This window comes from Lynx canadensis, chromosome C1 (genome assembly GCF_007474595.2).
Source record: "Lynx canadensis isolate LIC74 chromosome C1, mLynCan4.pri.v2, whole genome shotgun sequence".
NCBI classification, from domain to species: Eukaryota; Metazoa; Chordata; class Mammalia; order Carnivora; family Felidae; genus Lynx; species Lynx canadensis.
In genome coordinates this window covers 116,109,590-116,180,205 of record NC_044310.1, presented here as the reverse complement: position 1 = coordinate 116,180,205, position 70,616 = coordinate 116,109,590, and the positions used below count along the sequence as shown (strand labels likewise).

At 44.6% G+C, this 70,616-nt stretch overlaps 2 protein-coding genes, 1 long non-coding RNA gene and 1 pseudogene across 4 annotated transcripts; 1 reads left to right on the top strand and 3 right to left on the bottom strand.

Moving 5' to 3' along the window:
- Positions 1-13,180: 13,180 nt before the first annotated feature.
- On the bottom strand, positions 13,181-14,649 carry LOC115519812 (annotated as a pseudogene).
- A 2,195-nt stretch (positions 14,650-16,844) lies between these two features.
- On the bottom strand, positions 16,845-28,844 carry NIFK (nucleolar protein interacting with the FHA domain of MKI67). Its single transcript, XM_030324032.1, has 7 exons — positions 28,666-28,844; positions 27,575-27,712; positions 21,650-21,758; positions 19,766-19,977; positions 18,434-18,499; positions 18,238-18,309; positions 16,845-17,627 (listed from the first exon to the last, which is right to left on the bottom strand). The coding sequence occupies exons 1-7, from the start codon at positions 28,768-28,770 to the stop codon at positions 17,439-17,441; spliced, it is 891 nt and encodes a 296-aa protein (XP_030179892.1). The 5' UTR covers positions 28,771-28,844; the 3' UTR covers positions 16,845-17,438.
- A 3,636-nt stretch (positions 28,845-32,480) lies between these two features.
- Positions 32,481-35,336, bottom strand: LOC115520064. The gene is made up of 3 exons (XR_003970683.1): positions 34,858-35,336; positions 33,289-33,387; positions 32,481-32,733 (listed from the first exon to the last, which is right to left on the bottom strand). It is a non-coding gene; the product is annotated as an uncharacterized LOC115520064 (long non-coding RNA).
- A 229-nt stretch (positions 35,337-35,565) lies between these two features.
- On the top strand, positions 35,566-44,828 carry TSN (translin). Of its 2 annotated transcripts, XM_030324033.2 has the most exons (6): positions 35,566-35,766; positions 36,928-37,021; positions 38,654-38,750; positions 40,438-40,553; positions 41,905-41,984; positions 42,639-44,828. In XM_030324033.2, the coding sequence occupies exons 1-6, from the start codon at positions 35,701-35,703 to the stop codon at positions 42,870-42,872; spliced, it is 687 nt and encodes a 228-aa protein (XP_030179893.1). In that variant the 5' UTR covers positions 35,566-35,700; the 3' UTR covers positions 42,873-44,828. The 2 variants fall into 2 exon arrangements, with proteins under 2 accessions (XP_030179893.1, XP_030179894.1); XM_030324034.1 differs by lacking the exon at positions 41,905-41,984 and having other exon boundaries at positions 35,586-35,766.
- Positions 44,829-70,616: the final 25,788 nt, after the last annotated feature.

Sequence of the window (70,616 nt, the reverse complement as noted above, 5' to 3'; positions counted from 1 at the left end):
TTAAGCCTGCACTGTTTCAAATCTGCTAGTTGATTTTTTTTTAATTTTTTAAATTAAAAAAAAAAATTTTATGCCAGTTGACTTTTTTAAATGTTTATTTATTTATTTTTGAGAGAGAGGGAGAGCACATGTGGGGGACAGGCAGAGAGGGGGGGGGCACACAGAGAGGGAGACACAGAATCCGAAGCAGGCTCTAGGCTCTGAGCTGTCAGCACAGAGCCTGATGCAGGGCTTGAACTCACAAGCCTTGAGATCATGACCTGAGCTGACTCAACCCACTGAGCCACCCAGGCGCCCCTCAAATCTGCCAGTTTAAAGAAAAAAAAAATCTGTTGCTCTTATTAGTGTGATTTGGGTCGTCTGTGACAGAAACCTGACTCAAACCAGTTTAAAAAGGGGAAAAAAGAAAATTATTGACTTATAAAAAGTTGGGCTTGGCTGGATCAAGACATTCGAATGAGCTTCCTTTTGGGCTGGCTATATGCTCAGGCTGGAGCTCCCTGTGGTGACAAAGGGGCCACCAGCGGCTCTGGGATGGCATTCCGGGAACTCAGAGGCCCCGTGGAAGAAGCACCTATTCTCAGTCGCTCCACAAGTGTCTTAGGGCGGGCGCTCAAATTCTCCAGCATGCCTGTTCCTGGGGCCCGGGTCTTGTGGTCCCCTCCAGATCTCAGGATGGAGTCATTCCATTCAAATGACATGGGTTGACACTGGGGAGAGGTGGTTAACTCAAGGAAAACGGGGGATGATGCACAAGGGAAAGATGCTGGGAAAACAACATGCATCGGCAGTCCTTTTCTCTGTTTCTTAATGACTTCCCACCGTGTTGGCCTTTGGTGTTCTGAATCTTAGGTCTTCCCCAACATCCACGGTGGCATCAGATAATTTCCTCATTTGCTCTCCTCCTGCCCAAAGAGCTGACTGGGCATTTCTCCCACTTACCCTGTCGTGAGTCACCCACATGTGGACTCTTCAGTCCCTGGGCATTTCCTGGGTGCCTGTTCTGCGCTGTTGACTGCTGAGTGTGGAGGAGTGAGGGTGGGCACAAGATTGAACATGTCCTAGCACGACAGACAGGTAAACTGTCATTACAGTGAGGTGTGGCCCTCGGCTTCTTGTAGTTCATGCTCCCAGTATATGCACCTCAGAATAGCTCCCTGGATGTTAGACACTGATCTGTGACCGGGAGACCCGGGTGGTAGAGGGTGGGAGGTGAGGTTCTGCTCCACACCACAGAGGAGGCCTGTGTGATCTCAGCGCCCTCCCTCACCGGGGCAGGTGGGGCTAGGTGAGACCTTCTTTTCCTGTGAGGATTTCTGGCCAACTCAAATGAAGAACTCTAGAAGTTAGGCAAGAAGGACCTCAGAGATTGGCTAACTCGGTGCCTCCCTTCCCTGATCCAAACAGCCAGGCTCAGTGAGGAGGAAGGGGCTGCACCATGGCAACCAGTGAGTTCCTGAACAGCCAGAACACCCAGATCCCTGACTTCCTCCCCAGGTCTCCTGTCCCCACCACCACGGGGGCCCTGGCTTTATGTAGAGCGTGTCAATTGCATTTCCTGGGAAGGAAAAGAATTAAGTGCGAAAAGAAACAAAAGTCAATGCCTTTAGTTTACAGAGTACCATTTCCAAATAGGAAAGATGAGTTCCTACAGAATATTTCCATTGTACAAACGGGAAATGAGAACATAGTAAGTAGCTAATACTGTTGGGAAAAATGGTGTGCTGAGAGCTAAGACAGGAGATAGAGATAAGCAGGGACCAAGGGACACGGAAGGGGCATTTGCAGCAGCCCAGGTGCTTAGCATGGATAGTTTGCACCTGGCCAGTATCATGGATCCTTGAACCTGAGACACCTATGTACTATTTTATGTACTATTAAGAAAGAAAAGGGGCGCCTGGGTGGCGCAGTCGGTTAAGCATCCGACTTCAGCCAGGTCACGATCTCGCGGTCCGTGAGTTCAAGCCCCGCGTCGGGCTCTGGGCTGATGGCTCAGAGCCTGGAGCCTGTTTCTGATTCTGTGTCTCCCTCTCTCTCTGCCCCTCCCCCGTTCATGCTCTGTCTCTCTCTGTCCCAAAAATAAAAAAACGTTGAAAAAAAAAATTAAAAAAAAAAAAAAAGAAAGAAAGAAAGAAAGAAAACACTCTGGGGGCACCTGGGTGGCTCAGTGGGTTAAGCATCTGACTCTTGATTTGGGCTCAGGTCATAATCCTATGGTTCTGAGACCGAGCCTGCATCAGTCTCAGCGAAGGGTGTGGAGCCTGCTTGGGATTCTCTCTCTCTGCCTCTCTCTCTGCCTCTCATTCATTCTCTCTCTCTCTTTCTCTCAAAATAAATAAATAAACTTAAAAAAAAAATAAAGCGGGGGCGCCTGGGTGGCGCAGTCGGTTAAGCGTCCGACTTCAGCCAGGTCACGATCTCACGGTCCGTGAGTTCGAGCCCCGCGTCGGGCTCTGGGCTGATGGCTCAGAGCCTGGAGCCTGTTTCAGATTCTGTGTCTCCCTCTCTCTCTGCCCCTCCCCCGTTCATGCTCTGTCTCTCTCTGTCCCAAAAATAAATAAACGTTGAAAAAAAAAATTAAAAAAAAAAAAATAATAAAGCGGGGCGCCTGGGTGCCTCAGTCGGCTGAGCATCCGACTTCGGCTCAGGTCATTATCTCTCAGTACGTGAGTTCGAGCCCTGCGTCGGGCTCTGTGCGGACAGCTCGGAGCCCGCAGCCTGCTTCAGATTCTGTGTCTCCCTCTCTCTCTGCTCCTCCCCTGCGCATGCTCTGGCTGTCTGTCTCTCAAAAATAAATAAACACAAAAAACTTTTAAAGAAAGGAAAGAAAGAAAATACTTGGATTAAACTCTGATACACCATTGATATCTGTGGTCAAATTCATGGCCTGTAGACAGATCTCCCCAAGGAAGAGTAGGAAGAATAGGGCCAAGGATGGATAGAGGGTGCATGGCTAAGGGCAGGCCAAGGACTGAAATAGGAGAAATTGTGTAGGTTACGCAAGTTTGAACGCTGAGTATCCCAGCAGAAGTTTGAGACAGTCTCTGTAAACATCCACAACAAATTGATGGTGTTCTAGGAGTCTGGGTCCTTGTTGCCTTGTTCTCTCCAAACAGATCCTCTTTCTTGACCTGTCCATGAATGTCTCAAATATAGAATTAGAGGAAGGATGCCTTCAGACCAATCAGCAGCACAAAAATACGTGGAGAAGAATCAGAAGAACATCCTATAGGACAGGGTCAAATTTTTGTAAAGCAGAGTGAAAGATGAAGAAGGAACTGATTTGTAATTTCCAGAAGTTTTAGTGCCGGAAACATCTTGCTCTAAAAAGAAACAAAAAAGGTAATGAGGAGAAAGACGAAACTCAGCTAAACTGGGTTTGAATCTTGACTCCAATCTTAATTTTTTTTTAATTTTTTTTTCAACGTTTATTTATTTTTGGGACAGAGAGAGACAGAGCATGAACGGGGGAGGGGCAGAGAGAGAGGGAGACACAGAATCGGAAACGGGCTCCAGGCTCTGAGCCATCAGCCCAGAGCCCGACACGGGGCTCGAACTCACGGACCGCGAGATCGTGACCTGGCTGAAGTCGGACGCTTAACCGACTGCGCCACCCAGGCGCCCCTTAATTTTTTTTTTTAACGTTTATTTACTTTTGAAATAGAGAGAGACAGAGGATGAATGGGGGAGGGTCAGAGAGAGAGAGGGAGACACAGAATCTGAAACAGGTTCCAGGCTCTGAGCTGTCAGCACAGAGCCCGATGTGGGGCTCGAACTCACGAGCCGTGAGATCACGAACTCACGAGCCGTGAGATCATGACCTGAGCCGAAGTCGGATGCTTAACCGACTGGGCCACCCAGGCACCCCTTGACTCCAATCTTAAAGCCAGACTCTAAGCAGAGTTAATGTCCCGAGGGCAAATAAGCACAGAAAACAGGTGGAGGGAGGGCTTCAGGCTTTTCTACACTTGGCTCTACCATATGGGAAGTGTCAAGTTACCGCTGATGAGGGGACCGCTTTAGCCTGATTGGACTCTTCCTTCATTATTTAATTGTTTAATTCTAAATATAATAACTTGCATAAACGAAAAGGGTATTTATAGAATCTTGGGACTAGAAATGAGCTTAGAAGTCCTTTTGCAAGGTCACTGCCATGTTGCTAAAGCCAATGGTCCATCCCGGGCTTCATCTTACGTGACCTGTCCAGCAGTACGCGACCCAGATGATCACCCTCTCTCCTCGATAACACTCTTTTCTCTTGACATCGGGGACCCCTTCGCCCTGGCTTCCTTCCACCTCTCTATTTCTCCTTCTTTTGCTGGTTCCTGCTTGCTGCCCAGAGCACTAAACACTGGAATGTTCCAGGGAACTTGCTCCCGTGCAAGCCCATTTAGTCTCGGGGCTATAGCCTGCATTTCTACCTCCAGCTAGAACTTCCCTCTGAACCTCACACTCGGATCTCCACCTGGATGTCTAATAGGCACCTCCAGCCCATTTAGTCTCAGGGCTATAGCTTGCATTTCTACCTCCAGCTAGAACTTTCCTCTGAACTTCAGACTTGGATGTCCACCTGTCTAATAGGCACCTCCAGCCCATCCTGGCCCAAATGTAACTCCTCAGCACCACCTTTCTTATACACATCGTCGTCATCTCAGTGTATACCTCTCTGTTCTTCCAGGTGCTTTGGCCAAAATCCTTGATGCCAAACCTGACTCCTTTCCATTTCTCTCACACCCATATCAAAATTATCAGCAGACCCTGTTGGCCGCCTTCAGAACATATCCCTAAGGGGAGCACTTCTCACCTCCTTTGAGTTGCCACCACCCTGGTCCCACCACCGCGGATTATTGCAATAGCATCAACTTCCTCCTGTGTGTCTTCAGTCCAGTCTCAGTACAGCAGCCCAGGTTATCCTTTAAAAAATTTTTTTTCTTAACATTTTTTAATTTATTTTTGAGAGACGGAGAGAAACAGAGCGGAGGAGGGACAAAGAGAGAGGGAGACACAGAATCCGAAGCAGGCTCCAGGCTCCGAGCTGTCCGCACAGAGCCCGATGTGGGGCTTGAACCCATCAACTGGGAGATCCTGACCTGAGCCGAAGTCGGACGCCCAACCGACCAGCGGGCTGGAGCCCAGTAAGTAGCTAGCTGTGTGGGCAAGGAAAGAGACTGACTTTTCACCCTATACTTGTTGGGATCTTTTGAGTTTTTGTACCTTTTTATCTGTTACCTCTTCAGGTAATCAATTAAGCTGAAAAACTAAAAGGAAAAGGTCACTAGAAGATCATCCATAATGAGTCAGCTGAGCAACTGGTGACTTTATATGGCTGCTTCTACGTTAACATCACATCAGATAACTGGCTAAGCGCAAATTTGCAAGGTCAGAAACAGACACACAATTTGCATTTACTGACCTACTTGTTTGCATTTGTTATTATACCAGGCATGTACTGGCAGTGATATATATTATTTAAAAAGCTAATTAGAAAAAAACACCACAATATTTATCATCTCTCTAACTGCTAAAGCAGAAATAGAAAAAACAGACACATTCCTTCAGAGGAAAAAAAATGCCAGTGATTACCCGCCATCACTGCTGAAAAACATCTGAATGGTTTCTCTTTTAGAAGGATAATTAGGATGATTTCTTGGTTCTTCTTGCAAAGGTCCTGCTTCCCCCAAAACTGGCATTACAGACACTTCCCTCTGGAATACTCAAATCACAGCGAGACCCGTGAATGAAGCCGCTGGGAGGACAGCAGCATTACTCATGGCACATTTGCTGCGGAAACTATGTTTGGCAAGTATCAAATGTCTGAATTTCTTTTCCTGGGCATCCTAGAGTTGACAGGACTTATTTATAACAGGGGAGATTCTAAAATTGGCCACTTATCAACACAGAAAAGTAACTTCCATAATACTGCTGCAAATTCATTTCCTTCTGTTAACACAAATAGAAGCAGATCAGGCCACCGAGGTTCTTGGTAAGCAATTTAATTATAAAACAGACTGGCGACTGGAACAGGAAGAGTTGGTAGATAGGTATGTGAAACATTCTCTAATTAGATCAATGGGATTGAACTCCAGACCCACCTGAGGCCCTGACTGCCTAAACAGTTTTGGGTTTTCGCTTCTGTTTGTTAAACAGAGGGAAAAGGCCAGAAATATATCACTTAGATATAACTTGAAAAATCATCCCAAATGCTGAGATTTACTAACTGAAATAGAAAAACGCTCCACATTCTAAGTCCAGTGTTTACTTCGTGCTTATAATTCAGGCCTCATGAACAAAAAATAAAGCTGAAATGAGCACAGAGAGTAGAAAATAGGAAATACTCTGAACACCATGGGCTCAAGGTTGTGTCTAGAGTGATTACGGTAGTGAAGCAAAGTTCTCTTGCATGAAATTTCCTTTTTATTTTTTTTAAAATTTTTTTAACGTTTATTTCTGAGACAGAGAGAGACAGAGCATGAACGGGGGAGGGTCAGAGAGAGGGAGACACAGAATCTGAAACAGGCTCCAGGCTCTGAGCTGTCAGCACAGAGCCCGACGCGGGGCTCGAACTCACGGACCGCGAGACCATGACCTGAGCCGAAGTCGGCCGCCCAACGACTGAGCCACCCAGGCGCCCCGAAATTTCCTTTTTAAATAGAGCCATCAATTTCTCATATACCTTGTGGAACACCAAATTATAATACTATTTGCAGGGCGCTTGGGTGGCTCAGTGGGTTGAGCATCCGACTTTTAATTTTGGCTCAAGTCATGGTCCTAGGGTCACGGCCCTGCATCGGGCTCCGTGCTGAGTGTGGAGCCTGCTTGAAATTCTCTCCCTTTCCCTCGGCCCCTCTCCCTTCTTTGTGCTGTCTCTCTCCAAAACAAAAAGTATGAGGGGCTCCTGGGAGGCTCAGTCAGTTAAGCCTCTGACTCTTGATTTAGGCTCAGGTCATGATCTCACAGTTTGTGAGTTCAAGCCCTGCCTTGGGCTCTGTGCTGACAGCGTGGAGCCTGCTTGGGATTCTGCCTCCCTCTCTCTCTGCTCCTGCCCTGCTCTCTCTCTCTCTCTCAAAAATAAATAAATAGGGGCGCCTGGGTGGCTCAGTCAGTTAAGCGGCCAACTTCGGCTCAGGTCATGGTCTCACGGTCCGTGAGTTCGAGCCCCGCGTCCGGCTCTGTGCTGACAGCTCAGAGCCTGGAGCCTGTTTCAGATTCTGTGTCTCCCTCTCTCTGACCCTCCCCCGTTCATGCTCTGTCTCTCTCTGTCTCAAAAATAAATAAACAGGGGCGCCTGGGTGGCGCAGTCGGTTAAGCGTCCGACTTCAACCAGGTCACGATCTCGCGATCCAGGAGTTCGAGCCCCGCGTCAGGCTCTGGGCTGATGGCTCAGAGCCTGGAGCCCGTTTCCGATTCTGTGTCTCCCTCTCTCTCTCTGCCCCTCCCCCGTTCATGCTCTGTCTCTCTCTGTCCCAAAAATAAATAAACGTTGAAAAAAAAAATTAAAAAAAAATAAACATTTTTAAAAAATTAAAAATAAATAAATAAACATTAAAAAATATATAAATGAAAAAATTATATATAAAAAAAATTTGCCCACAAATTACCCTAAGCTATACTTATTCATAACTGCATGCACTTTCATGTAGTAACCAATTATCCGAAGGACATTATTAACACCCAGTTGCTGAAGAGTCCTTTCATAGTGGTAGTTTGTGTCCTCCAGTTTTCTGGAAATTGATGGTGGTGGTGGTGGATGCGTGTGTGTGAAAGGGTGCCTCTCAAGGAGGTCTTTAAAAAAAAATGCCAACATCAGTGTACAAATGCTTTCAACAAACCTTGCGTTTTGTCCGTCGCTTTCCGTGAAAGGAGTGGACTGTAGATTTTAAATGCCTGGGATCTACTGCCACCTAGTGTCAGTTGTTTTCAGTGTAAAGCTGGGGACACAAGAATGGAGCGCTGATTTGCCTCCTCTCGTGCCTGCCCCAGTGCCCCATTTCTGCCTCCATTTCAAATAGTCAGCAGTCCTTGTCGGTGGAAGGTTTTTGCACATTTCCCTTTTTCCACCGCCACCAACAATCTCGCATTCGCATTCATCCTGTGGGAGGGGAACCGTCAGGGCCTGAGTCCGCATTATTCATTCGCTCACCATATGCAATCTTTGGGCAAGTTAGGTAACCTCTCTGGGCTTCCGTTTCCTCATCTTTAGATGGAAAAGAAATATCTCGGGGTGCCTGGGTGGTGCAATCGTTAAGCATCCGACTCTTGATCTCGACTCAGGTCACGAGCTCGCAGCTTGTGAGTTCGAGCCCCACATCGGATTGAGCCCCACATTGATGGTGTGGAGCCTGCTTGAGATCTGTCTCTCCTTCTCTCTGCCCCTCTCCTGCTTGTGCTCCCTCTCTCTGTGTGTCTCTGTCTCTGTCTCTGTGTCTCAAAATAAATAAATGAACTTAAAAAAATAAAGAAATAATTACGGGTGTCTAGATGGTTTGTGAGTTTGAGCCCTGCATGGAGCTCTCTCTGTCAGCACAGAGATCACACCCTCTCCCCCTCCCTCTCTGCCCCTTCCTGGCTCTCTCTTTCTCAAAAATAAACATTAAAAAGAAGAGATTCACTGTCTATCTCTTCGTCTGCCCCTCTTCCCAGCTCACTCTCTCTCTAAAAAAAAAAAAAAAAGAAATACGTACTTCATAGGGTTTTTCTGATTCAATAAGTTAATATATTTAAAATGCTTACAATGATATCTGACACATGGAAATATTGAGTAAAAGTTAGGTATTATCACATACCTCACATCGTGTTGAAAATAGCCTAAATTACTTTCCATTTGGCAGAAGGTGGGTTTGCCTAGGACAGTTTGGGCTGATTGTTTCGACGGGTCTATTCTGGATTAGAAGTTCTTTAAAAACATTTTCAGCCAGACTGTACCTCTGTACCTGTCTTTTCATTCTCTCAACAGTGTCTTAACTAAATTCCAAATTTTGATCAAGTCCAATTTATCAATTCTTTTATGGATCATGGTTCTGATGTCATGCCTAAGAACTCTGCCTAAACCAGATCATAAAGATTTTGTCCTGTTTTCTTCTTCTTCTTTTTTTTTAAGTTTATTTATTTATTTATTTAGAGACAGAGAGAGAGAGAGGGAACAGTAGGGGAGAGTCAGAGAGGGAAGAGAGAGAGAGAATCCCAAGCAGGCTCCGTGTTCAAACTCACCAAACCATGAGATCGTGACCTGAGCCAAAACCAAGAGTTGGATGCTTAACTGATTGAGACCCCAGGCGCCCTGTCCTATGTCTTCTTCTAAAAATGGTTTAGTTTTATGTTTTACATTCAGGTCTGTCATCCATTCTGAATGAATTTTTTGTAGAAAGTGTGAAATTAGTGTTTCCTACCATCAAAGTCATGTGTGAATATTCATTTGTTAATGTTGATATGGGATGAGATTTTGTCTATTTCATTTTTTTAAACCTTATTAATACTCTCTATACCCAACATGGGCTCGACCTCATGACCCTGAGATCAAGAGTCACGTGCTCCACCGACTGAGCCGGCCAGGCGCCCCTGTATTTCATTTTTTGAAATGTCTTTGCACACAGGTACTGTCAACTGCTGATGTCAATCCTCAAACATGATTCTGAGTATATCCCTCACTTAGAATGCATTTGTTTTTTGTGTTTTTTTTAATGTTTATTTATTTTTGAGACAGAGAGAGAGCATGAACAGGGGAGGGGCAGAGAGAGAGGGAGACACAGAATCTGAAACGGGCTCCATGCTCCGAGCGGTCAGCACAGAGCCCGACGCGGGGCTCGAACTCGCGGACCGTGAGATCATGACCTGAGCCGAAGTCGGCCGCTTAACCGACTGAGCCACCCAGGCGCTCTCCCAGAAGGCATTTGTAGAAAGAACTCTGTTAGCTTCTCGTTTTGATGTTTGCCTTTTCGAATGTCATTCATCACATTTCAGTTAACCACCTGTAGTTGACGGGTGGAAGCTTTGCGATCCCACAAGGAAATGAATTTTGAAATATGGACATCTCCGTTGCACTTGTATCAAGGTCTGAAAGACACTGCTGGCACTGTAGTTTGAGGTTTGGAAATATATCTGCTGCAAATTTGTGTGGGAATGGAGATAGCATTTCTCGTTTGAACTTTTGGCAACACAGCAAGCACATAAAGATAGCAGTGTGCCATTTCTTGCATTCATGTGAATCATCAAAATGACATAAGTGCCATGTAGGTTTCAAGTACAGGTGGTGCTTTGACTTGTAACTATTAGTTTAATTCATTAAGTCTGGGGGTGCCTGGGTGGCTCAGTCGGTTCAGTGTCTGACTTCTGCTCAGGTCATGATCTCGCGGTTTTGGGGCTTGAGCCCTGCATCGGGCTCTGTGCTGATAGCTCGGAGCCTGGGGCCTGCTTACGATTCTGTGTCTCCCTCTCTCTCTCTCTCTCTCTCTCTCTCTGTGCCCCTCTCCCCAACTTATGTTCTCCCTCTCTCTCAAAAGTAAATAAACATTTAAAAAATTAAAAATAAAATTCATCAAGTCTGCAGCAAAAGCTAATTTCCAAAGGTATTCAGTGTTTAGTCATGGCTGAGGGAGGTTCTTTTCATTCAGAAATTTGCAACCTTGGCCCTGAACTCAGAAAGTCTCAAGAAAACTTTATCACCGCTGATCCGTCCAGCTTCTGTGTGGCAGGGCAAGTCAGGATGTTTAGCTTCTGTCAAAAATTCACAGACCCGACGATGGCTGCCGAGTCCACAAGAATAAATGAAATACGTCAGGGATGCTATTGGTTCAATAACACATGATGGGTTCGTGTATTTCCTGATAAGTACGTGCTGATGAATAATACAGTGAATAGGCTTTAAATACCTTACAGTTTCACAAACTGTAAGTTTGTCAACAAAACCTTTTTCTGTTCCACACATATTTTTACTGCCGTTGGTTGTGTACATCTTGGAAGATTCCACTTCGGGTTGTACTGATTTGATTTTTTCTCAACTTTGAAAATATTTTTGCATATACTTGCTCCACACAAACTACTCATAAGAGGCTAATTTTTCAGTCATTTCTAGGGTGAGAAATCATCCCAATTCACCCGGAACTAGGGAGGATTCTGCAACACGGGACCTCCAGTGTTAAACCTAGAAGTGTTCTGGGCAAACTGGGATGAATTGGTCACTCTAGCACTTCAAACTTGGCATTGACTTCTTGAATCATCAACTGAGCAATATTGGCAACATCGATTAAGTCATCAAGAGCCCAGGAAAAACATTTGAAATCATTTGCCTTGCTTTTAAATTTACTGATGTTGTGGGACGCCTGGGTGGCTCAGTCGGTTGAATGTCAGACTTTGGCTCAGGTCATGACCTCTCGGTTGACAAGTTCAAGCCCCGTGTCGGACTCTGTGTTGACAGCCCAGAGCCTGAAGCCTGCTTTGGATTCTGTGTCTCCCTCTCTCTCTGCCTCTCTTCCGCTCATGCTCTCTCATTGTCTCAAAAATAAATACAAACATTAAAAAAATTATTTAAATTTACTGATGTTGCTTCCCTAACTCTTCATGCAGCTGTTCTCACTGAATGGCCAATAGTTTTATTTATTTTTTATCGTATTTATTTTAAATAAACTCTACACCCAACGTGGGGCTCAAACTCACAACCCCAAGATCAAGAGTTGCATGCTGTACTGACTGAGCCAGCCAGGCACCGGAAAAGGCTAATAGTTTTAAAAAGCATATTTTTTTTATTAAAAAAATTTTTTTTAACGTTTTGATTTATTTTTGAGACAGAGAGAGATACAGCATGAGCAGGGGAGGGGCAGAGAGAGAGACACAGAATCCGAAGCAGGCTCCAGGCTCTGAGCTGTCAGCACAGAGCCTGATGCAGGGCTCGAACTCACGGACGGTGAGATCAGGACCTGAGCTGAAGTTGGACGCTCAGCCGACTGAGCCACCCAGGCGCCCCTAAAAAGCATATTTTATCTGGACACATTTATTTAGCGTCTACAAACACAGTTTAATTTCATCATTGGTAAATGGCTTTTCTTGCGTGGCTAACAAACAGGCCACTTGGGAACTTTAGTTACTGCCTCCTTATTTTTTTAGACAAGAAATCATATCCTGAGATATTCCATTCAAAGTATTCTAACTCTCCTGGCTGTTGCTTTCCTGTGAGCCAGGGATATTGTAATAAATGCTTAGTGTGCCAATGTCAACACATTCTCTCCCTCTCTCTCTCTCTCTCTCTCTCCATATATATATATATATATATATATATATTTTTGTTTGTTTGTTTGTTTGTTTTGTTTGTTTTTTAGAGAGAGAGTGTGCATGCACAAGCGGGGGAGGAACAGAGAGCCCAATGTAGGGCTTGAACTCACGAAGCGTGAGATCATGACCTGAGCCGAAGTCAGACCCTCAACTGACTGAGCCAGCCAGGTGCCCCTGGATTCTTTAATAGTCAGATGTTTATTTAAAAATCTGATCTGGGGGCGCCTGGGTGGCGCAGTCGGTGAAGCGTCCGACTTCAGCCAGGTCACGATCTCGCGGTCCGGGAGTTCGAGCCCCACATCAGGCTCTGGGCTGATGGCTCAGAGCCTGGAGCCTGTTTACGATTCTGTGTCTCCCTCTCTCTCTGCCCCTCCTCCGTTCATGCTCTGTCTCTCTCTGTCCCCAAAATAAATAAACGTTGAAAAAAAAAATTAAAAAAAAAAAATCTGATCTGTCAGGGTGCCCGGGTGGCTCAGTCAGTTAAGCGCCTGACTCTTGATTTTGGCTCAGGTCACGATCTCACGGTTTGTGGGATCGAGCTCTGCATCAAGCTCTGCGTCAGGCTCTGTGCTGACAGCACTGAGCCTGCTTGGGATTCTCTCTCCCCTCTCTCTCTGCCCCTCTCCTGCTTGTGCTCTCTCAAAATAAATAAACTTAAAAAATAATAATAATAGGGGCGCCTGGGTGGCGCAGTCGGTTAAGCGTCCGACTTCAGCCAGGTCACGATCTCGCGGCCCGTGGGTTAGAGCCCCGAGTCAGGCTCTGGGCTGATGGCTCGGAGCCTGGAGCCTGTTTCCGATTCTGTGTCTCCCTCTCTCTCTGCCCCTCCCCCGTTCATGCTCTGTCTCTCTCTGTCCCAAAAATAAATAAAAACGTTGGGAAAAAAAAAAAATAATAAAATAAAATCTGATCCACCAACTTAGCGTTTTCTGCCAACTCAGGGTGTAGAAACCCTCCCAGGCTTTACGATCTTTTGCTTAGGTGCTGCCTTCGTGGGAGCCTCAGCAGCCGCCGTTGCTGTCTACAGGTGCTTGCTTAGCCTTTTTTGCTTCCTTGGTAGCCCTGATGGCTTATTCTCGTTGAGCCTTCCTGACGTCAGGTTTCTGACCCCTCTTGGCCATTTTACCAGCATGAGATGCACCAGTGATGGCCCTCTGGAATTGGACCGTACAGGTGGGTTCTTTTCTTTTGAATTTCTTCTGTGCCTTTTTGTGTTTCTTCTGTAAAGTCCAGTTTCTCTGCTGAGGATTCCTCTTGGAAAGGAATGCTGACTTGCATTTTCATTAAGAAATTAGAAAACCTTCCCCTCAGTCCCGGCATAGGGCCTCCCGTGTCCAGGGTAGATTTTGTACCCAGAGAAACTGACAGCTTGAACTTCGTGGCTGCAGCGGCTGTGAGAAGGAAAGATGGTGAAGAGAAAAAAAGCACAGCCGGAGCATCACCGCACAACAGGCACAATTCTGAGCCATCTAATTTGATAAGAAAATAATCCACTCTGCACGATGAGCCTACGTGTGACATTCGAAGTCTGCTTTTCTTGTTTTGAGCTGATGGGTACTAACTGGTAACAAAAACACATAAAATTCATGGCATCCCAATAACATGGGGCAAAATACATTGAGCTGGGGCGCCTGGGTGGCTCAGTCGGTTAAGCATCTTAGCTCAGCTCAGGTCATGATCTCACGGTTTGTGAGTTCAAGCACCGCACTGGGTTTCTGATGGTGCAGAGCCTAGGATTGGGATTCTGTCTCCCCTTCTCTGTGCCCCTCTCCTTCTTGTGTGTCCATGCGCTCTCTCAAAATAAATAAACTTCAAAAAAAAAAAAATATATATATATGGTTGTGTTCCAACCAACCTTTACTTAAGAACACTCAGCTTTGCACTTCATAGAATTTTCATCTGCTGTAACTTTGACTTTTTAAACCTTTAAAAACATAAAATCACAACAGGCAGCATCTGACTTGGCCACCACACAGGATGCCCCATGACATAGTTCACTTTGGGCCACGGGACTATTTCTGCCTCAAGTGTAAAATAATTGTGTGTGTGTGTGTATACACACCCACTTCTGGGTTAAAGGATAGCAGCCATCTGCATCACAGCCACTGTATGGAAGGACAGCTGTCCTGGGTTCCCTAACCTGGGTCAGTCCTTGAACAAGAGACAGCCTTTGCAGTGGACAGTTGACTTTGGAATTCCTACCAGCACAGCTGATCTGAATTTCCATCTCATGCCACCAATCAGCCAGGGTTCCAGTTTCTGGAACACAATGATCAGTTGCCTTGGATGTGGTCACACAATATTGCAGATACTACCGGCAAAATACAGAAAGCCTCACTTTACACTGGTTTGCTCACTGGTCACCCCATGTCTGTCATAGTCTGTCATGTCTCTCGTTGAACCTAGTATGTGGATTGATTCTTCTTCCTTTAGCTTTTTGCTCAGTATATAATAATAACACATACTTTTGCTTCCACATTATTTAAATGCTTATCTTCTCACTTCAAAAAACTGCATTTTTGCAGTCCTGGTCATACTGATTGTAGTTTTGAATTGTACCCTCGTTTGCTCCGTATCACTGCAAAATTTTATATTTTACTGCCTGAGAATTTCCATTCAATTCTCGTCTGTTTTTCTCACTACAAAACTTGAAAATCAAAACACCAGCTTGATGGATTTTCTTGAAGACCCTAATCTAGTCCACAGGAAGATATTCTTTAGAAGCACAGAATTTCTATTTCTTACAAAAAATACCCATGGCCACGACACGCTAGAGATGGAATTCCCCCCCTCCCAGCTCCAGGGCACATTTAAAAAAATAATTTGCACATTAAATGATGGTGAATGGTGCCAGCCTGAACTGGGTGGATGGGTGGCAGGCTGGGAAGAAGGAAGTATTCAACTCCTCTTGCAATGTACACGTGTGAGCTTCAGTGCATATGCCCGCTGGGAGGTGAAGGTGCAATGACATGCTTTCCGGAGCTTTCCCAGGAGGGGAACCAGACAGACATCCAGATCCACAAGGCTGAGAAGTGGTTCAAAAAGGGGAGCAAGATGTTACGCATCAAATACGTATTGATGGGAATGCAAGCTGGTGCAGCCACTCTGGAAAACAGTATGGAGGTTCCTCAAAAAACTAAAACTGCCCTACAACCCAGCAATTGCACTACTAGGTATTTACCCAAGGGATACAGGTGTGCTGTTTTGAAGGGCACATGCACACCCCCATGTTTATAGCACCAACGTATGGAAAGAGCCCAAATGTCCATTGATGGATGAATGGATAAAGAAGATGTGGTGTGTGTGTGTGTATGTGTATATACATATATATATATATATACACAATGGAATATTACTTGGCAATCAAAAAGAATGAAATCATTTCCAATGACATGGATGGAACTAGAGGGTATTGTGCTAAGCGAAATTAGTCAGAAAAAGACAAAAATCATATGACTTCACTCATATGAGGACTTTAAGAGACAAAACATGAACACAAGGGAAGGGAAACAAAAACAATATAACAACAGGGAGGGGGACAAAACAGAAGAGACTCAGAACTATGGAGAACAAACTGAGGGTTACAGGAGGGGTTGTGGGAGGGGGGATGGGCTAAATGGGGAAGGGGCATTAAGGAATCTACTCCTGAAATCATTGTTGGCACTCCATGCTGATTTGGATGTAAATTAAAAAAAATAAAAAAGCAAAAATACTTGAGTGTATTCTAGGCCACCTACCATTCTAGACGTAAAAATCTGCTCTTTGCATACACTTGAAACAAATCCTTATTTCCATTTTATGTCAGAACACCTAGCTCAGTGTCTCATTATTAAAGACTTAACAAATACCGGATGAAAAAATGTTTGGTGGCAATGGGTATTTTTAGTAAATCTGGATTAGCTAAACAAAAGCAAATTTCAAGAGTATCAGAAACCTTAAAATAGTTGAGAAGGCAAAGACCTACTAGTTTACTTCACGACACCCAGGTCCTTATGATGCAATACTAGTCAACCGTAAAAAAAAAAAAATCTTGCCATTTGCAACAACATGGATGGAGCTGGAGTGTTACGCTAAGCAAAACGTCAGCCAGAGAAAGACAAATACCATGATTTCACTCACATGTGGAATTTAAGAAACAAAGAGAAGAAAATGAAAAAACAAAAGGCAAACCAAGAAATACTCTTTTTTAAAGAAAAATATTTATATTTGAGTGAGACAGAATCTGAAGCAGGCTCCTGGCTGTCGGCACAGAGCCTGACGCAGGGCTCGAACTCACACGCTGACATCATGACCTGAGCTGAAGTTGGATGCTTCACCGACTGAGCCCCCCAGGAGCCCTGAAACAGACTCTTAACTATAGAGAACTGATGGTCCCCAGAGGGGAGGTGGGTAGGGGATGGGTGAAACTGGTGATGGGGATTGAGGAGGACACTTGTGATGAGCGCCGGGTGTTGTATGAAGTGTGTGTGTGTGTGTGTGTGGGGGGGGGGTCACTGTACTGCACACCTGAAACCAATATAGCACTCTATGGTAACTACACTGGAATTTAAGCACTTAAAAAGGAAAAGACACCCAAATCCTACTTGCATATAAATGAATTGTAGAAAAAGTTTATTTGCCGGTCACTGATTCTTGAGATACAATTCCACATTGATGATACGAACACAAAATGACAGTCATTAAACCTTGCTAGCCCCCCAAAGACTTAACTTGGTAAAAGCGGTCACGTACATATACTTGAAGGGCTTTCTCACTCTCCAAGTAATTTAACTTCCAGTTTCCATCACATGATGTTCAAGTGCTCTTATGGGTTAGCCGTGCACAGTCTAACAGAGAACCATGTAGATGGTCAAGCAAGAGTCTGTATTCTTTATCTGATGGTAACAATAAAAGCTGCAGGAAGTGGGGACTTTTCTATCCACGAAGAGAAACTAAAGACAGCTATGAAATGTGCAAAGAAAACTAGAGACCAGGACAAAGAGGCAGCGTGAGCCCAGCTACTGCACGCTGAAATGCCAGCAAGGGCAGGTAAGCCGGTTATTGACCGCTTTCCTTACTGACAGTTTGTCCTCCAAGAACCCTGTCAATGGTTGCATTTCACTGCACGTAGTTAAATACAAAGAATTAGCCCTCACAATAAAATCACACTTTTCAGAAGAAATATAATACATTTAGAATCACTGATTGCCTTTTCTTCGTCTTTTTTTCCTTGAGCGTGTAGGTGTTTGAGTCTGCTGTGTTTCTTCTTTTACACCAGGTACAGGCTGTTTGAAAACTATTTCGTTATCTTTATCGTCAACATTCATTTTAGCCACTTCCGATTTTCGCTTCTCCAAAAATGTTGGTGTGCAAACTGGTGTGGGGCCCTGGATTCAATGAGTAAAACATTGTAATAGAGAAATAAAGGAAAATATTAGGAATGACTTTACCCCCCCCCCATACTCCTTGCCCTGTATTTTTACAAGTTCCCCTGTGTTATTTTAGGCCTGTTTATACCTTTTGGTGATACAAGTGCACATAACACAGCCTAGGCCCTTACCAAAGTTAGTATCAAGCTCACAATTAACTGGAATAGAACGTGCTCCATTATAGGGTATTAGGGAGAAAACTAGTCTCACATTTGTAAAGATAGTAGCCTCATTTCTCCCTACTGACTCAGTCACTTTGCCGAAAAGGTAAACTGCCATACGCTCACAGTAACTTTTGCTAAGCTCACTGCATCTGCTAAATCACCAGGGTTTACTAAAACAATCACAAGGTTAAATTTGAAATTTTAATAAAGTGACAGCAGCATGGACTGCTTTTACTCTTTTATCTTTTTAAAGTAATCTCTACACCCATCATGGGGCTAGAACTCACAACCCTGAGATTAAGAGTCACACGCTCCACCAACTGAGCCAGCCAGGTGCCCCTGCTTTTCCTCTTTCAAATCATTTCTATAATACCCCATTTCCACAACAGTGAACACAATTTTACCTGGCTATCCACAGTCTGCTCAGGGGTGCCAGGAGTGCACGGAGCTTTTTTCTTCTTCTTCTTTGATAAGACCTTCAATAAATTTTAAGAGACGTTACCAATCTGCGTATTTATCAGTGACAGTAGTCTTGAATATGTATTTCCCCATTTATCTTTCCCTTATACCTGGCATATAACATGATAAAAACAATTTTACCTGGCTATTTGTAGATTTCTGAAGACCAGTGTCGGAAGCACTTCTTTTTTTCTTTTTACATAAAACCTTAAATAAAGAAATGAACTGGCAATGTCACATACGTATGCCATTTACATGCTTAACTTACCATTAGATCCTTACACGCATAATCAGTAAATGCTCTCCAAATGACAAAGCATTTCAATTTAAAAACCAAAACCCATGATCTTAAGGCAAAACTGGGAGAGAGAGACCCTCACTAAGGAATGGGCACAGCTGTGGAGGTTGAAGTAGGGCCAAACCTGAAGTTGGCCATACAGAAACCCGAGTCAGATGTGAACCAGAGGAACGGTAACAACAAAAGCTACAGTTGGTTAAAGTCCGACTCTTGATATTGGCTTGGGTTGTGATGTCAACTGGGCTCCGCATGGACAGTGTGGAGCCTGCTTGGGATTCTCTTTCTCTCAAAAAAACAAAACAAAACAAACAAACAAAAAATATATATATACACACACAAATATATATATTAAAAAAAAAAAAAAAAAAAGAAACGTGAACTGGAAGAATGCGAAAAGGCGGGCCCTGTCTTAGCCAAGTTCAGGATTGGGCAACGAAACAGAGCTGCTCTTGCAAAAGCCAGCAAACAGGCTACAGGAGAGGCATTTCTTGCAGGCCTGTTTTGCAGCTTCACTGTCCCGGCTCCCACACGGTTCCCACGAGCGCCAGGGCCCTGGGACGGTGACACGCTCTTTTAACACCTACTGCGAAAGTGTGTGTTTAGGATTCGAGCAAGAAGTGAACAGCTAGGAATTTGAAAATCCGTGCTAACTCATTTTCGTTAAGTTGTCTCGTATATTTCAACCCCTGGCTCATTTAATTCGCAGAACTGACGCTTATTGGTTAATTCCGATCTGTATGTTAAGAAGAATATTTCTAATTCCAAAATCAGAATGGCAGTAAGAAAGATCGTTGATTCACAGCCTTGATGTTTAAGGAGAGCATATAATAAACCAAACATTTCATTCTGAATGACATCTTCAATAGTTTTCTATAAGCATTATAGTTTTTGGTTAAACAGTGGTTTAACTTCAGTAACTTAAAAACAGATCATAAAAATTTTGCAAATGACCTAATCCCTTTCAAGAATTTCCTCTTCTGTATAATGGAAATAACGGGACCTGCGCTAACAAACTTTTAGAAGAAACCTACAGTGCAAGGTTTCAAAAACTTAGACAAAGCCTCAACACTGGGCTAGAAACTTTATGTATAAAACCATAAACAGGCTGTAATTATTGAGGAACAAAGCCCACCCTGTGAAAAACTATGAAAAACATTTTGTGAAAGAATATTTACCAGTGGAGGAAAATCATAATCAATTCCTTTTTTGGCTAATCTCTTCCTGAGTAACTTTTCTTTCTTTTTAAATCGCTCCTCCATCTGTAGCTTTTGAAGAAGCGTCCGATTCTGATTATACCGTTTCACTGCTGGATAGGATGGCTTTTTAAATGGAATATGCCACTCTCTGAAAAGTTCTTCGTGTACCTTTTCAGGTGGTATAAAATGACCTAGATGTAAGAGAAAGAAAGAAAAGTGTTTCCAAACCAATGCAACGGAGAGGATTCAATGTTTTTGTCAAGATGATGGGTCTCCCGTTTTCAAGAGCAAGAGTGAAAGAATACGGGGGTGGGGGGGGGAGGGCGGCTAAAGGAAAGGCACACAGCCAACAATTGTTGTTAAACGCCAAGAACTAATCCAGGAGCCAGGAATACGTGAGTGAACAAGAGGAGTCAGAGAAGGGCATGTCGTGGTGGCATCAAGTCTGGGGGCGGGGGTCCTTAAAGCTCGCAGGATCTCAGACTGTGTGACCCGCCGTAGCAGAAAGATCCCGTTCAGCTCATCTCTGCGTACCCACCTCTCCAGGACTCAGCCAGCTTCCCCTGATCTCCATCTCTCTGCTTACGGGCCCTTTGCAGGCCGTGGCGGCACAACGGGACCTTTCGCAAAGGCAGGCCCAACCCTCGGCATCGACTTTCAACCGACAGGTGGGGAGTTGGTTAAGTACCCCAGTTCCCTCGCCTGGGAGTTGGGGTAACTCGGTCTCCCCGTGCTACCCAGCAGGATGGAGCCCAGCCGCCTACACACTACGGTGCTTGCCAGCTCACCCTCAGTGACTTCCTTCTCCCCGGATTTCTCTACTCCCTACAAGTATTTTCCTCGGCTCACCTCCAAAACACACTACTTCCACTCAAAAAAAAAAAAAAAAAAAAAAAAAAAAAAAAAGAGACAACGTGGCTAATCCTCCATTTGAACTCCTAACAGAGCTCAGAACCTCTCGTGTGATCTTTCGAAGTCAGACCCAGCACAGCACTGATCCTACACATGCCGTCCTGACATGTTTTCGGTCGCCTCTTGGGCCCATCTCCTCCTGGCAAGAGCCATGCTTTTTATGTGCGAAATGAATCCATGACCTCGACGAGGCTGCTGGGATTCTCTCTCCCAGCAGCGGGAACCGAGGGAGAGTGACGCTGCCTGGGCAGGTCGTCAGCCGCGTGTGTGGCTCTGGCACCTGGGATGGTCACACAATCCCACCATCAGCGCAGAGAAGCCAAAACTTAGACTCTGCCTCCAGAGGCACCGGGCTGCGGACAGAGGTGCTCTGCGAATACAGAGCTGGCAGCTCCACTCTCCGTGGGCCGCACTGAGCTGGCGTCGCCCCCCTCTACTCCTCTCTTGCGGACGAGCCATGACCACCGCCACCGTCATTCACACGACTCTCAGATGGGATTTCTTGCCTTTAACCTTATCCCATCTAGGACCCATTAATGGCTTCCCCTTGCCCTCAGGATATCTTCTCAACTCCCAGATTTACATGCCCGGCCTTCGGTAACCTGACCTCCTCTCATCTCCTGGCTCCCCTCACACTCCTTCACAGGCAAATAAGTACCATCAGTCACCTCTCCCTTTGCACGTGCTGTCCCCTGGCACACTCCCATTTAATCTTCAGGTTTCCACCTAAAGACCCTTCCTCGGGGGAGCCTTCCACATCCCATGAGTGATCGGGCACCTGCCCTTCCATGCACTCCTAGTGACTCGTCCTACTTCCATCTCGGCACACACGGCTCTCACTCTAGCAGATTTTAAAATCCCAACTGGAAATCTGTCTAGAAAATGCACTCCTATCTCTGCACTTAAGTCCTTACAATGCATCCCCACAGAATGCAAGAGAAGAGCACTTACACTTCAAGAGTCTTTCACCAAAAAGGTAGTTGTTCATTGTTTCACCAACTATCTTGGCAACATCTTCAGACGCAAACTCCACAAACGCGTAGCCTTTACTATTTCCAGTCTGCAATGGAACACCCACCACCAAAAGTAGAACAATCAAATTCTTACCAGTAGTGAAACTCTTAAAATGCCATTAATTTAAATAACGTACGTAAGCCCCATTACCGAATAACATTACGACACCTTTAATTCTAACTTCAATGCACGGTGTGGGGACTGTTATGGGAAAAGAAAAAATCCAAAATAGTCTGAACTATCTTGAGTTGTTCCTGGGATTTCTTTTTGTATTTTTCATTTCATTTGCTTATTTTGAGAGCGAGTGAGCAAACAGGGGAGGGGCAGAGAGAGGGAGAGAGAATCTCAAGCAGGCTCCACACTGTCAGTGCCAAGCCCAACTCAGGACTTGAATCCGTGAAATGTGAGATCATGACCTGAGTTGAAACAAGAGTCAGACGCTTGGACTGAGCCACCCATGCGCCCCTGAGGTATACCTGAGATTCTGATCACGTGATAAATACACTACTAGTACAACTGGAATTTACTGTATAAAGGAAATCTGGTAGGGCCCACAGTCCTTTACTCATCACCAGTTTCAACGGTAGTCACTTTATTCGTGTATTAACAATGCCCAGCAGAGGGGTGCCTGGCTGGCTCAGTCTGTAGAACATGGGACTCTTGGTCTCAGGGCTGTAAGGTCTAGCCCCACGACCACACGCTGGGAGTGGAGCCTACTCAAAACAAAACAAAACAAAACAAAACAAAACAAAACAAAACAAAACAAAAAACAGGTGTCTGGGTGGCTCAGTTAGTTAAGCGTCTGACTCCTGACTTTGGCTCAGGTTAAGATCTCATGGTTTGTGGGTTCAAGTTCTGTGTTGGGCTCTGCACTGACGGTGCAGAACCTGCTTGGGATTCTCTCTCCCTCTCAAAATAAATAAATACTTAGGTTGTTTTTTTTTTCCCTTAAGTTTATTGATTTATTTCGAAGGTGGGGGGAGGGGGCAGAGAATCCCAAGCTGACTCTGCACGGTCAGTGTGCGGAGCCTGATCTGGGGCTCGAACTGGAGAACTGTGAGACTGTGACCTGAGCCGAAATCAAGAGTCGGTCGCTTAACTGACTGAGCCACCCAGGCACCCCAAATAGTTAACATTTAAAAAACAAAACCCAAAACAACGCTCAGCAGATAGCGTGGTGGTTCACAAAGAAAGCAGGTAATATAATTTTCATTCTACACATAAGAACTGGGAAGACACTAACTCCTCAGTGTCACCAAGCTAATCGATAAAATACTGTGTTCATTTTCGGGGCACCTGGGTGACTCTGCTGGCAGCCAGCTCTTGATCTGAGCTCAGGTCCTGACCTCAAGGTTGTGAGTTCAAGCCCCGTGTTGGACTCCACACCCAGCATGGCACCAAATAAATAAATAAACAAATAAATATTGTGTTCCTTTTCACGTTTTCTAGTGACCGGTCGTCTTCATGACTGATGGTAAAGGGATGCTGCCAACATCTCCTGAAATGCACATCCTGGGTTCCTGCCCTCCACACAACATAGTGTATCTTCTCACTTGTCTTAATAACAAGAGCACGGGTTCTAGAGTCCAAATGCCCAAGTCTGGATCCTAGCTGTGACAGTTAGGCAAGTAATGTTAAGCCTCAGTGTTTCATTCTATTAAATGGGGAAAGAATAAGCACTTTCGCGGGGCTGCTATGAAGAAATAATCTGTAAGCGCTCCAGGGGATGTTAGTCAGGTACTTGAATGTTCTTTAGAGTGGCAGAGGATGCCATCCCCAAATATGCTACTCCGGCATAAGGATTATTTTGAGCTGAGGGCAACCGGGAAGTAGTGGATAACGAAAAAGCCCTTTGCCGTCCTCCATTCGCCTAAGGGCAGGACACGAATTTACAGGGTTCCGGCCAGAAAATCTAGGAGTGTAGGTGGAAGCCAATCTTTCTTCCCTTACGGCTCCAATTATCAGTAACGATAACTATTTCACAATTTTGCATTAAACGTATCTTTGGCTACGGATCAACACTGGTGACGAAATTAAGGAAATGAGCAGGAGGCTCGTTTGTAACACAGCGGTGCCGCTAACTAGCAGCTCTGGGTGCGTTGGCTGTCAGTTACCTGCAGCAAGATTGTGGTAAAACTTTGTATGTCTGAAAATCCGTCATAATACCACCTCTTTTTTTTTTTTAAGTTTGTTTGTTTGTTTATTTATTAAGAGGGAGGGAGGGAGGGAGAGAAGGTGGGTATAAGCAGGGGAGGGGCAGAGACACAATCCCAAGCAGACTCCACACCATCAGTCCAGAACCCTATGCGGGGCTTGATCCCACAAACTGAGAGAACATGATATGCGCGGAGGTGCGCTGGATGCTTAACTGACTGAGCCATCCAGGTGCCCCCTATAATCCCAACTCTTAACAGGGAGGGGGAAGATGGTGGAGTGGAAGACACACACTGATTCCAACTTACTGTACCACATTGTAAACAGGCATAAACCTTCTGAAAAGTGACTCGAAAATACATGTCAAGTGTCTAAAAAAAGAAACAAATAAAAAACCAAAAAAAGCCAGGGGTACCTGGTGGGCTCAGTTGGTAGAGCATGTGACTTCTGATCTTAAGGTTGTAAGTTTGAGCCCCACATTGGGTGTAGAAATTACTTACAAATAAAATCTGTAGGGGCGCCTAGGTGGTTCAGTCGTTAAGTGTCTGACTCTTGATTTTGGTTCAGGTCATGATCTCCTGATTTGTGGGACTGAGCCCTGTGGTGGGCTCTGCTCTGACAGCATGGAGCCTGCTTGAGACTGAGATTCTTTCACCTTCTCCCATCCTTCCTTTCTCCCTGTCTCTCCCCTGCTTACCTGTGAGCTCTCAAAATAAACTTAAAAAAAAAAAAAAAAAAAAAAAAAAAAGCGCGCCAAGCTTTTACCTAGTAGTATCAGAATGCTGGAAGTACTGTGCAAACAGTCAAAATTGGGGTGAGTGGGGAAGGTGGCAGCTTTATTACGCAACAATGCTGAAAATGGTAAATTTTAGTGCATCTCCTTAAGGAGCAAGCTTTCTAAAAGAAAACTGACCTGAACTCTTCTTCAAAAAAGCCAATGTCAAGAAAAGCAAAAACAATTAAGCCAAAAGGGCAAGAAGACTGTTCTAGATATGCTAAAGAGCTAGAACCAAACACAATGCATGAACCTTGATTGGATTTCAGAATGGGTAGGGGAAAAATAATCTTCTGATTATTAACTGAATAAATTGAGCTAAAGAATAAAATATAAATTTGAAACAAATATGACATGTATGTTCATTCATACATGAACGTGTAGTAAAAACTTAAACACATAAAGGGGTTCCTGGTGCTAGCTTACTTAGTAGGTTATGCGTCTGGCTCTTGGTTTCGGCTCAGGTCATGATCTCATGGCGGCGGAACGGAGCCCCTTGTAGGGCTCCGTGCTGAGCATAGAGCCTGATTGGGATTCTCTCTTGCTCTCAAAAAAAAGAGTAATGAAAAGAACTGGATTCATGAATAGTAATTCCCTGGACTTGGGGAGAAAATGAAAAGGATTGGGGAAGGGTACAAAAGGGGACCTCAAGTCTACCTATAATTTTTTTTTTAATTGTTTTTTAACATTTATTTATTTTTGAGACAGAGAGAGACAGAGCATGAACGGGGGAGGGTCAGAGAGAGGGAGACACAGAATCCGAAACAGGCTCCAGGCTCTGAGTGGTCAGCACAGAGCCTGACGTGGGGCTCGAACTCACGGACTGGGAGATCATGACCTGAGCTGAAGTAGGATGCTTAACCGACTGAGCCACCCAGGCGCCCCTATAATTTATTTCTTAAAGAACAAAGATCTGAAACAAGTATGAGATCAAGCTGACACCTGATGAAAGTAAATGGTGGATCACTGAATAGTCATCAAATATGCCAGCAGACTTTAGGATGTTTAAAATACCTCACCCACATAATACACAACCATTACAAAGAGGCAAATGGAAAAACAAGGGGAGGAATACAGACAAAATGTTATTTTGCTTAGGATGGGAGACACTAGGGCATTTTAAGGTTAAAATCCTCTTTAATGTCGAGATGTTGCTTTGACAACAAAAAACTTCGGATCTGTGCTTTTATGACAATCAGCAGATGACAGGTGCATCTCTCTCCCCTCACACACCAAATCGAATATAAAATTTCATTTTGATAAAATGTGGAAAAAGTGTATCAAGAAAAAAAAGATTCTAACAGTGAGAGGTCTATGGTTATAACCCAAAGCGGATGTGTGCAGGGAAGAAAATACAGTGGCCGTTCCTCTATTAGGAAAACAAAGCATATAAACTTTTTCTTTACTAGAAAGAAGATACAATATAACAGCAACATTTATAAAGGATTTACTGCCTGTATCAGTCACTGTTCTAAAACTTTACATTCATTACCTTGTTTAATTTTTCATCATATTCTTCTAGGAGGTGGATGCTATTTTATTTTATTCACATTTTACAGACAAGAAAATTGAAGCATGGAGAAATTACATAACTGGTCCAAGGTCATACAATGAGTGACCTGTACAACCAGGGTTCAAACCTAGGTGGTCTGGCTTCAGTGTCCTTATACTTAACTACTCAGTATATAGCCCTTTGCTATCATAGGGATGCCTGTGCCAGAGGCTAATACAAGACATTCGTACTTGAGGCACCTGGGTGGCTCAGTTGTTTGCATGTCTGTCTTTGACTCAGGTCATGATCAGGCGTGTGAGTTCGAGCCCCACATTGGGCTCACTGCTGTCAGCAAAGAGCCCCCGGAGACTCTGTTCGCCTTTTTCTGCCCCTCCCCCACTTGTGCTCTGTCTGTCTCTCTCTCTCTCTCAAAATAAACATTAAAAATAAATATTCTCAGGGCGCCTGGGTGGTTCAGTCAGTTGAGTGCCTGACTTCGGCTCAGGTCATGATCTCACAGCTCGTGAGTTTGAGCCCCGTGTCGGGCTCTGTGCTGACAGCTCAGAGCCTAGAGTCTGCTTCGGATTCTGTGTCTCCCTCTCCCTATGCCCCTAACCCACTCGCATTCTGTCTCTGTCTCTCTCAAAAATAAATAGACATTAAATAAATAAACAAACATTTTTGTGGTGGCTGGGTGGCTCAGTCAGTTGAGTGTCTGACTTCAGCCTAGTTCATGATCTTGCTTGTCCTAAGTTCAAGCCCCAAATCAGGCTCTGTGCTGACGGCTCAGAGCCTGGAGCCTGCTTCGAATTCTGTGTCTCCCTCTCTCTCTCTGCCCCTCGTCTGCTCATGTCCTCTCTCTCAAAATAAACATTAAAAAAAAGTTTTTTTTAAATATTAAAAAAAAAAAAGATAGGGGCGCCTGGGTGGCTCAGTCGGTTAGGCGGCCGACTTTGGCTCAGGTCACGATCCCACGGTCTGTGAGTTCAAGCCCTGCGTCGGGCTCTGTGCTGACAGCTCAGAGCCTGGAGCCTGCTTCATATTCTGTGTCTCCCTCTCTCTGACCCTCCCCTGTTCATGCTCTGTCTCTCCCTGTCTCAAAAATAAATAAACGTTAAAAAAAAAAAAGTTCTGTTCAAAAAAAAAAAGATATTCATACTTGCTCTTCAAACTGAAGTTCATGTACCCGTGGCCTAGTAACCATAGAATAAATAGGATTCATTTATCAGGATTATCAATTTAAATTGAGGATTTGGAGCCATTTAAAAAAAATAGCAAAACAAACATCTACATTAATACTGATTGTGCCTTTGACTGTTGCAGGTTCTAAATCTTACCCTCCCCTTTCTGATATGAACTGTGATAAACAACAGTATATGAACGTGCACCGTAAAGTGTCATAACTTACTTACTTATAAGATATAAAACGATCTAATCTTACCCGTTTACTTCTGGACAGTCTGAATCTCGTAACAGTGCCAAACTGGGAGAAATATGCTCGGATCTGGGTTTCGTAAAGTGCTGGAGGTAAGTGGCCCACATAGATCACTCCAGGAGTAAGTTTCTCTTTCTCCTTTCGCTGAAGACGTAAAGACCAGGTAAACAAAACTTTTAATTCAAAAAAATCACATTGCAACACGACTTCAAGACTGCTGGCTTTCAGTCGAAGACAAAAGACTTGCCCTGCATTTCCAATGACAGAGTAGTAATTAAAAACTTTGGTGTTTAACATCTACCTCCCCAAGAGGGCAGCGGTCTAGTGGTAGGTAGTCTTAGCCTCCAGTATCGCAGCACCCAGCGCCTTGTAAACGTTCAGTAAGTATATGCTGAATCGATGGATAAGCAATATTTGCACACATCGTTTTAAATCTTCTGGCCAAACTCCACACAAACATACCCTTCAATTTTGCTTGCAGTTCACCGTTTACTCACACCCACTGAACTGAACAATTTGAAGACACTGACTTTCACGATCCCGAACAACCTTCTAGCACCTCAGTCATGCCCTTGCTTTCTATAAGCAAGAACTTTCAAATTTGCCAAATGTGTGTTTTATGCTTAAAAACCAAGGCAAATACAACTTGATGTCACGGGCCCTAGTCAGCCAATGAAACTCGGCAAACACTGTCTTTTAAGAACTCCAAAATCACCAACTGGGCAAACAAAACTCTCAAATTCGGGGGCAAGGCGGAGGCGTGACAACTCTAACCTGGGGTTGATTCCATTCCCAACAGCTGGCTCTCTCCCCTGGCATCACCCCGATTACCTCCCGCGTATTTCCACAGGAGACCCCTAAGGCCTACACGGCCAAACTCCATCTCTCGATCGGCATACCCCTTCCGGTTTCGCGGAGGCCTTGGCCTCCAAGCTCGTTAAGGCCGGCGGGCCACCCCGAGAGACGCTGGCGCGAGGAACGCGAGGAACGCGAGGAGCGCGGGGGCAGGGAACCGCACGGGCTTCCGCGCTGTCCCGGAGACCCCCAGACCCGGCTTGCCGCCTCCCCTCTCAGTTCGGCCCGCGGTGGCTGCTCACCTGGGTTGCGCGCCGGCGAGACTGCGCCACCTCCTTCTGAAACTTGGCCTCCTCCTGCGGGTTCAGCGACAGGAACGGCTTAGCCGGGCCTGCAAAGACCGCCATGGCGACAGCTTCCAAGCCGAAGAGCTCCACGCGGCGGCCCCGGAAACGCCGAGCCCTCAGGTCCTCCAAAGCGGAAGTGGAGGCAGGAGACCTGCGCGGCGAGGCGCGGGGGGCGGGGCATAAAGCGCGGGATGGGGCGGAGCCGGGAGGGGCCCGAGCGAACACGGGCGCCCACTGCTGGCCGGGCCCCGCTTGGCCTTGCTCTCTTTCCGGCCACCTGTCTAAAATGGCAGACGCTAACTTGTTCCCGTCTACGTTGCGGCCAGCCAATTTCAAAGAGAGGTTCGAGCCCCACGTTGGGTGTAGATTCCTTAAAAATAAAATCTTTAAAAACAAATAAAACACAACCAAGTAAATTTGAAGATCTAAATCGCTTTATTAAATGACTCATGAACCAGGCGGCATCCTATCTACCAAGTAGAAAGGAACTCCATGGAGCTGCAGAAAAGGAAAGGTTTTTAAAGGCAAAGGGGATGGGAGGGGAATTATTAGAAAATAATGCATTGTCACCTGTCACCCTCCTAAGGCAGAGGGAAGGGATCTATCAGAATGACCTCCAGTTTGGCAGATTAAAGTTTACGGGGGTGGGGGTGGGGTGTGAACTATAGTCCAGTTAGGTATTAAGTCTTCATTTACTCACATGGGTCCTTAACATAAGTGACTGCATTGGGGGCTACTAGTTTTCTAAGATCAAGAGTTTCTGAGATCAAGAGTTGGATGCTCTACCAACTGAGCCAGACAGGTGCCCCTGGATTTTGTTCTTTAACACAGGAAAAGTAGGGTGTGGAGTGGAATGGAGGCGACAGCAGCAGTCCAAACAGAGCTGGTGCGGGGGATCGTGGTGGCAGGTGTTCTGGCGCCCGGGATGGCCAAGTTTGGCTGGCGCCCAGGTGTATGTGTGGGAAGAGCGGACAGTAAGCCTGTACAGTAGAAACACAGAATCTGGGGCCCCATCCCATACCTATGAGTCAGAATCTGCTTAGAAACAAACCCCCTTCGCCCACCGGGAATTCATATGCTCCATAGATCTCACTTTGGGTAACAGGAGCAGAGATTTGGGGATTGATCACTGTACTGAGTGAAATGTGTCCTCCCCAAGATAAATTTAAGTCTCCCCCCTGCCACCGTACATGTGATGGAAACAGAGTCCTTGCAGGTGTAATCAAGACGAGGTCATGCTGGAGTAGGATGGGCCCTATTCCAATAGCTAGTGTCTTTACATAAAGAGAGAAATTTGGACACACACACACATGCACACACACAAAATGCCACTTGATAACAGAGGCAGAGAGTGGAGTGATGTGTTTGCAAGCCGAGGAACGTGAAAGATGCCTGGCAACCAGCAGAAGCTAGGAGAGGTAAAGAAGGACTCTCTCCTATAGTCTTCAGAGAGACAATGGCCGTGCCAACATCTCGAATTTGGATTTCTGACCCCAGGTTCTCACCGCAGCCCAGACTTCACCGGCTTTTTTTTTTTTTTTCCCCTTCCAAACCTTTGTCAGTCACTCTCCGTTAACAGCGACCGCTGGTGATGTTCACCCTGGCCCTGTTGGGTAACATCTCGTTGGGCTGTGCCTCTGCTGCCCAGGACCCAAGGGTCACTCTGGGACCTGGACAGGTGGTCACAGGAGTTGATGTGGCATCCTGTTCAGAGAGCCTGGGAACCGTTAACCCCTGAGCCCTGTGCTGGGGGAAATCCCCAGCTTTTTCGTCCATAAGGAAGAGTTTGGGTGACATGATTGTGAAGGTCGATCTCTTGGGGGAGTCTGTGCCCTCTGGTGCCGTAGGGACACTACTTTTTATTTATTTTTTAATGTTTATTTTTGAGAGAGAGAGAAAGAGGGGGAGAGTGCAGGGGAGGGGCAGAGAGAGAGGGAGACAGAGGATCCAAAGCAGACTCTGCACTGATAGCAGGGGGCTCAAACCCACAAACTGCGATATCACGACCTAAGCCCCAGTTGGACGCTCAACTGACTGAGACACCCAGGAGCCCCTGGGGTATGTCTTTCTTATGCCACTTCCTTACCCAACTCTTACGGCAAGTCAAGATTTCCCTGGTCTCAAATCATGCCATGACCAGATACCAGCATAGAGCCCATGAGGATTATTCAGGCTGGCCAGTCCTAGGCTAGTTACCTTGCCCTGCCTTGCCTTTCCTGCAGAAACCCCAGTAAAGGCATCTGGTTCAGGTTTTCCCTCAGTCCTGCTTCTGCCTCCAGACCAAACCTGGAGCTTCCCCATGCAGTCCCCTGTAGGGCATGGGATGCCCTGTCCTCTTGGGAAACGTGATACATTCTTCTTTCAATGACGCTGACCTCTCCATGTTGTCACTCTGTTATCTATTATAAAATCCCATGGGTACAAATGAGACAGAACCTGAGGCCTGTCTCCTATTCTCCCTCTTTCGCTGATTCCCTAACCCCTTCTTCCTGCTCTCTGACTGCAGGCAATGACACCCAAACTGTCTTCGGTTTCTACTCTTTTGCCCTTCAAAGAGCCTTGCAGAAGCGCATCACCAGTTACATAGTTTTCCATGCTATTAAAAGAGGCTGAAATTAGCCTGGAATGTTTGCGGTGTTAATATTCGCGCTGGGAAGAGTGTAGCCAAGTTGGCTTTTTCAGGCTGTGGTGGGCAGGGGAGTGGAAATTAGTTTAATCTCTCTGGATAGTGATTTGGCAAAATATATCAAGAATTTTAAAAATAGGACCTATTAAAAATGATTTGCAATCTTGAGAAGGGCTTACAAAGACGTTTATCACAATGCTATTTATAATGGGAAAAACTGGAACCAAACAAAACAGCCTTTGATAAAAGACTGACTGAGTTAATGAATATGGCATCTTTGTTCCACAAATAAAACCACATTAACACTGTCTCCATTTAAAAGATTATTTCAAAAATTACATAAAAGTGAGAAATATTGGGGCACCTGCGTGGCTCACTCGGCAAAGCGTCCAACTTCAGCTCAGGTTATGATCTCACAGTTCGAGACTCTGTGTTGGGCTCTGTGCTGACAGCTCAGAGCCTGGAGCCTGCTTTGGATCCTGTGTCTCCCTCTCTCTGCTCTTCCCCATTCATGCTGTCTCTCTCCTTCACCAATAAATAAACATTAAAAAAAGTGAGAAATATTAATTTTAAGTGACAAAATTTATTAGAAATGAGTAAGACAAAAGTGAAAACTTTATTTTTTTATTTATTTTTGAGAGAGAGTGTGTGCACAAGTGGGGGAGAGACCAAGAGAGAGGGGGACAGAGGATCCAAAGTGGGCTCCGTGCTGATAGCTTCTGGTACTGATGGCAGTGAGTCTGATGTGGGGCTCAAACTCATGAACTTCGAGATCATGACCTGAGCCAAAGTCAGACGCTCAACTGACTGAGGTCAGTTGGGGGCACCCAGGCGCCCCCCCCACCAAATGAAAACTTTAATAGAAATATGTGTAAAACACATAAATCGGGAATGTCCCAAAGAAATGTCAATATAATAAGAAAAGTTTTTTTTTAATTTTTTTTTTAACGTTTATTTATTTTTGAGACAGAGAGAGACAGAGCATGAACAGGGGAGGGTCAGAGAGAGGGAGACACAGAATCCGAAACAGTCTCCAGGCTCTGAGCGGTCAGCACAGAGCCTGATGCGGGGCTCGAACTCACGGACCGCGAGATATTACCTGAGCCGAAGTCGGCCGGCCGCTTAACCGACTGAGCCACCCAGGCGCCCCAAGGAAAGTTTAAACACACATTACAAATTTAAGGGAGGCTCCCTTACTCCCTGATCAGATTGTAGCACTTAGAAGATATTTACACATTAAAACAGAGTGTGATTGTCACAACTACACTGCAGGGCAATTTGGTAAAGCAGATTCACTCACCGCGTGTCTATTGAGTGTTTGACAGTCACTGAGGAAAGTTCTGAGGAGGGTCAGGTGATCGGTAATTCAGCCCCTTCAGGAGTACACTCTGCTTTCCCTATGTAGAAATAAGTAAGATCATTTCTATAATGTACATCTATAAAACACTATCCTAAGAGTTATAATCTCATGATGTTTCCATTTGAGCTGTGGAGGGATGGGCGAAAGGGAAACCTCACTAAAATGGGGTTGGGAACTTTGGCTGGGAGAGCTTCCGGGTCCCACTACTGTGGTCAATTGCACTTCCAGCGGAAAGAGACTGACTTCCCCCTCGGATACCACCTTACTCCCCCAGCAGGAAGAAGAAAGGCTTTCCTCCTCCCTGGCCCCAGCAATAGCCCAGCCAACGGAGAAACAGTCACAGCCAATGAAAAATCACTACACTTGGAACTCCCAGTTTGCTTCCATGAACTTTTTCTTTATAACAGCCTCCCAACTTCCCACTGCCCTCTCTACAAGAGGATTCCTCTCCCTTTGCCCCCCCCCCCCCCCACTTGGCTATAATTTTGCCACAGTTTGACCTGAATTGCAATTCTCTGTTATTCCCCAACAAACAACACCTTTTCCTGGTAAAATAACTGTCTGTTTTATTTCTCAGGTTAACATTATATACCTCAAACCATTGAAAACAGGAACTTCAAGTGATACTTGCACAGCTATGCTCATAACGGCATTCTTCACAACAGCCAAAAGGTGGAAACAACCAAAATTTCTATTGAAGAATGAACGGATAAATAACATGTGGTACACACATAAAATAGAATATTATTCAGCCTCAAGAAGGAATGAAATTCTGACACATGGTACAACACAGATGAACTCTGAGATCATTATCCTATGTGTAATAAGCCAGTTACAAAAAGACAGATACCATATGATTCCACTTCTTTGAGGTACCTAGAAGAGTCAAATTCACAGGTACAGAAAGTACTCTTGTGCACATTTATAGTTCTCCAAACTTTTAGAGATAGGTGTTATTGAATGCTGATCTGACAATTGAGAAAAGACGCCCTTAGGGGATGCTTAAATCATTTAGATTTTTAGAAAAAAAGAGATTTGGCAGACTCTTATGTCTGCTAGTTTCAAAACTCATGATCTTTATTTTGAGTGGGAATAGAGAGAGATGTTGCAGGATTTGAAAAATGATTTCGGATTTATATGAAGTCAGTCAATACACAAAAAGTGGTGGTGCTAAGAACGTGTTTGGCAAGTACCAAGTCTAAATAAAAATGAGCTTCTGTTCCTATTTTCATTCTTTTTTTGTGAATTAGGAGATTCTACCGCTTACGTTACACCACAAAATGACATCTGATGTCAGAGGAACACAGGCAAAAAATAATAATAAAATAAAAATAAAATAAAAATATTGGGTTTGAGCAATTTGTCAAAACAGCTTTTCTAGCCTGTCACATTTTAAAGTTGTAGGGGTCAAGTTAGATAAGGCATTTGAAGCCTCTTGCAAATATTATTGTTAAATGGTACATAGACGAAAAATAACATAGAAATTAAGACAAAGCATTTGGATTCCAGCTTCAACATTTACCAGCTGCATACGACCTTAGGCAAGTCAATTAATCTGTTACTATAGTTATTTCATTTATAAGGTAACACTAATATCCACTTTACAAAAGTATAATGAAGTTACAATGTCTTTCTTGTAAGTTTTAGAATAACCTCTCACACAAAGCAAACAACCCCCATCTAGTTGAAATAAGTAATCATTTTAAATCATTTGGAGAGTGCATTCTACTGTGGAATCGTGTACAATTATGTATATAAATATATAATTTCTAGACATGAGAGACCCTATTTCGAGAAAAGCTCCATTTCCCGTTCTATAACAAATGGCTAATTAACCCTTGAACTGGACAAAAGGACTGGTCTAGAAGCCATTGTTTCACAAGCAATTGCTCCTAAAATCAACAGGACCACAGGCTTCCCAATCATAAGACTCTTCCCAATCATAAGAGTAATATATACCAAGAATAGCTTCGTTTGTCAACAGAATAGTTATCAGTGTGTAACCAAAAGCGTATTAGTCCTTAGCCTGTTAGTATAAATTATCTTTTTTTTTTTTTTTTTATCAAAGTCATGTGGTTCTCCCCGCCTTCCCACCCGCCAACCCTTGCTTCCACCCTGCAGGAGGGACACTTATTTGATTATTGCTGGAGTCTGTGCTCACCGAATTGCAGTTCTTAGATCTCAAACACTTGTTTGGCTTTCATAGTGTCTTTTTATGTTCAGGTTGACCCAACGCATTCATACACATTTCTATTTGTAGAACAGATGTATGGAATAACTCTGCAACGTCAAGAAATCCTTAAGGTGCTTGCCTCAAGGGAATCGGGATAAGGAGGTATTAGTTGAGTAGAAGAGAAATTTCCCACCATACACGCTTTAAAGATCCATATAATTTAAATAGGTTATACAGTCATACAGGGAAGGAATTAAAATTTTTCGCTCTCAATCCATCCCGTACTCCCCCCCCCCCTTTTATTTCCCGTGTATTCTTTGCAAATACGAACGCATGTTTCCACACGGAGATTGCACTCTCTCTACGTTTTTCTGCACCTGTATTTTTACGCAAATTCTTCAGTATTGAAGCATTTCTCCTCCCATCCGCCACAGCATAAAACAACGTTAAGCGTTGCGCTTGTTTGCTCAGCCTCCAAGCCCGCCCCGCCCCCTCAAGCCCACTGGCCCCCGGGCACGCTCCTCCCCGCTTAGCGGAAGGTTTCCGGCGTTGCCCGTTCGAAGTTCCCCAGATGAAAGCCCCGCCCAGCATTTCCCGCCCCGCCCCCTGAGCGCGCGCCTCGGCTCCCGCCGCGGCACATCAGGCAGCACGGCGGACAGCCCAGGATCCTGCGCGCCGCGGACCTCGGAGGACCCCAGCGACGTCCGTAGCGTAGGGCCGGGTGGACGCGGCGGCGGCGGCTGGCGTTGCGACTGACTGCGCCGGTGGGCTCTGAAACGCTTTTCGGCGGCCCCACTCGCCGCTCTGGTCGATTGTTGTGCAGCCGGCGCCATGTCTGTGAGCGAGATCTTCGTGGAGCTGCAGGGTTTTTTGGCTGCCGAGCAGGACATCCGAGAGGCGAGCCTCCTCTCCTCCCCTCCCCTTTCCCTTTCCTTTCTTGCTTGGCCACCGCGCCCGGCCCTCCTCTGTCGCTCTGTCTCGAGCAGTGGGGAAGCCTCCGGGGATGGGTTGCTTCCCCTCTTGTATCAGCTTAGGGAACGTTCCTCTCCCGCCCCCGATTCTGCTCTCCGGTCCTGATTCTGTGTGTTCCAGTCTCGGCTTTTCGGCATCGCCCACCTCGTTTGAGTGTCAGTCTTCCTGCTTTCTGGCGCTTGTTTATGTCGAAGGCTCAGCGCTTGGGACTCAGAGAGCACGCGTTTCACTGTTTGTTGTAGCACGTGTGGCCTCTTCTCTTTAAAACTCTCTTATGGCTTCTTATTCCACATAGAATAATAATCCAGATTCTACTGTAGCCCACAGGTGTCTTCTCCCCCTCCCTCCATCTCATTTTACGCCATCTCCCGTTGTGTTTTATGTTCAGTTTAGTTATCTTTTTATTTTTCTAGTTCCGCAGAGAGTTTCTTGCCTCAGGATATTTGCATGTACTGTATGCTTTTCCTGGAATTCGCATCTTTCCTCTCCTTTCCTGGTGGTTACTTCGTATTCGTATCCTTGATCTCACAATCTGTCATGTTTTTTAGTAGAGAATTCACGGTAAAAAATTTTGTGCGATCCGTATTTTTTAAACGTCTGTCTACCCTATTATGCTCTAAACGGCAAGAAGGAAGGAAGGGACTAATTGGGAACCAGTATTTACACAGTGCTTCTCACATAAATGTGCTGTGAATATTCATAAAATGATTGAAAAGCACCCAGTCTTCGTATTGCGTTGCATTTTTCTTTTTTACAAATTGCATTCAGATATTTCATTTCTTTTGATATTTATAGTGTTTCAGTGGGATATTTGGGGTGGGTGGTGATTATCCTTTGAAGGCTGCATGAGAAATCTCAGGCCCTGTAGTGACCTCTTGAAGGTCTCACAGAGGAAGTAAGTGGCAACGTTGGGATTCAAACCTGGATATTTTCTGTACCAGTTCAGTTCAGTAAAGATGGTTGGAGTTTTAAATGTGTGTGAAGGTGTCATAGGTACTTAACCTGTGCTGTCTGATATATCTGGTTTGAGGTTATGAAAACAGTTACATTGAGTTTATCTGATACTTTGATTTTTAATTCTTCTAGGAAATCCGAAAAGTTGTACAGAGTTTAGAACAAACAGCTCGAGAGATTTTAACTTTACTGCAAGGGGTCCATCAGGGTGCTGGTTTTCAGGACAGTAAGTTCTTTGTTTTGATTTTGAAGATTTTTCTTTTTAAGTTTATTTATTTCTTTTGAGAGAGAGAGCACGCGCAAGAGAGCAGGGGAGGGGCAGAGAGCGAGGGAGAGAGAGAATCCCAAGTAGGCTCTGCACTGCTAGCACAGAGCCCGACGTGGGGCTTGATTCCACAAACACGAGATCATGACCTGAGCCAAAATCAAGAGTCGTTTAGCTAACTCAGCCACTCTGGTGCCCCATTGATTTTGAATATTTTTTAAGAGTCCAAATTATGAGTCTTTCACTTAAAAGAGTTAATTTCCATTCAGAAGACATTCCAAGTCTGTTACCATTTTATTAAGAAAAATGTCCCTCATATCCTATGGAGAAGTAGGTGACTTGAGTGTTTTATAGGTTTACAGAATTCTGGAATTCTGTGTGTTACGGTTGATTTTCCACTTCCACGTAGTAATGTAATAATGTGATTCTAATGTGATAATTGTTGTAGGTTTGTAGTTCTCTTGTGTATCTTTTATATGGCTCTCTTATTTTTAAACCGAATCTTTCGTGGGGCACCTGGGTGGCTCAGTCAGTTAAGTGTCTGACTCTTGATTTCAGCTCAGGTCGTGATCTCACAGTCCAAGAGAGTGAGATTGAGCCCCGTGTCCGACTCCGCACTGATGGCATGAAGCCTGCTTGGGATTCTCTCTCTGCCCCTGCTTGCTTGCTCTCTCTCTCAAAATAAACATTAAAAGAGAAATAAACACAGTCTTTCATTCATTGAATATGGTTTAATATGCATTTGTATGTAAGAAACGTTCAGTGTAAAAGGTTCCTAATGGGTTTATAGTCACCACTGTTCATGGAAATCACATATGATAAGTTTAAACATGGGACCTTCAATGTAGGATGTAGCCAGCACAACTAAAAGAGCTGAAATATATTTTCAGGTAGAGAATGATACAATGGCATAACTTACAGGTGTCACAGGGAAGTCTTTTTTCTCAGTGATATGGAGTCGGTCAGTCTGAGTATAATTGATAAAGTTTTTTGACCAAATGTGGGAGCTAGAAGCTGTCCAATTTTAGGCATCCTTTTGGAATAGCAGCTGGTGCATGGCCCCACAATTATTATTATACTTTTAATTTTTTTTTGAAGTTAGTTTATTTTGAGAGCTAGAGAGATATGGGATTGCGGGGGGGCAGAGAGAGAGAGAGAGAGGGAGAGAGAGAACCCCAAGCAGGCTCTGCATTGTCAGTGCACAGTCTGATGCATGGCTCGAACCCACGAACTGCTAGGTCATGAACCGAGCAGAAACCAAGAGTTGGACGCTTAACTAACTGAGCCACCCAGGCACCCCAAGGATGACATTATTTATGACAGCTTACTGACTTGTTTGCTAAATATTATTCCCTTTCAGCAAGTTTTTGTCTATTTTTCAGTGTTGGTTAATGAGTAGGGAAACTAGAGTTGGAATTTTGAGAGCCAGATTGGAAAGTAGAGATGCATACCCCGCATTTGGTCGTGAGATTTTTTTTTTTTTTTTAAAGTTGATTTATTTCCAGAGAGACTGTGTAGATTATTAAGCCAGAACTGTATTTGAAATTTGGTAAATCTTACTCATTATTGTGTTGATTATCTTTTTGTGATCAGTTCCAAAGAGGTGTTTGAAAGCTCGAGAACATTTTGGTACAGTGAAAACACATCTAACATCGTTGAAGACCAAGTTCCCTGCTGAACAGTATTACAGGTTTGTAAGAAAAGTCGTATTATTTTGTAACGTCAAGTAAAAATAAAGGCAGGACAAAAATTATATGTACTGAATGATTGCTGAGAGCGAAGTAAAAACCTCTCTATGTAGAAGAAACAAGGAAAAAGAGTCAGACTATTATTAGTGGTGGTATTTTAATGGTGACAGAGATGGGGATTTTTTTCCCCTCCCTTTGAGAATTTTCCTAAGGAAAACATAATTTTTACAATGAAAAAGGAATTAAAAAATATTTGTTGTATTAAGGTCAAATAGAGTATCTTTTTAGTATATTTAAGTTGCTTGTGAAATTGGGTGAACCATGTCTATGCTATTAAGGTTATGGGATTAGAGGGCACTATATAAATGGAGTTGAGTTTTTCCTCAAAGTTTGAATTATACTGCCAAATAACATGTTTAGCTAATATTCTGTAACTTGTTGACCTATAGCACCGTTAGTTTTTAAGAGTCTCCATTATTTAGGGAAGAAAATTTGCTGCCAGTCATAATTGTGAAATTTATAGATTGTGAAAAGCATCCCAGCCTCACAGATGTTAAATTGGAAAGAACTGCATCTGAGTATTGATGAAATACAGTGAATAAGGACCTAAAATCTCTACTTGTGTCTCTTTTCTGCTGAAAAAGATGTTCTGTTAAGACACACGTGGGCACAAAACAAGACATGTATGTGGGAAGTGGGTAATACAGCTCCACAGGATAATTTAAGGCAGGGGTTGGCACACTGCCCGTGGCCCGCCGCCTCTGGAAGCTGAGAATTGCTTATATTTTAAAGGGTTGTTAAAAAAAGAAAAACACCCAGATAAGAATATGTGACAGAGACTGAATGTGGCTCACAAGGCCTAAAATGTTACTATCTGGCCCTTCGCAGAAAAAGTTTGCTGACCCTGCTGTAAGGTAATAACGGATGTAGAGAGACCTTGAACGATAGGATTGGCAGGATCTTGAGAGATCGGGTAGTTTGGAGGTCACACAGAGGCTGACCTCTGGGTGATTTGGCCCTTAGAGGGTTTTATTTGACCTGTATTGTATTGAAAATTTTTTTTGAATTTGCCATATTTGAAATTCAGGAGGCATAGCATTAATATTTGGGGGTATAAAATTTCCTATTTTTTTTTTTTTTTTTCAGGCTTCTAGCTCAGTTTAACTGCAGGATCCTGAAGGTTTAAGTGTCGGTTTAGTGATTCCAAATGGTAGTTATTATATGTATAAATCAAGGTTTTTTTTTTAATATTCTACACTCAAAATGTGAGAGTAAGTTAGGTATTGAGGCTGATGTACAGTGCAGTTCTCGTCAATCTGCCGTTGCCAGTTTTAATTTTTCTCAGAGCAGTATCATTCTTTTTACTGATTAAACTTCACAAGCACAGTTGTTCTTGTCCATAATCTTCGATTGTAAATATCTTTATATTCGTTGAAGTTGGATCATGCTTCTCGTTTGTCTATTAAACTTCTAATAAGTAATTGCTATAAATGTGAACTTGTAAAACTTATATTAAATCCATCTAGTATACTTAAATGGCATGTTTTTACATGTTTTTTATGTTGGGGTTTCACATGGATTTGATTTGGAAAAGCATTGTATTTCCAAAATGTTTGACTACGACCGTACTAAATTTATCTTTTATAAAGCCCCTAATCCTTTCACCTAAATGAGCTTCTATCCGTGCAGATTTCATGAGCACTGGAGGTTTGTGTTGCAGCGTTTGGTCTTCTTGGCAGCATTTGTTGTGTACTTGGAATCAGAAACACTAGTGACTCGAGAAGCGGTTACAGAAATTCTTGGCAGTAAGTGTCTCCGTTAGCGTCGGTCTACACAATCAGGCACGGTCGCTTAATTTTTGGTTGTGGGGGAGGCTGTTGCTTATACTTCCTACTTATTAGAACAAACGAGAACTAAATGGAAAAATAGTGACTTGGAAACACAAAAAGTAAGAACATGTAGTGGCTTGCTTTTTGTACTTGGGTGTTGCTTTTAGTTTTTAAAATTTAGTTTTTAAAAATTCAAGCCTACAGGGGCACCTGGGTGGCTCAGTCGGTTAAGCGGCCGACTTCGGCTCAGGTCATGATCTCACACTCCGTGAGTTCGAGCCCCGCATTGGGCTCTGTGCTGACAGCTCGGAGCCTCGAGCCTGTTTCAGATTCTGTGCCTCCTTCTCTCTCTGACCCTCCCGTGTTCATGCTCTGTCTGTCTCTGTCTCAAAAATAAATAAACATTAAAAAAAAAAAATTTTTTTAAATTCAAGCCTACAGAAAGTTGAAAGAATAGTACAGTGAAGACCACTTAGATTTTCTGCTTGTTAACATTTTGCCATGTCTTTAAAAATTTATTTTATTTTATTATTATTATTTTTTTACTGTTTATTTTTGAGAGAGACAGAGTGCAAGCTGGGGTGGGGCAGAGAGAGAGGGAGACACAGAATCTGAAGCTGACAGCTCAGACCCTGACAGGCTTGAACTCACGATCCGTGAGATCATGACTCAAGCTGAAGTTGGTTGCTTAACCGACTGAGCCACCCAGGCACCCCCAAAATTTTTAATTTTTAATTTTTATTTTAGTGTGCGTGAAGGGGGTAGGGAGCAGAGGGAGAGAGAACTCTGAGCCGGCTCCATGCTCAATGTGGGGCTCGATCCCACAACCCTGGGATCATGACCTGAGCTGAAATTAAGAGTCAGATGTTCAACCAAATGAGCCACCCAGGCTCCCCAACATTTTGCCACATTTGTGAGGTCTTGTCACTTTGTGCACGTGTATGTGCATTCATGCATTCGTGTGCCTGTGTGAACCATGTGAATGTCACTTAAGGGTGTCATGGCTTCTCCTTTAAATGCTGCGACATGCTTTGTCCAAAAACATAGGTATTCTCTGATATAACTAGATAACGTTCTGGGTGATAGTACTTTCTGAGAGAAGAATGAAAGGAAAAATTGAAGTCTTAAGAGCTCAAAAATCCACAATGAGGCCTAGTTGCCAAAAGTATGAGCACATCATATAGTTTTAAAACATCTTTTTTTCCTTTGAGAGAAACAATATGTGTGTGCATGTATACGTATGTGTGTGTATATATAGTATTTTATATTCTTAGGCTCACATTCTGTTCACATCATGACCTTATTTTTACTTTGGTGTATTTTTTAGTTGAGCCAGATCGGGAGAAAGGCTTTCATCTGGATGTGGAAGATTATCTCTCGGGAGTTCTAATTCTTGCCAGTGAATTGGTAAGAAGCTTAGTAATTTGCCATTTGCGTTTTTGATCTTCCCACCTCGCTGTCAGTTTTTAAAATGGGCACAAAAATTCAGGAAGTCTTTTCTAAGCCCTCTATCTGTCACCAGTTTGTCATCATGTACTGTATGTGCTGCTTTGCTAGTCATCAGAGAAAGGCCAGTTCATACGAGGAGCGGCCTGTGCATACTGACTAATGTGTGAATTTTTAAAAGATGGTAATGCCTCTCCCTTTCAAAGTGGTGGCAAGACACACATGTTCCTAGTAACTGTGTCAATACGTATACTTGCTTCGGGGACTAATTTAACTGTATATAGGTTATTTTTCTTTTATTCTCTTCATCTGTCTCTTGAGAAATTGTCCTATGGAGATAATTCTAAAGAAGAAAAAAAGGCTGTCATAAAGGTGTTCCCACTAGTCTTGATTCGCATTGATGGAAACTTGTAGACCACAGAAACCCCCAACAGAAAGGGAACGATCTCTTAAGTCTTGAAGTAACTTCGTAATGTTAAGTGGTGGTCAACATGTAATTCGGAAAGGCAGCGTGGGAAAGTTGTGGGGCCTTGGGGGTCTCTTGGTTGTGATGCGGAGGAAGACGTGCTCACGAGGCCTGTTGTAAGGTGTCTCGGTTTCCCTTCCCTCGTGTAGTCGAGGCTGTCCGTCAACAGCGTGACCGCCGGAGACTACTCCCGGCCGCTCCACATCTCCACCTTCATCAACGAGCTGGATTCGGGCTTCCGCCTTCTCAACCTGAAAAACGACTCCCTGAGGAAGCGCTACGACGGCTTGAAGTATGACGTGAAGAAGGTGGAGGAGGTGGTCTACGATCTCTCCATCCGGGGCTTCAACAAGGAGACGGCCGCGGCGTGTGCCGAGAAGTGAAGCCGGAGGCTCCGCTGGCGCCGGGCCCTGCTGACCTCAGCGGTCGCCGGTGGGGGTGGACCCCGTGCCTCTCGGGTAGTTAGCCTTGCCCCGTTGCTAAACACCGCGCTTTATTTTCTTAACCGGTTGGTTGTGTGGTGGAAGTATCCAAATGGAAACGCTTTTTTCTGGGGGTGAAAAAATAGCCTTTTCAAGGACAGACTTTCTTTGTCGTTTCAGTGAATTTGCTCTGTAATTCAGTGTATTTCAGTTCTGTCGGAAAGTGTAAATGTCAGTCTCTTGGTAAAGTCCTTTTCTTGCTCACCCTGATGCTGTTGATGTACTGATTGAGAAGTTTATGGTCTTGTGTTTCTTCCAGAAGTGATCCTTGGTGTTTTCTATATCCAAATTAGCCATCCATACCCAGGTGTGTGTAGCCTGGATACAGGATAAAAATGAGTAATTAAAAAGGATGGTTGCCAAGCAAAGGACAACTTATTTTATATTTACTTTCCTTATTTTAAGCCTCGTGAGTAAATCATATGTTGACATTTTTTTGCAAGGGAGTTACAGCCCCAGGGTCTCTCTCACTGCCATCAAAATATAAAAGAGAAAATTGCAAAGTCAAGCTCAGATTATCTCGGGACGTTTTTGTATTAAGGGATTGAGTCACATCTTATCATTTGGCTCTCTTTGTCAGGTGGGGAGTAGGGCTTAGTGTCTTACAACACCTCTGTTTTCTGATGTTGCCTTAACATTCTGCTCTTGCAGCAATTTAAAGATCGTTTTCACACACATCTTGAACTAACACTTCATATAATATATTTTTAAGCTATGAAACCTTTTTCCTAGCAGCCAGCTAGACCGGCTGGTCTGAGACTACAAAGCCACCCAGTCAAGTTAATTAGCAATACCCTGACTGGTATGTTCTGAGAGACAAATGCTGTGCTTTGTCTGGAAAAAAGAGAAAACCTTGGATTTAAAAAGGAAGATCAGCTGATTTGGTAATGTTTTTTAGAGTAAGCAATTTCAGGTTTTGGCAGCTATCCCAACGGTCAGGTTTTAGATTTACAGTTTTGGGCAAGTCCTGTAAACCTTGTTGGCACCCTCCTCCCCCTCCTGGTTTTCAGGTAGTGCTGAGAATACTCGCCGTGTAATTTTTGCTGTTGAATTGAAACGGTTTAAAATGGTGACGTCATCCACGGTTTTCTGGAGCTCACTGAAAGGAAGGTGCTAGTGTTTCCAGAATAACAGAAAGCATTTAGAAGTGTCATCCTCTCCTGCCTGCTACCAGTTTAGGCGTTCCGTTTGTGCAGTGGAATATTTGGCATTGCTATCAGAGCCGTTCTCAGGCCAAGTTGAGGACTGACCAGATTTTCCATCATGAGGAAGACAAGTAGAAATGAAGCATCAATCGCTATGCATTTTTGAGTTTTAAACAACTTTCTTGACAGCTCTTTCTGCGGAAGAGTGTGTAGAACGAAGAAAGGCGTTTGGGTCTTTGAAGTGCCTAGGGTGGTCATCTAAGATATGCAGTAATAGCACTGCCCGGATTGAGCACAAAAGGCTTCAAATTACATGGTCAAATACATGCAGTAAGTTCAGTAGTAGTTTTCTTCTACGTGGAGAATGGACTCTGAATGTGTGTTGAGGCTGAAGAAGACCAGGGGTGACAAGCACATCCTGCTGTGTAACAGTTAAAATTATTGAACGACACCAGCCGCTCAGAGTTAAATTGAAAGTATTTTAATTGACGGTATTGAAAAGCCTCGGCTCTGGTTTTAGTGCACCAGAATTGTTCTTTTTGACTCTAGAAGATTGAGCGGGTTAGAAAAAGTAGAGATGAATTAGTGGATGTTTTCTTTATAAATTTATTTATAAGAAGAGAACCCTTAAATACTTCATAAGATTTGCCCTGTCTTAAACTTGAATAATACTGGTAACGCCTAAGAGAATTTAATAAAGAACGAAAGCTTCTTTGGCAGTGTTTTGGGTCCTTTACTTAAGTGGCTGCAGTCGAGGTACAGATGCAGAAAGCCACCAGCAAAGTTTGTGGCGTGCACTCAGAAATCATGGCTTTCTTGTTTCGCGGTCTGGACCAGACTGTACTCTTCAGGCAGAGCATCATTGCCTGACGCCAAAATAAGGTATTCCCTGAACCTGAAGTCATTTGTTTTCTTAGTAGTCACTGTAATGAACAGTAAACAAGTAAAAAAAAAAAAAAAATCACCCCTCCGCTCCAAACAACAATAAGAAACATCTACAGAGGGTTAAATGGATTGACTGGACTGATGGTTTGAGTGAGCCGAGGGTGAGAGAGGGGAGAGGAGGGAATCTGACTTCATGGTCCGGTTTCTAGTCTGGGAGACTAAGTCGATTTAGGTGCTGTTAGCTGAGGTTGGGGCGGGGGAGGGGTTGGCATGGGAAGACTTCTGAATGTGTTGGGTTCATGATGCTAGTTGAGCCTGAGGGGGAGATGGCCAGCAGGACTTTGGGCGTGAGGAAAGCTCGGAGCCAGCCTGCGATAGTTTGGGGCAGCATTAGTGTGTACGTGGAAGGTAGGTCAGGAGAGTGGGTATGACCCCCCAGGAGAGCGTGTAGAATGAGAAGAGTAAGGGGCTAAAGACAAAACCCTGGTTGGTGGGGTTTAGTGAGTTAGGCAGAGGGAGAGACCATGAGGAAATGGAGAAGGGGTTAGAGAGACTGAAAGAACAGTGAGAGTGGCTTGTCACAGAAGCCAGGGGAATAAAGAGGCTCTAGAAGGCTTTTTTTCGGGGGAGGGGGAGTTAAGAGATTTAAAATACAGACTTTCAGGGGCGCCTGGGTGGCTGTCGGTGAAGCGTCTGACTCTTGATTTTGGCTTAGGGCATGATGTCACGGTTTGTGAGTTCGAGCCCCAAGTTGGGCTCTGCCCTGGCAGTAAGGAGCCTGCTTGGGATTCTGTCTCTCCCTCCCTCTGCCCCACCCTCGTGCGAGCGTTCTCCCTCTCTCTCTCTTTCAAAATAAATAAACTTTCTCCACAGCCTGAGAGCCCTGTGACACTGTCGGGTGAGTCTTGGTTATGCTGTGCTAATAAACCCCAAAACTCAACAGGCATAGTACAGAGTTTATTTCTCACTGACACTGTGTGTCCGTTGCAGGTTCGCTGGGGCACGTCCTCCACGTTGTCCTCATCTAGCTGACAGGAGCCATCAACTGGCCCATTGCCTGTTGCCGTGGGAGAGGGAATCAGTTGTGGAGGGTCTTCTACAAACACATGTTCCGGTTTCAAAGTGACCTGCCACTTCCTCTCACAGTTCACTGGTTAGGACTGGATACGCCTTCCTGCTAAACAAAGTGCAAGGGGGCTGGCAGGATGGGAGTCTGCAGATGGAAGGTCAAACCAAATGTTGAAAATCTTCAGCAATAGGTACTTCCTTCGGTTGGATGAATAGTAGTACTTCTGGTCACACGTGAACTTCACTGGGCTTGGGAGGGGCCGCTCTTACCTGTCAGATGACGAGAAGAGGGTGGACCCGTCAGTAGTCCCCTCTGCTGTTGAAGGTGGTTTCCTGTTTGAAAGAGATTTCTCTGGTGTGTGCGTTTGTGTCGGTTTGTGTATGGGTGTTTTAGGCCAACGTTCAGTGAGTTTTTGTATGTTGCACGCACCGGGTTAAACATTTTATCCAGATCATCTGATTTCCTGCCCATATAAACCCTGTGAGGTGCCTACCACCATTTCCCCCGTTTTAGACCGGGAGCAGGCTTAGAGAGGGCAGTCCACTTGCCCTGAGTTCACAGCGATGAAACGGAAAGGCTGTGATTCCAACCCACTTAACTCTGCCCCTGCATCCACATATGCTTCTTCCCTGATGCTTTTGATGGCCTCTGTAGCCTGACCAGGAAAATCCCAAATCCACCAAGAGTTACAAACACAGTGTATGCGTAGCTTTGGGTTGGGTGCAGTCTCTGTTAGAACTTAGCATAAAAAACGAGTGGGAAGCTAGGTCTGTGCCCTCCAGAAGTTTAGGGTCTAGTTACAGGGGAGAGGGTGGTGAGAAAGATATAAACAGGTAAGAGATGAAACATTCAACTAATGTTTGAGCACCTCCTGTAATGTTTTGGAATTCTTAACAACTTTATGGAAGTACGTTTTACAAATAAAATGACTCAAATCAAGGGATTTATAAAGTAGTGCAACAATCCTCATGTATTATCTTCCAGAAAGATCCCAGCCCCAGGCCACCACTAATCTACTTTGTTTCCATAAATTTGCCTTTTCAGGATATTTCCTATATATGGAATCATGCAGTCTGTGGTCTTTTGTGTCTCATCGCTTAGCGTAATGTTTATACGGTTTGTCCGTGTCCCAGCACAGCATGAGTTGGTAGTTTGTTCCTTCGTATTCCTGAGTGGCATTCCTTTGTGGGTATTCCACATGTTATCCATTCATTAGATGAGGAAGATTTAAGTTTCTACTTTTTGGCTGTTCTAACTAACGTTGCTATGTACATCCTTGTGCAAGTCTGTGTCTGAGTGGGTACTGCCATTTCTTTTGCATAGATACCCAGGAGTCTGTTGTAAAAATGGTGGTTTTATGTTTAGCTTTTGAAGAAACTCGACCTGTTTTCCTTTCAGCAACCTATGAGTTAACAGTCAAGACAGTACTAGACAGGACGTTATAACAACTTTATTGCTAAATAAGTCGTGAATGATTGCTGTAGGAGTTGGGGATGTGTTACATGGAATGGTTCATGAAAGAGGTAGGATTTAGAGAAGCATGGAACTAGGAGACGGTCATTTTTCGGGGGACAGAATTGAAACCAAATAGAAATGGTACAGGCATGCCATGGAAATATGGTGGATTCAGTTCCAGATCACCACAGTAAAGTGAATATCGCAATGAAACAGGCCAAGTGAGTTTTTTCCCAGTGCAGATAAAAGTTACGTTTATGCTGTACCATAGTGTATGAGGTGTGCGATAACATTATGTCTAAAAAAATACCGTCATTAAACAATACTTTATTGCTAAAAATGCTATGTGTGCTTTCAGCGAGTTGTGATCATTCATCACAGATCACCATAACACATATAATAATGGAAAAGTTTGGAATATTGTGAGACTTACCAAAACGTGACAGATGTGAAGTGAGCAAATGCCACTGGAAAAATGGGGCCGATGGATTTGCTCGACACAGGGTTGCGCAGCCTTCAATCTGTAAAAGACGCCGTATCTGTGAAGTGCAGTCAGACGAGGCATGCCGGTGTTAATTTCATAGGGATGGGGATAGCATGCATTTGATGGCAGGAGAGAACCTGGTGAGGTCAGACTCTTAAGTTTAGAAAAGCCTGAATTGGGAGGTTAAGGAGTTTGGACTTAGAATGATAAGCATTGGGGGCTGTATGGTTTCTTTTCTTTCTTTCTTTTTTTTTTCTTTTCCTTTTTTCTTTTCTTCTCTTTTTCTTCCTTTCTTCCTCTTTTCTTTTCTTTTCTTTTCTTTTCTTTTCTTTTCTTTTCTTTTCTTTTCTTTCTTTCCCTTCTTCCTCCCTCCCTCCCTTCCTCCCTCCCTCCCTTCCTTCCTTCCTTCCTTCCTTCTTGCCTTCGTTCCTTTTATTTTGAAGAGGGGAGAGAGCAGCTTTGGAGTCAGCCGTAGTTTTGAATCCTGGCTGTCATGTTACCAATAGAAGAGACCAAAGAGGAGACCTGTGAGGAAGTGCTTGCTGTCTTTGAGGTTGTGAAGGTCAGCTTGGGCAGCTGGTCGCGGTCCTGGCTGACACATGCAGTGTGCTATAAAGGAGAAACTGGGTAGGCTTGGAATCCGGGGTAGGAGGGATGCTGTGGACTGAATGTGTGTGTCCCTCCATGTTCATACAGTAAAGCCTGATCCTCAGTTGGATGGTACTGGAGGTGGGGCCTGCGGAGGTAATTAGGTCATGAAGGTGGGGCTCTCAGGAACGGGATTAGTGCCTGAATAAAAGGGACCCAGAGCTCCTTCATGCCTCCACCACGGGAGGACACAGCCAGGATTCGGGCCGCCACCGGATACCGAATCAGCTGGCGCCTGATCACCTTGCTCGTAGATCTGTTGTTGAAGCCACCCGGAAGGTGGTAGTTCTGTTATAGCAGCCTGAACAGACCAAGACAGGGGAAGAGCAACTGAGAAGAATCAGAGATGCCTAAGCTGAAAAAATGAATGTGGAAAAGGGGGAGCTAGCTTCTGGGGGAAGATGAGGTTAGTTTTGCAAGTGTTGAGTTTACTGTGGTAGATGGTGCAGGCGTGGCTGTACTTTCTGGAGTAGAATTTGGGGCCCTAAGACTGGAGCTGAGGGAGTCCCTGAGATTGGGTAGAGTGGATATCTGACTGACTGCAGAGGAGCTCCTGAAGCCGGGGAGAGGTAAGGGGGAGAAATGTAGGGCTCTGGACCATAATCAACCCAGCGAGTCCCTGGAGGCGGTTGAAGACCCTGAGGAGAAGATGGCAGAGGAGCCAGAGGCCCTTGTCCTTCTCTCTAGTTCAGGTCTGTCCCAAGCAGGAGCTGGGACCAATAGAAAAGTGATGTATGTCCCCTGCTCTCTCCCGTTGCCATAGTAATCCTTTACTTACTGTAAAGAAAACAAAATAAACCTATGAAAATACGTAGAATCCCCAGACAAGAAAGTTGGGCTTGTTAGTTACTTTGTGATTTTGGTTTTTTTCCTCCTTATTTACCCTGTTTCTTAAATCATTACTCATGATCATCTGGTGTCATTTAATATTAATTAACATTTACCCACCGCCATCTGCTCTGGCTTGAGTTCTGCGTTCATCCATTTCAGCTGTGTGTTTCAGTGACAGAATGCTGGCCTTGCTACGTGTATGTACCAGCTGGACCTGCCATGCCATTGAGACCCGTTCAGAAGTCGAGGGGGGACTTCATCCTCCTCTGCCATGTCCCTGTTGTCAAAGCTTCCATTGATGAACTTTTCGTTCACTCTGGCAATTGAAGTGAAGCCAGATTATTTTTCTCAGTTGGGAGATAACAAAGGGCAGGATGTTTGTTTTCGATTTCTGGGGAAGGCTACAAGATTGTTTTAATCCTGACGGGGTGGTTTGGGGAGCAGAATCCGTCAGGGGGCTGGGCCCTTCTACTTTAATAAGACGCTATTTAATTAGACCCAGAACTGACACAACTAAGAGAAAGACCGATAATCAGTGTTAAAAAAGACTAACATTAATAAACTTTAAGGCTTCTTTTTTTTGCACCCAGAAGTTAATTTTCCATCCCAGAGGATCAGAGGGATGGACCTACGTTCTCTTCTTCAATCATGCCTGGTAATACTTGGCCGTCAGTCTTCTGGGGACTAGTCTTGGGGGTGGGCATTGGCAGGGAAACAACAGGAGCCCAGGGTTGTGTGGCTTAGTGAGCCTTTCCATTCCTCACCTACAGTCCCACCTGTCACAGGACAAGGACACGACTTCATCTTGTTTAAGAAAACTGGCCAAAGGGGCACCAGATTATTGGGCTGTGGCCTGCCTTGTGGCATCAAGCAGCTCTAACCTTGCCTTGAGCTCAGAACAGTCTGGAAATAGGAACATTTACAAAATACCCTCACTGGGGAAAAACAAAAGGAAATCGGATTGGCACAGGCTTGTTTTGAACTGGCTGCAGAAAAACTCTGATCATTACGTATTGTTTACACATCAGAAGGAAGGAATAGGTGATACGATAGGGGCTACAGGGACACTTTGGGGAATATGTGAGTGTGCACACCATTGGTTTATGATACATTTCATACATTTTTCTCACTGTGGACTTGTGTTACTTTTGTGATTACCAAAGAATTGTGTAAGTATTGTGGTAAATTGGGAAATGACAAAAATCGTAAAGGTGCGTATATATTTTTTGTGTTGTGGTTTATCCTAAGTATACTACTGACTTTAAAAACTTTCTTTCGAGGTGATTGTGGATTCTGCTGGTAACTTTTGATCAGAAGTATTACCGTTTAGCTAGCGGCTGTGTAAATGTCTGTTCGTTTTCCTGAGCTCCTTTCACAGAGATACAGATGGATGTCTTCTCCCCAGGCTCCGTGGAGACACTCAGGCGCCACGATCAAGCTTCCCCTGTCCTTCAGCAGCACCTTTCACATTGCTGGCATCGAAACAAACATACTCTAATTGCATTTTACAGTTTTATAATTGGATTTTATAATTTCCAATGAAGTTAGAAAGGAATGTTTGTCCCTTTCTGCTTTGTCAAAGTATTTTTACATTCATCACCGCATCTGACTTTCGAAGCCGTCCTACCACATTCTTGTGACAACTCAGGAGGCCCGGACAAATGAAGGAGGAGGTATTCCCAGGGACTTTCCTTTCTTCCTTAGCCTGTCTCCTCTGGGCCGCCATCCACTCAAGCTGACCGGCTTATTCTCTAGTCTTGAATTCTGATCTCCGCTTTGTGCTGCTTTGGGAACAACCTGGCAGTTCCTCAAAAAGTTAAACCTAGAGTTAGCACATGACTTAGCAGTTCCAGTGCTAGATATATATTTGAGAGCTAGAACTTCCGTCTATACAAAGACTTACACGTTAATATTCTTGGCAACATTACTTATAATAATAGCCTACGAGTGGAAACAGTCTAAATGTCCATCACCTAGTGAATGGATAACAAAAGGTGGTATATCCCTGCAATAGAATGTTACTTGGCAATAAAAAGGAATGAAGTACAGATACAAGCCACAGCATGGATGACCTTGGACACATGCTAAATGAAAGAAGCCATCACAAAGACCACGTGCTGTGTGCTTCACCTATAGGAAAGTCCACAGACTGGGGAAATGTATAGTGACAAAGTAGATTAGTGGTTGCCATGGGGAGGGGGTGGGGGGTGGTGGGGACAACAGGAAGTGACTGCTAAGGGGGATGGAGTTCCTCTCTGGGGAGCCGAACATGTTCTGGAAGCAGATAGTGGTGATGAATATACTAAGCAGCAGTGAACTGTACTCTTAAGAAAGGATGAATTTTGTAGTATGCAAATTATATCTTAATAAAAAGCCCAAACTGATCTTGCCATTTATCTTTGCAAATTGCTGCTTGTGGTTTCTCCTGGTGGCACTGGGGGTGGGGTGCTCACATGAAATATTTAATCTGGCCAGCATTTTGTGTTGGCTGTTGTCTCCATCTATAGAGGAAGAAACTGAAGTCGGGAGCACAGGGGTGACTCCTTGCTATCCCCCAGTCCGTCTGTGGTTCCCACCCAGCTTAGCCTGACCAGCCCCAAGCCCTTCTCCTACATTCCGCTTCTGGGCCACTGAGGCCTAACACGTGGGAGCCAACTTTGGCTCTTCTCCCTTGCGTCTCCACTTGTTCCTGAGTAGTTTATTTTCTCCGTGCCTCTTGTGCCTGTTTTCTACTTTTCAGTCTATACCACATCCCTACATTAGAACGCTGTCACTTGTTGCCAGGCCTGTTCCGAGAGCCCATTAGTCTCCTGTCTTGCAATCTGTCATTCCCCTAATCTACCCAGCACTCTGCTGCTGCCACATTGTGAAATCTGATTTTTCAAGCCTGATCACTCGCCTGCCCTGAAACCATGGCTGCCTGTGCCCCAGTGCACACTCCTCAGGCTGGCATCCAAGGCTTACGACAGCAGTGCTCTCTGCTTGCCTGCCCACGCCTCCCTGCATGCCCCGGAACCCTACTCACTGTGTGTGCTCTTGGAGCACAGCCATAGCGGGTTGGAATTCGCAGAGGCTCTACCGACCACTCAGGAGAGAATCATACTTTGACAACTCAAAGGGGAAACATTCAGGGACCTTTAGGGTTCCTCAGCCTGTCAGTAAGAGAGGAGCAGTGATTTTTCAACTGGGGCAGTTTTGTCCCCTAGGGGACTTGTGCAACATCTAGAAACTTTTTTTTTTTTTTATCATCACCATGACTTGGGCAAAGGAGTGCTACTGGCATCTAGTGAGTTGAAGCCAGGGATGCTGCTTCGACATCCTGTCCAGCACAGGATGGTGCATGGCAAAGGATTGTCAAGTCCTAAATGTAAGTAGTGCCAAGTTTGAGAAACCAATGAGCTAAAGCAAATACTTTTACCGTTGATACGAAGTAAAGAATAAATGAAAATACTAAGTGATTACAAATATGTCATAAAGATTTCTGCATATTAGCAAATGCAACGCAGGAAGGCCACATTGAGATGGTGGGGCTGAGCAGAGGGTGAGTTTGGGCTTCCGCTTAGCACGTGATGCTCACTTCCAGGCCCCTCCCCCAGCACCATGACGCCTGACACTTCATTGCAGTATAGCTTGTCCAACATTGAGTTATGATTGTGTGGTCCTTGCCCATTTACTTGTCTGTATTCTCCACCGGATCTGAGTTCTTTGGGGGCAGGCTCGCTGCCTTGCTCATCATTGAATGCCAGGCTCTTGTACTAGTGCCTGGCGTGTAAAAAAAGCTCAACAGGTATTTTTGAGATTGAATTGAAAAGAGGAAGTACGTAATCTAAATTTTATCTCAGCAAAGGGAAAAAGTGTTAGCCTTTGCGGGCCTTTTTCTTTTTTAGCGCTTGGAGACTAGATAAAACATGCTAACCCCTCAGATGTCAAAAACCTTTCTGTAAGCCTCTCTCTAAGCACGGAGAACAGCAGTCTGGCATCTTGCCTCGCCCTCTTCTCTGAGCCTCTTCTATGATGCTGCAGCTGTCAGTGGGCTGTTGCTTCCAAAGGGAGATGGGTGGGAAGAGGCAAAGAAGACCCTAGGGAAGAGCTGAAGGATCCAGTACCATCAGGAAACATGGGTGGTGGATTCAGATGAGGGCATGTGACCATTTCATTGTCTAGACTGGGGTCAACCATGGCCCCACACTGAAGGCATTGGGAGTCTGTGTGTGTGTGTGTGTGTGTGTAGCTTTGTTCTCATTCATCGGGGAACTGATGGGAAAGATCCACATAAATTCTGTAGTGCAAAGATTATTGCTATCTTTTGGCACATTGCGGTGGCTTTCTTCCTGGGTGTATCATGCAGATTGTACATCTGATCACTCCTTATGATTAGTTAGAAACCTTTACTTGTAAGAGTTGTAAACCATTAAAGAAAGAAGTTCTTGGAAAGATGTGGAATAGTCTAGTAGCTATTCAAAATCTTATGGACCCCACCCCTCCCCTTTTTTTAAAATGTTTATTTTATTTTTGAGAGCGTGAGTGGGGGAGAGGCAGAGAGGGGGACAGAGGATCCAAAGTGGGCTCTACGCTGACAGCATCGAGCCTGACACAGGGTTCAAATGCAGGGCTCACGCTCATGAACCTTGAGATCATGAGCTGAGCTGAAGTCAGATGCTCAACCAAGCCATGCAGGTGCCCTCCACCTCCTCCTCCTTCTCCTCCTTCTTCCTTTCTTCTCTTTCTTCCTTTCTTCTTCATTCTTCCTTTTTTTTTTATTGTGGCTAAAATGTACATAACAAAATTAACCATTTTAACCATTTGTGTTTTGAGATTTTATTTTTCAGTAATCTCTATACCCAACGTGGGGCTTGAACTCACAACCCAGAGATCAAGAGTCGCATGTTCTTCCAGCTGACCCAGCCAGCACCCCCCACCCATTTTAACCATTTTAAGTGCACGATTCTGTGGCATTAAATACATTTACATTGTTGTACAACCATCACCACCATCCATTTCCAAAATTGTGCCATCTTCCCCAGCTGAAACTCTGTACCCATTAAACAACTCCCCCATTCTCCCTCCCCACCAGCTTCTGGCAACCACCATTGTACTTTGTCTCTATGAATTTGACTACTTCAGGTCACTCATATGAGTGAAATCATACAACAAACATTGACTTATTGCCTTCTCTATTGTTTTTAGAAAAATATTTTCTCTTTACAGCTTTAAAAAGCAGTAGAGGGTCACTAGTAAGTTTAAAAAATACAGGAACCTGTAAAAAAGTAAAATAAAAATCTTTTATCACCACCCAGAAGAAACCATTGTGAAAATTTTAGTTCATATTCTTCTGATTTTTTTCCCTATGTCTTTATAAAGAGTCATATTGGAGCTCTGTACAGTTTCCAGCTTTTCAATGTTGCAAATAATAGTGTTATGAATATCTTGGGATACCATCTCTGATTGCATCTCTGAGATTATTTCCTGAGGATAGAGTTCTAGATCATATTTTTGGACTAAGATTATAGTTTTAAGACCCTGGATAATAACATTTCAAATTGTTTTCCAGAAAAGTCCCAGTTTATGCTTCCACAGCTATGTGTGAAAGTGACTGTCTCAACACATTGTCGTTAGTATAGCTTATTTTTTGTCTAAAAGTTTTGCCTACTTTTACCAGAGTATCTTGTTACCATTTTATGGTTCATCTTTTCCTTAACACCAACTTCTAGAAACATCCACTGTTAATATAGGTGTGGTTCTAAATTTTGCAGAAAATAGCATCATTTTCTACACTCTCTTTAACAAATTTCTTCTTTTAAATTTAGAAACTAATTGTGAATCTTGGTTTCCATATATTTTCTTTATACCAACTTTATTATTATTTAAAAATTTTCATGAGTTCAGGGGCACCTGGGTGGCTCAGTCAGTTAAGCGTCTGATTCTTAATTTTGGCTCAGGTCATGATCTCATGGTTCGTGAGTTTGGGTCCTGCGTTGGGCTCTGTGCTGACAGCATGGAGCCTGCTTGGGATTCTCTCTCTCCCTCTCTTTCTGCCCTTCGTCTGCTTGGGTGTGCTCTCTCTCTCTAAAATAAATAACATAACATAACATAACATAACATAACATAACATAACATAACATAACATAACATAACATAAAATAAAATAAAAAAATTTATATTAGTTAAAAAAATTACATCAATAGTGTGCTCATTATAAAAACCCAAACAGTTCATGAGTATGAAATTAAAAAATAATTATACTTTAATAATATATTTCAAACGCAAATGTAAACATATAAGCATTATATTTGTTATTTTCCACAAAATCTGTTCATATTATACATTTTATTTGCAATTTGCTTTTTTGTATCAGCATTTTATCAGTCAGCATGTCAGGACATACAGGTTTGCCTAATTTTTTCTTTAAAAAAAATTTTTTTTTTCACTTATTTATTTTTGAGAGACTGAGAGAGCACAAGTGGGGAGGGGCAGAGAGAGAGAGGGAGACACAGAATCCGAAGCAGGCTCCAGGCTCTGAGCTGTCAGCACAGGGCCCGACACGGGGCTCGAACTTACAAACTGTGAGATCACGACCTGGGCTGAAGTCAGACATTTAACTGACTGAGCCACCCAGGTGCCCCTCTTTTTCTTTTTTCTTTTTAATTTCATGATAGTCCATAGTGTGGCTATGTAATTTAATCATCATCCCTTTGATAGACATTAAGGTGTCTTGAATTTTTCTGTTGTAAATACTGCTCTATTGATATCCTAACATATTTTAAAAAGAAACCGTGTGGTGTGCCTGGCTGTCCCAGTTAGTGGAAAGTGCCACACTTGATCTCGGGGTTGTGAGTTTGAGCCCCACGTTGGGTGTAGAGATCTCTTAAAAATAAAATCTTAAAAAATCATGGGACGGACAAATAGTTTAATACTATTGTTAAACATTTTGGTTATTTTCCTTTTTAAAAAAAATATTTATGTATTTAAGTAATCTCAATGCGCAATGTGGGGCTGGAGCTTACAACTCTGAGATCAAGATTGGCATGCTCTTCTGACTGAACCAGCCAGGTGCGCCCCCCGCCACCTCCTTTTTTTGCTTTTTAAATAAATCTCTGGGAATATCCAAATATTGTCCTAGGATTCCTAGGGATGGTTCATTTTTAAAGCTTCTGCTTTATATTCCAAAAACTGTCTTCTGAAAATGTACACCAGTTTGTACTCCTATCATCTGTTTGCCCAGACTCTCCCCATCTGTGGGTTTTACATTTGGAAACAACTTAATGGACTGGGTAGCAGATCACAAGCTTGGGTTCCATCCGTGCCAGTCACCTCAAGTAATAGTGGAGTTTGCTATCAGAAGGCTGAGGTCTCACTGAAAGGAAGTCAGGACTTGGAGCTCGGGCTGGGACCTTTGAGTCTCAGGGGCCAGCTGGATGGAGCCTTGTGCCCCATTCTCTGCTCTGGGGCTGGCTTCCTTGCCATAAGCCCTACCCTTCTCCCTGGAACCTGGGCCTGCTCTGGGCTTCCTCTGGCACTTAGCCTGTGTGTGTTTTCAGATTCATGCACTGTTAGTTAAATGATGAGTTTATTTGTTAAGATTTAACATGTGTAAATTTAACAGAGATTAGATGAGACTTAACATAGGTACTAAATTTAACATAGTAGAGTGTTACAGATGAATTTCTACACGCGATGAAGCTGGTATCAAGATAGAGAGTTCTTTCAGCTCTCCAGAAAGCTCTCATGTTCCTTCCCGGTCCAGAACCTCTCCCTGTTCTGATTTCCATCGCTGCCGATCTGTTTTGCTGAACTTTGTAGACATGGGATCAAACAATATGTGTTCTTTTGTGTCTGGCTTCTTTTGGTCATATGTCTCTGGGCTTCAGCCATGACACTGTGTGGGGCAACAATTCTGTCTCTTTTTTTTTTTGTTGTCTTTTGTTCACAGTGTGAATACACCGATTTTAAAATCCATCCTCCTTTCGTGGGCGTTTGAGTTTCCAGGTGTGGTTGCTATGAACAAAGCTACTGTGTATATTCTTGTATATTTCTGGGGGCGGGGCTAGGCCTAGGAGGGGAGTTTCTGGGTCATAGCATAAAGGTCAGTTTGGCTTGAGTGGATGCTGCCATATTGTTTTACGAAGCGGTTGTACAGTTTTACTGTGCCTCCTGCAGCACCCTGGGGACCTAGGAGCTCCACATCCTCACCATCCTTGTTGCTGGTGGCCTTTTATTTTAAGCCATCCTGGTGTATGTGTCATGGTGTCTTACTGGGTTTTTTTTTTCCTGCCTATTTTTTTCCATTGACCTGATACGTAGTAATGTTGAGCACCTTTTCATACATTTATTGGCTATTTGGATATCCTCTTTTGTGAAATGGTGCCAGTCTTTTGTCCTTTTTAAAATTGGATTGTCTTTTTCTTAGTAATTTGTAACGGTTCTTTGTATATTTTCAATAGGAATCCTCTCAGAGATAAATGTGTCACAAATACCTTTTTCTATTCTGTGACTTGTCTTTCTGACTTGTCTTTTCACTCTCTCAATGGTGACTCTTTAATGGCGACTCTTAGCAGAAATCTTTAATTTTGCTGTCATCAAAACTATCAATCTCTTCTGTTGTGGTTAATGCCTTTTGTTCCCTGTTTAAGTGTATTTGCCCACATTTAGAGATTCATGAGAGATTCCCCTATGAGCTTTATTTTGCTTTTCCCTGTAGGTCTTCCTTCAGACCTTCTAGAATTAATTTTTTTGTGTATGGTGTGAAGTAGGGTTAATTAAATTGTCGGTGAGAGAGCCAGCCTTGTCAGTTGCTAGCCAGCTGGCAGAATGGTGTCCATCAAAGAGCCTAATCCACCATGGAGGTATGGAGGGAGGGGCAGGTCCACTCAGAGTACTGTTAGGTCCCTTTTTTGGAAAATGCCTTGGAAAATCAACCACAGATTCCCTGAGTGCAGGGACTCCTGTGGAGGCCCTGGAAACTCTTGTCTATGGACTTGTGACAGAGATAATTCTTCCTGTGGGCACAAGGCTTCTATGCCAGTATGACTCCTGCACAAGCCCTAGAGAGGTCTCCTTCCCTGGCACTGAGCTGTCCCCTGGAGAGAGGACAGCTCCTGGGATGGCCCGAGGGCTGCTGCATGGACTTCTGTGAGGACACGTCCATGGAGAGGAGCACCTGGTGCCACCCCTGCTGGCCATCTGAGTTCCTGCACTATGACCTTCCAGCGACTCTGATCCCTAGCATGGCCCATTGTTGGCTTGTGAGTTTGGTGTTTAGCAGAATCTGAAAGGACCACCGTAGAGGTTGTACCCTGAAATACAGTCTGTACAGGAAACAAAACTGCTTGATTCTTTCCCTTTAATTGTAATTTTTCAACAACCTTCAAAAGTCACCAGTTAGAATCCCCCTCCCCCTTTCTCCTTATTCTTAAAAAAAATTGGCCTTTTTTTTTTTTTTAAATTTTTTTTTTTTAACGTTTTTTATTTATTTTTGGGACAGAGAGAGACAGAGCATGAATGGGGGGAGGGGCAGAGAGAGAGGGAGACACAGAATCGGAAACAGGCTCCAGGCTCTGAACCATCAGCCCAGAGCCTGACGCGGGGCTCGAACTCACGGACCGCGAGATCGTGACCTGGCTGAAGTCGGACGCTTAACCGACTGCGCCACCCAGGCGCCCCCAAAAAAATTGGCCTTTATTGAAGTGTAAGTTATTTATTTTATTTATTTAAAATTTTTTTTAAATCTTTTTTTTTTTTAATGTCTATTTTTCAGAGAGAGAGAGAGAGAGTGTGAGCGGGGAGGGGCAGAGAGAGAGAGGGAGACACAGAATCCGAAACAGACTCCAGGCTCTGAGATGTCAGCACAGAGCCTGATGTGGGGCTTGAACGCACGGACGGTGAGATCATGACCTGAGCCGAAGTCAGCTGCTTAATCTACTGAGCCATCCAGGCGCCCCTTATTTAAACAATTTTTTAAGTTTATTTTATTATTATTTTTTTTTAACGTTTATTTATTTTTCAGACAGAGAGAGACAGAGCATGAACGGGGGAGGGTCAGAGAGAGGGAGACACAGAATCCGAAACAGGCTCCAGGCTCTGAGCTGTCAGCACAGAGCCCGACGCAGGGCTCGAACTCACGGACTGCGAGATCATGACCTGAGCTGAAGTCGGCCGCTTAACCAACTGAGCCACCCAGGCGCCCCATTAAGTTTATTTTTTTATATTCTAGAGACAGGGAGAGTTTGAGTTGGGGACGGGCAGAGAAGGAGAGAGGGAGGGAGAGAGAGAGAGAGAGAGAGAGAGAGAGAGAGAGAGAGAGAGAGAGAATCCCAAGCAGGCTCCACACTGTCAGCACAGAACCTGACGTGGCGTTCAAACTCACAGACTGTGAGATCATGACCCCAGCTGAAATCAAGAGTCAAAATCCAGAGTCGGATGCTTAACTGACTGCGTCACCTAGGCACCCCTAGTGAGGTACACTTTAAAATAAAAGTCACAAATTTTAAGCATACAATTTCAACGAGTTTTGAATTTAATCATGTAACCACCATCACTGTCAAGATGTAGAACATTTCTAGCAACCCTAAACCATTGTGTCTCTTTGTTGTCAGGCCTCTCCCCTAATCCTGGCCCCTGGCAACCACTGGTCTGCTTTGTCACTATAGTCTTGCCTTTTCCACAGTTTCATGTAAATGGAGTTGTAGAGTATGTAGCCTTTGTGTCTGGCTTCTTTCACTTAACATCCTGCCTTTGAGATTAATCTGTGTTTTATGTATATCGGTAGTTTGTTCCTTTTCTATTCCTGGTCAGATTCCACCGTATGGGCGTGCTGTAATTGATCCATTCACCGGTGGGTGGGTGTTTAGATTGTTTCCAGTTTTTGGATTATGACTAAGGCTGCTATAAACAATCCCATGCAGGTCTTTTTGTAGATGCGCTTTTATTTCTCTTGAGTAAATATCTGGGAATGGAATTGCTGTCTGATACGAAAGTACATGTTTAACTGTTCATAGATATTTGGGTTTTTTCTGTCTTTTGCTATTACTAATGGGGCTCTGTGCAAAGATCTTTTTTCCCTTTATTTCTTTGGTATTTCCTTGAGGCAGAAGAAGAATATTTGGTACAAAGGGCAGATGCGTATGTAACTCTGCCAGATGTTGCCAAATTCCCTTTCATAGGGATTGTACCATTTTGCATTCCTGTCAGCAGTGTAAGAGAATTTCTGTGTCTCCATAGCTTTATCATCAGTGTGTTTTGTGAAGTTTATAGATTTTTGTCTATTTGGTAAGGCACAGTTGGTACCTCCATTTTGTTTTTGTTTTGTTTTGTTTTGTTTTGTTTTGTTTTGTTTGAGAGAGAGAGAGAGAATCCCAAGCAGCCTCTGAGCTGAGCATGGGGTGGAGGGTGGCGGGCTCCATCCCACAACCCTGGGGTCACGACCCTAGCCTAAATCAAGAGTTGAATGCTCAACTGAGCCATGCAGGCATCCCTGTGTGGTTTTAATTTGCATTTCCTTTATTGTGAGCCTGGTTGAACATCTTTTTATATATTTAAGAGGCTTTTACACTTCTAAAAAATTAATTACTGTGAGTCAGCCTTGGATACTCTTTCCCTTGGCCCCTTACCCCCATCACAGAGGCTTGTCAATGCTACCTAAAAAATTATCTTAAATCATTCCCTTCCCTTCACCCTGCCGGCCACTACTTAATTCAATCTGTCATAAACCCTTTTCTAATCTCTTTTCTAATCTCTTCTCCATACAGCCACTTTGTTTCAAATGCTCATTGTCTTTAGGATAAAATCATTGCCTAGACTACACAGCCACATTCAAGCTGGCCCCTGCCTCTCTCTCCAGCTTCATCGTGGGCCACTGTCCCCTTGTTTACTGTGTGTCACAGTGCTTGCTCGGTTCCTGGGATGTGCCTGTATTTTGCACAGTTTGGGGCCTTTGTGCTTCCTCTTCTGCTGGGAAGGCTCGTTGCCCGACTTCTTCATGTTCATCCTCTGGTCTCAGGGAAACGGCCCTTCCTCAGAGAGAACTTCTAGGCCCTTCCATCGTAAGCTAGGCTTGCCCTTATAGTTTTCTTTTTTTTAACATTTACTTATTTAGAGAGGGGTGGAAGAGAGAACCTGAGCAAAGGAGGGGCAGAGAGAGAGAGGATCCCAAGCAGGCTCCACGCCATCAGTGCAGAGCCTGACACAGGGCTCAACCCCACGAACTGTGAGAGCATGACCTGAGCCGAAATCAAGAGTCAGACGCTTAACTGACTGAGCCACCCAGGTGCCCCTCCACTTACGCTTTTTATCGTTGCCTAAATTACCCCCTCAGAGCAGCGGTCACTATTATCACAGTGTGATTTTCTGTCTATGGTTTACCTCTGCAAGGGGCCATGTCTGTTTTGTTCACATAGTAAAGGCTCAGTAAGTGCTTATTGAAAACACTTATTTTTTATTTTAGAGAGAGAGAGAGAGAGAGAGAGCATGAGTTGGGGAGAGGAGCAGAGGGGGAGAGAGAGACAATCTTAAGCAGGCTCCACACTTAGCATGGAGCCTGATGCAGGGTTCAATCCCACCGCCCTAGGATCATGACCTGAGCTGAAATCAATAGTTGGACGCCTAACTGACTGAGCCACCCAGGCAGCCCAGTAGGTGCTTACTGAATGAATGAGTGAATGGTAAACATGTGTGGAGAGCTACTCATAACAATATAGGGGGGACTGCTCCCACACACGATGGAGGTAAAGAAAAGAAAGAAAAACTGGGTGAGTGAGCCTTTGCTATCCCCAAAATCTAGAGGTCACAATTCAGAAGCATAACTGTCCACCGTTGCCGAACGTATGGATGGCCACAGAAGAGAGCTCACGACGAGACTAAGGTAGCCAACAGAACTCATTTGTAGCCAACGTTCGCTCATTGGCTTTGTCGTCTCCCCCTGCCCCCGCTTTCTAAACACTGAGTGGTCAGCACCAGCAAGGCTGACACCAAGCCCCAAGCCCTCATTGCCATGGGAACCTCTCTTTGATACTATTAGGTAAGAAGTACCGAACAAAGTTCAGGTTAACAGTAGCTCAGCCCCTGGTCCTGGGTGAATTTCCCATTGGGATAATGCTGATGGCTTTTCAGTTGCCTTTCCTTCATTACTAATTGCTTCTGTGATGACGGGCAGTGAAAAGAGTAGACTATAGAAAGCATAGGTACAAAAGATAGAAACATTGTTTAGCGTCTCCCCTGGGCCTGCATGCCGCTGAACCCCAGCGCTCCCCACAGCAGGCAGGCCTGGGGGCTGAGGAGCAGGTTAAGGGAGAGATGGCCTGGCCCTCAGCCTCAGGTCCTGGAGGAGCCAGGGCGGAGGGGCCTCAGCACATAGGCTCTGTGTCTAGATGGCTGTCACCATGTGGACATGTGGGCCCAGAACTGCCAGGTCTCCTGATTTTATTTTTTATTAAAAAAAATTATTTTTATGTTTATTTATTTTTGACAGAGACAGAGCATGAGCGGGGAAGGAGCAGAGAGAAAGGGAGACACAGAATCCGAAACAGGCTCAGCATAGAGCCTGATGTGGGGCTTGAACTCACCAACTGTGATATCATGACCTGAGCTGAAGTCGGAGGCTTAACCGACTGAGCCATCCGGGCGCCCCTCCTGATTAAAAAAAAATTTTTTTTTAAATGTTTGTTTATTTTTGAGAGACAGAGAGAGGGAGAGAGAGAAGAGAGAGAGAGGGAGACACAAAATCTGAAGCCGAGCTGTTAGCACAGAGCCTGACGCAGGGCCCGAACTAATGGGGACCCTGAGATCATGACCTGAGCTGATGTCAGATGCTTAACCGACTGAGCCACCCAGGTGCCCCTCAGGTCTCCTGATTTTTTTTTAAATTATTTATTTATTTATTTATTTATTTATTTATTTATTTATTATTATGAAGTTTATTGTCAAATTGGTTTCCATACAACACCCAGTGCTCATCCCAACAGGTGCCTTCAATACCCATCACCCACCCACCCCTCCCTCCCACCCCCCATAAACCCTCAGTTTGTTCTCAGTTCAGGTCTCCTGATTTTTGAGAGCAGCTGCAAGTTTTGAATATTGGCACCTTTCAGATAAAGATGCTGTGCTAGCTAACACTGCAGGGGTGACAACACCCGTGGGGGCCATGGGGCAGAACCTGCAGGTTGGCAGGACCAGGCCCTTCCAGATGCCCCCTTTGTTACAGAGACACGGTGTCCCAGTCCCCAGCTTCCCTGGGTCCTCTGTTCCCAAGAGCAATTCCACAGCTACTCTGGGCTGTTCTGAGGGTGGGATGTGGCCTCTGAAGAGCTGACGGGCTTCCGGCTAGAAGAGGGGACTGAACGTGGACTCTGCTTCCTGGGAGCGTGGAGGCCTCAGGCCGGGTCTGAGAGGCACAGGAGTGGGACACAGACAATGGCGATGACACTTCTCTGCAGAAATAAAATAAGACTCACTTCTTAAAAAATTTTTCTTTAACGTTATTCATTTTTGAGAGAGACACAGAGAGAGCACAAGCAGGGGTGGGGCAGAGAGGGGGAGACACAGAATCCAAAGCAGGCTCCAGGCTCTGAGCCATCAGCACAGATGCCTGACACGGGGCTCGAACTCACAGAGTGTGAGATCATGACCTGAGCCAAAGTCGGACGCTTAACCGACTGAGCCACCCAGGTGCTCCTGTAAGACAAGACTCATTTCTAAGGTGCGAATCACAAAGAGGACACTCCTCGAAGCAAATTGTAATTGGTTTCCAAACACCATCTCTTTCTCCTGCCAGTCTCTGCTGCTCTCTGCAGCTGGGACTCTCTCTTTCTCCTCCTCTACCTCCCCGGCTTCCCCAAACCCCTTTGGGCTGGCTCACTCAGCCCCTCGCCTGTGCTTAAGGCTTCACTCAGCAAAGCCAACGCCCAGCCACCGGCCCAGCAGAGGTCATCCTCGGCTCCCTTCTGGGGGTGGGGGTGCGGGTGAGACGTGTCTTGTGGTTTTCCTTCACTTCTTACAACTCTCCCCGGTGCATTTTTGCCTCCCTGAGCGAGACTGTTTTGTCTCTGAGGGGTCCTGCGGAGAGGACACGCACGGGTGGCTTATCACTCAGTGTTCTTGCTTGGAAGCATCAGGAACAGACTCTGGTTAACCTAAGCAGAAAAGATGTTTCGTGGGAGGCCACTGGGAATTGACTGTGAAGTCGGAGAACCAGGTTTGGAAAATGTGCAAGAACCAAAGGGAGGTGGTGCCCCCCAAATTTAGCCAGGTTCACCGTGTGCCAGCAGTGTGGGTGGGAAGCAAAGTTGGAGGCTGCACGGCCAAGAGAGAACAGACATCGTCTACACATTTTTGCCCTTAAAAGCCTCTCACCTAATCCTGTGGGTCGTAAATTGGTGTCATTTGGAAAGCAGTGTACAAAGTGTACAATATGTTTCATCTCATTATTCTTTTCCTAGCATTATAGCCTAAGGCATTAATCCTAAATATTGAAAAATCTTTAATTACAAACATGTTCGTTGCAGTTACCAAATAGATTGTGGTACATTCATGTAACGGCAAATTATGAAGTTTATGAGATTTAATAATAAGATAGAAAATCACTTGTGATGTAATGTTGCATGAAAAAACAAGATATGCAACCATATATATATATATATATATATATGCGATGTGATTACCCCCTTAGTAGCAGGTCTTTCCCAGATGCCATTAGCCTTTGGAGGCAGCAAGCAGGAATGGTGGCCACCTGCAGCTTCTTCCTCCCTTCTCCCCACCCTGGTCCTCCCAGCAGCCGCCTGCAAATCCCCACCACCGGTCATGGAGGGATGCTGATCTTAGAAACAAACATCTTTTCTGTTAATCTTCGAGAGCTGTGGTTTGGAAGACATGACTCGTCAACCCATGTCAGCTTAGCCCTTGACCATCTCTCTCCCAAACTGAAGATTTCGCCCTCCCTATTTTGCTCCCTTGTCTGGTTGTCTTTGTTGCTGTGGAGACCAGCGAAGCAGGGTGTTCCTGGGTGACAGAGGGTCTGTGTCACCTGTGGGGGCTGGGTTGCTTATCCTGTTCTTCTCCCAGGCCCCATCTCTATCTCGAAAGAACAGGCCCCTGGGAGCCACAGTGGCTGGGCAGTGCCCACCTTCTGTCACCATTCCCGAAGCCAGCTAGCACTTCTCTGCTCCTTCTATTGGCTGTCTAGGCCACCAGCAGCAGAAGCCCCCGGAGATTGCTGATCCTCTTTTTTGAGGGGAAGGGGAAGAGGGTGGACTTTCTTCTACACATGTGAAGTGTGAAACTGAGGCCTGGAGAGAAGGCTGGAGGAAAGGTGTTCACAATGGTGGTACTTAGATAATGAGGTTATAGGTGCTCTTCCTTCTGTTTTCCTGCGCTTTTTAGATTTTCTAAAATGAGCATTTATTACTGTTATAACTGGAGAGAAGCAAGAGCAGGGCCTCAGAGAGGTTAGTTAATTAGCCCAAGGTTGTACTTGCTGTACAGGATCAGGGATCCTGGGACAAGAGTTGTCTCCCTGTGCCCACAGCGCGGGGAGGGGAGACTTAGCAATGATTCGTGTTGATCTCCTTGCTCATCCTCCTTGGATGAGAAATATGAGGGAGGTCACCGTGGCTTTGTAATCCCTGTGTTCTGCCCACACTCACTATGTGAAGGAGAGTTCTAAGCTCTGGGTGTGTTGCCGGTAGTCAGAGCTGCATCATTGGTATGGATTGTGCACAGGACTGGCTACGTGACTTTCAGGGCCCAGTGCAAAGTGACAGCGTGGGGCTCTGTGTCTAGACACTATGCAGGATTTCAAGATGGTGGCATTAGAACCTTAAACCCAGCTGGGTGGGTTTAAGGTTCTGAGTCACTGACCACACTGGTCCCGCCCCCATGAGGCTGGCTTTCTTGTGGACACTTATGCTAGACATCTGTGAGCCACGCCCAGGGAAGGGAGGCAGAAGGACACTCAGAAGTCAGGGGCAGATGGAAGGCTTGGGCTTGGGAGGAGAGCCCGAGAATCGAGAGGTCCCCATTCGCTGCCTAGTGTCTGTGGCTAGTCTGGAATCCAGAGTAGGTCACATTTGAATTGATCAGGAGTTCGGAGACTCAAGTTCTATTCTTTTCCCTCTGTGCAAACACTAATAAATGACTTCTCTTCTCTGGGTCTCAGTTTCCTCATCTTTGCAACGAGAGGGATGGGAAGTGGTGATCTCCAGAGTCACTGGCTGCTCTAAGACAATCGTGACTTGGGCTTTCAGTGCTTGTGTAGCACGTGTGACAGCAGCTGTGAATACGTCCGTGAAGGCCTGAGCAGATGGCAAGAGAGGGGGAGAGAGGATCCTGATTACGGAAGTCACCTTTGACTAGCTAGCAAGAAAGACAAAACTCTCCCTCTTTTCTGTGGAGTGTGGGCAGAAGACAAAATGACTCTTCCCAGGGAAATTGTAGCCCTTAGGTGGAAGGACTGAAAGTTACTCTCAGGATCCTGTTATGGATTTATTTTGTGTTACTGATGCTCAGATTCATGTAGTTTGTGTTTTGTAGCGAGCGTCCAGCTAAGCCATGACTCATCTTTTGTTGTCTTTGCTGGATCCCACGCTAAGAGCTCTTCTCGGTCCTGTTCTAGAGACGTCTTCAGAGCAGAAGGTCGAGATGCCCATATGCAGACGGTCAGGGTTGTGGGTGTGAGACATGTTGTACTTACACATCAAATTTATTTGATGCTTTGATGACATTGTGTGCAGATAAAGCAAAAGCCAAAAAAAAAAAAAAAAAAAAAGAAAAAGAAAAGAAGGAAAAGAAAAAAGGACCTCAAGCAATAGTACAGAGGAGCATGAGGCTAGTGATTTACACAAGTAAATTTTGGAACTTTGAGGGACTTCTTTTTTTTTTTTTAATTTTTTAAACATTTATTTATTTATTTACTTACTTATTTTTGGGAGAGAGAGAGCGAGCAAGCATGAGAGAGCACAGGCAGGGGAGAGGCAGAGAGAGAGGGAGACACAGAATCCTAAGCAGACTCCAGGCTCTGAGCTGTCAGCACAGAGCCCGATGTGGGGCTCGAACCCATGAACCATGAGATCATGGCCTGAGCCGAGGTCGAATGCTCAATCAACTGAGCTACCCAGGCGCCCCTTGAGGGAGTTTTGGTTGGCTTCATGAGTAAATGTATTCAACAGTATTTGGAATTTTGTGTAAGAGAAATTATGTTTATGATACTTTAACATTTTTTCTTTTTTCAGAAAGGAAGATTTTTTTTTTTTATGGTTGCACACTTGGACCATTCTAGGGTATTTTCCAAGGAAGAGACTTCTTATTGTTTGCGTGGGTCAGTTAGCCCCCCATCATCTCGCATAACTCGTGTTTGTTTGGTTCAAAAATCCTGTGCTGATACCTCTTTTCCTACAGTCTGATGCAATTTTCCCTCTCATTTGTCAATCTCATGCTCTCCCACAGAAATACTGAGAAAGGATCTTCTTATTTGACTCTTGATCCAAATTGTCGTCTTTCCTTTACGATAGAAAAACGCGGGCCAAGAGAAATTTAAGGAACAAATTCAGCCGAGTCTGTTGTTTCTGACCTCACTGTGGAAGTAAAAGATCACTAAACATAGTTTAAACTTTAAAAAGACTTGGTGGTAGAAGGAAGATAGATTTTTCACCTTTTTTTTAATGTCTCAAAGTTCTAAGAATAAATTGGAGCATTTTTAGCTGAAAGCATTTGTGAGGTAGCAGAAGCTACAGATTCAGCTCTGGAAGGGAATTTTACTATCTTTTTTCTTAAAAAAATTTTAAAGAAGTTTATTTATTTATTTTGAGAGAAAGTGAGAGCATGAGCAGGGGAGGAGCAGAGAGAGAGGCAGAGAGAGAGAATCCAAAGCACTGTAAGTGCGGAGACCAATGCAGGGCTCGAACTCATGAACCGCGAGATGATGGCCTGAGCCCAAACCAAGCGTTGGACACTTAACCAACTGAGCCACCCAGGTGCCCCTTGAAAGGGAATTTTAGAAGGTTCTCCTACCCAGCTCCTTTTGATCAGACCAGACGCTGGATCCCCATTTTCCTGTTGAGAAAGTCAAGGCCCATGTAGGCCAGGAGGTGCGCACATGCTCACCCAGGGAGAAAGTGGGTCTGCCTTGTTGAAGGGTGTTTGGCTGTGGCATATGGATAGCCAAGCTTGTACGCACGCCCCTCCTTCCATCAAAAGGGGGAATTTGCTTCTTCTATTGAACCCAGGCTGGCCCTGTGACTTTGACCACTGCATATGGTAGGAAGGACACAGTGTAACTCCTTGGCCCAGACCGTCAGAGGTCTTGTTTGTTAAGTAGCCATAGATAACGGAAAGTCATGTTCAACTATCATTTGGAAATATTTATACATTAAAAAAAGTTTTTTTTTAATGTTTATTTTCGAGAGAGAGAGAGAGAGACAGACAGAGACAGAGTATGAGCGGGGAAGGGGCAGAGAGAGAGGGAGACACAGAAGGTGAAGCAGGCTCCAGGTTCTGAACTGTAAGCGCAGAGCCCAAAGTGGGGCTCGAACTTGTGAACTGTGAGATCGTGACCTGAGCTGAAGTTGGACACTTAACTGACAGCCACCCAGGTGCCCCAACATTTATGCATTTTTAAGATTAGTTTTCTTTTTCTTTTTTTTAAATTTATTTTTGAGAGAGAGAGAGGGAAAGAGAGAGAGAGAGAGAGAACCAGTGAGGGAGGGGCTGGGGAGATGGGGACAGAGGATCTGAAGAGAGCTCTGTGCTGACAGCAGACAGCCTGATGCGGGGCTCGAACTCATGAACGATGAGATCATGATCCGAGATGAAGTTGAACTCAGCTAACTGAGCCACCCAGGAGCCCTAGATTAATTTTCTTTCTTTTATTTTTTTATTTTTTTTTCTTTCTTTTATTTTTTAAATTTTTATTATTTTTATTTATTTTTCTTAAAAAAATTTTTTTTTTTTTAAATTTTTTTTTTTCAACGTTTATTTATTTTTTGGGGACACAGAGAGACAGAGCATGAACGGGGGAGGGGCAGAGAGAGAGGGAGACACAGAATCGGAAACAGGCTCCAGGCTCTGAGCCATCAGCCCAGAGCCTGACGCCGGGCTCGAACTCACGGACCGCGAGATCGTGACCTGGCTGAAGTCGGACGCCCAACCGACTGCGCCACTCAGGCGCCCCTAAAAAAATTTTTTTATTTATTTTTGAGCCGGGGGGGGGGCAGAGAGGGAGATGCAGAATTCGAAACAGGCTCCAGGCTCTGAGCTGTCAGCACAGAGACCGACCCGGGGCTCAAACTCACGAACCGTGAGATCATGACCTGAGCTGAAGTCGGAGGCTCAACCTATTGAGCCAACCAGGCGCTCCTAGATTAATTTTCTAAGTAACCTTGCTGAAGTTTCTGGCGATTAGAGGAATCCCTGTAATAGAAGCAGTGGTCATAATAATAAACATCATGGCACACAGAGTTAAGACACAACACGCGTGGAGTGTGAAATGTGGTGACAACGCATTTGTGTCAACTCTGAACCTCACATGGACATTATTTATTTCCTCAGCTCTGAGACAAGTCAAGGAAAAGTGCCCCCATGTTCCCTCAGGAAGCGTCTACGTGTTGGATCCGTATTCACCCTTCCCTGTCATAACCCAGAACCTCCGGTTCCAGGGTCACCGGATCTTGTGGGAAGGGCTGTGGGAGTCTGGGTGTCCGCGGGGCCTCCAGGTTTTCCCTCTGTCTTTCCCCACCTCTCCATTGTTGGAGAGTCTCTGAAGATTACACACCTAGTCCTAGACCTGCCTCCTCAGGAGCGGGGTCGGGCCCAGGGTGGCACAGAGGTGATGATCGTGGGCTGGTCTGTCCCGTTGACTGCTTGGTGGGCAGGATCTCACCGAGGTGGTTTCTCTGGCTGTCACCCCGCTTTCCGGTGGCAAAGACCCCTACCCCCAGCGACATGAAATGATTGGATCCAGTGCTGATTTATTGCCTTTCTCCTACTCTTTATGGGGCCAGTTTTAATGAGCACCCAAGCAGAAACGCCTTTGACTCCTGGGCCGTGAATAACTGTTATTAATAAAGGGGTGAGCAGTGCGGCAGCACCATTGCCTATTTCCATATTAATAACGCCATAAACTCCCCCAGGATGACATTGTGGCCCCT

Coding starts and splice junctions, on each gene's coding strand:
- NIFK (XM_030324032.1), bottom strand. CDS start 28,770: ATGGCGGTCTTTGCAGGCCCGGCTAAGCCGTTCCTGTCGCTGAACCCG. Junction 27,713..28,665: donor CTCGCCGGCGCGCAACCCAG/GTGAGCAGCCAC, acceptor TTACGTCTTCAG/CGAAAGGAGAAAGAGAAACT. Junction 19,978..21,649: donor TGGTGAAAGACTCTTGAAGT/GTAAGTGCTCTT, acceptor TCTTACATCTAG/GTCATTTTATACCACCTGAA.
- TSN (XM_030324033.2), top strand. CDS start 35,701: ATGTCTGTGAGCGAGATCTTCGTGGAGCTGCAGGGTTTTTTGGCTGCC. Junction 35,767..36,927: donor CCGAGCAGGACATCCGAGAG/GCGAGCCTCCTC, acceptor TAATTCTTCTAG/GAAATCCGAAAAGTTGTACA. Junction 41,985..42,638: donor TAATTCTTGCCAGTGAATTG/GTAAGAAGCTTA, acceptor TCCCTCGTGTAG/TCGAGGCTGTCCGTCAACAG.